The sequence below is a fragment of the Heptranchias perlo genome, chromosome 7 (assembly GCF_035084215.1).
Source record: "Heptranchias perlo isolate sHepPer1 chromosome 7, sHepPer1.hap1, whole genome shotgun sequence".
Lineage (NCBI taxonomy): Eukaryota > Metazoa > Chordata > Chondrichthyes > Hexanchiformes > Hexanchidae > Heptranchias > Heptranchias perlo.
The window spans coordinates 89,815,074-89,887,162 of NC_090331.1; positions in this window are offsets into that span (position 1 = coordinate 89,815,074).

Below are 72,089 nucleotides of genomic sequence, written 5' to 3' on the forward strand. Positions count from 1 at the left end.
TCTTTATAATGGGAGTGAATGGAAAGGGTTTGGGCCATTTACATTCTATATAATGAGAGTGAATGGGAAAGGGTTTGGGCCATTTACATTCTATATAATGGGAGTGAATGGGAAAGGGTTTGGGCTATTTACATTCTATATAATGAGAGTGAATGGGAAAGGGTTTGGGCCATTTACATTCTTTATAATGGGAGTGAATGGAAAGGGTTTGGGCCATTTACATTCTATATAATGAGAGTGAATGGGAAAGGGTTTGGGCCATTTACATTCTATATAATGGGAGTGAATGGGAAAGGGTTTGGGCCATTTACATTCTATATAATGGGAGTGAATGGGAAAGAGTTTGGGCCATTTACATTCTATTTAATGTGAGTGAATGGAAAGGGTTTGGGCCATTTACATTCTATATAATGGGAGTGAATGGGAAAGGGTTTGGGCCATTTACATTCTATATAATGGGAGTGAATGGGAAAGAGTTTGGGCCATTTACATTCTATTTAATGTGAGTGAATGGGAAAGGGTTTGGGCCATTTACATTCCATATAATGGGAGTGAATGGGAAAGAGTTTGGGCCATTTACATTCTATTTAATGTGAGTGAATGGAAAGGGTTTGGGCCATTTACATTCTATATAATGGGAGTGAATGGGAAAGGGTTTGGGCCATTTACATTCTATATAATGGGAGTGAATGGGAAAGGGTTTGGGCCATTTACATTCTATATAATGGGAGTGAATGGGAAAGGGTTTGGGCCATTTACATTCTATATATAGGGAGTGAATGGGAAAGGGTTTGGGCCATTTACATTCTATATAATGGGAGTGAATGGGAAAGGGTTTGGGCTATTTACATTCTATATAATGGGAGTGAACGGGAAAGAGTTTGGGCCATTTACATTCTATATAATGAGAGTGAATGGGAAAGGGTTTGGGCCATTTACATTCCATATAATGGGAGTGAACGGGAAAGAGTTTGGGCCATTTACATTCTATTTAATGTGAGTGAATGGAAAGGGTTTGGGCCATTTACATTCTATTTAATGTGAGTGAATGGGAAAGGGTTTGGGCCATTTACATTGTATTTAATGTGAGTGAATGGGAAAGGGTTTGGGCCATTTACATTCTATATAATGGGAGTGAATGGGAAAGGGTTTGGGCCATTTACATTCTATATAATGGGAGTGAATGGGAAAGGGTTTGGGCCATTTACATTCTATATAATGTGAGTGAATGGGAAAGGGTTTGGGCCATTTACATTCTATATAATGGGAGTGAATGGGAAAGGGTTTGGGCCATTTACATTCCATATAATGGGAGTGAATGGGAAAGGGTTTGGGCCATTTACATTGTATTTAATGTGAGTGAATGGGAAAGGATTTGGGCCATTTACATTCTATATAATGGGAGTGAATGGAAAAGGGTTTGGGCCATTTACATTCCATATAATGGGAGTGAATGGGAAAGGGTTTGGGCCATTTACATTCCATATAATGGGAGTGAATGGGAAAGGGTTTGGGCCATTTACATTCTATTTAATGGGAGTGAATGGGAAAGGGTTTGGGCCATTTACATTCTATTTAATGTGAGTGAATGGGAAAGGGTTTGGGCCATTTACATTCTATATAATGAGAGTGAATGGGAAAGGGTTTGGGCTATTTACATTCTATTTAATGTGAGTGAATGGGAAAGGGTTTGGGCCATTTACATTCTATATAATGAGAGTGAATGGGAAAGGGTTTGGGCCATTTACATTCTATTTAATGTGAGTGAATGGGAAAGGGTTTGGGCCATTTACATTCTATTTAATGTGAGTGAATGGGAAAGGGTTTGGGCCATTTACATTCTATATAATGAGAGTGAATGGGAAAGGGTTTGGGCTATTTACATTCTATATAATGGGAGTGAATGGAAAAGGGTTTGGGCCATTTACATTCTATTTAATGAGAGTGAATGGGAAAGGGTTTGGGCCATTTACATTCTATTTAATGAGAGTGAATGGGAAAGGGTTTGGGCCATTTACATTCTATTTAATGTGAGTGAATGGGAAAGGGTTTGGGCCATTTACATTCTATATAATGAGAGTGAATGGGAAAGGGTTTGGGCTATTTACATTCTATATAATGGGAGTGAATGGAAAAGGGTTTGGGCCATTTACATTCCATATAATGGGAGTGAATGGGAAAGGGTTTGGGCCATTTACATTCTATATAATGGGAGTGAATGGGAAAGGGTTTGGGCCATTTACATTCTATATAATGGGAGTGAATGGAAAAGGGTTTGGGCCATTTACATTCCATATAATGGGAGTGAATGGGAAAGGGTTTGGGCCATTTACATTCTATATAATGGGAGTGAATGGGAAAGGGTTTGGGCCATTTACATTCTATATAATGTGAGTGAATGGGAAAGGGTTTGGGCCATTTACATTCCATATAATGGGAGTGAATGGGAAAGGGTTTGGGCCATTTACATTCTATATAATGGGAGTGAATGGGAAAGGGTTTGGGCCATTTACATTCCATATAATGGGAGTGAATGGGAAAGGGTTTGGGCCATTTACATTCTATATAATGGGAGTGAATGGGAAAGGGTTTGGGCCATTTACATTCCATATAATGGGAGTGAATGGGAAAGGGTTTGGGCCATTTACATTCTATATAATGGGGGTGAATGGGAAAGAGTTTGGGCCATTTACATTCTATATAATGGGAGTGAATGGGAAAGGGTTTGGGCCATTTACATTCTATATAATGGGAGTGAATGGGAAAGAGTTTGGGCCATTTACATTCTATATAATGGGAGTGAATAGGAAAGGGTTTGGGCCATTTACATTCTATATAATGGGAGTGAATAGGAAAGGGTTTGGGCCATTTACATTCTATTTAATGTGAGTGAATGGGAAAGGGTTTGGGCCATTTACATTCCATATAATGGGAGTGAATGGGAAAGGGTTTGGGCCATTTACATTCTATTTAATGTGAGTGAATGGGAAAGTGTTTGGGCCATTTACATTCCATATAATGGGAGTGAATGGGAAAGGGTTTGGGCCATTTACATTCTATATAATGGGAGTGAATGGGAAAGGGTTTGGGCCATTTACATTCTATATAATGGGAGTGAATGGGAAAGGGTTTGGGCCATTTACATTCTATATAATGGGAGTGAATGGAAAAGGGTTTGGGCTATTTACATTCTATATAATGGGAGTGAATGGAAAAGGGTTTGGGCTATTTACATTCTATATAATGGGAGTGAATGGAAAAGTGTTTGGGCCATTTACATTCCATATAATGGGAGTGAATGGAAAAGGGTTTGGGCCATTTACATTCTATATAATGGGAGTGAATAGGAAAGGGTTTGGGCCATTTACATTCTATATAATGGGGGTGAATGGGAAAGGGTTTGGGCCATTTACATTCTATATAATGGGAGTGAATGGGAAAGGGTTTGGGCCATTTACATTCTATATAATGGGGGTGAATGGGAAAGGGTTTGGGCCATTTACATTCTATATAATGGGGGTGAATGGGAAAGGGTTTGGGCCATTTACATTCTATTTAATGTGAGTGAATGGAAAAGGTTTTGGGCCATTTACATTCTATATTATGGGAGTGAATGGGAAAGGGTTTGGGCCATTTACATTCTATATAATGGGAGTGAATGGGAAAGGGTTTGGGCCATTTACATTCTATATAATGGGAGTGAATGGGAAAGGGTTTGGGCCATTTACATTCTATATTATGGGAGTGAATGGGAAAGGGTTTGGGCCATTTACATTCTATATAATGGGAGTGAATGGAAAAGGGTTTGGGCCATTTACATTCTATATAATGGGGGTGAATGGGAAAGGGTTTGGGCCATTTACATTCTATTTAATGTGAGTGAATGGAAAAGGTTTTGGGCCATTTACATTCTATATTATGGGAGTGAATGGGAAAGGGTTTGGGCCATTTACATTCTATATAATGGGAGTGAATGGGAAAGGGTTTGGGCCATTTACATTCTATATAATGGGAGTGAATGGGAAAGGTTTTGGGCCATTTACATTCTATATTATGGGAGTGAATGGGAAAGGGTTTGGGCCATTTACATTCTATATAATGAGAGTGAATGGGAAAGGGTTTGGGCCATTTACATTCCATATAATGGGAGTGAATGGGAAAGGGTTTGGGCCATTTACATTCTATATAATGGGAGTGAATGGGAAAGGGTTTGGGCCATTTACATTCTATATAATGGGAGTGAATGGGAAAGGGTTTGGGCCATTTACATTCTATATAATGGGAGTGAATGGGAAAGGGTTTGGGCCATTTACATTCTATATAATGGGAGTGAAGGGGAAAGGTTTTTGGGCCATTTACATTCTATATAATGGGAGTGAATGGGAAAGGGTTTGGGCCATTTACATTATATATAATGGGAGCGAATGGGAAAGGGTTTGGGCCATTTACATTCTATATAATGGGAGTGAATGGGAAAGGGTTTGGGCCATTTACATTCTATATAATGGGAGCGAATGGGAAAGGGTTTGGGCCATTTACATTCTATATAATGGGAGTGAATGGGAAAGAGTTTGGGCCATTTACATTCTATATAATGGGAGTGAATGGGAAAGGGTTTGGGCCATTTACATTATATATAATGGGAGTGAATGGGAAAGGGTTTGGGCCATTTACATTCTATATAATGGGAGTGAATGGGAAAGAGTTTGGGCCATTTACATTCTATATAATGGGAGTGAATGGGAAAGGGTTTGGGCCATTTACATTATATATAATGGGAGTGAAGGGGAAAGGGTTTGGGCCATTTACATTCTATATAATGGGAGTGAATGGGAAAGGGTTTGGGCCATTTACATTCTATATAATGGGAGTGAATGGGAAAGGGTTTGGGCCATTTACATTCTATATAATGGGAGTGAATGGGAAAGGGTTTGGGCCATTTACATTCTATATAATGGGAGTGAATGGGAAAGGGTTTGGGCCATTTACATTCTATATAATGGGAGTGAATGGGAAAGGGTTTGGGCCATTTACATTCTATATAATGGGAGTGAAGGGGAAAGGTTTTTGGGCCATTTACATTATATATAATGGGAGTGAATGGGAAAGGGTTTGGGCCATTTACATTCTATATAATGGGAGTGAATGGGAAAGGGTTTGGGCCATTTACATTCTATATAATGGGAGTGAATGGGAAAGGGTTTGGGCCATTTACATTCTATATAATGGGAGTGAATGGGAAAGGGTTTGGGCCATTTACATTCTATATAATGGGAGTGAATGGGAAAGGGTTTGGGCCATTTACATTATATATAATGGGAGTGAAGGGGAAAGGTTTTTGGGCCATTTACATTCTATATAATGGGAGTGAATGGGAAAGGGTTTGGGCCATTTACATTCTATATAATGGGAGTGAATGGGAAAGAGTTTGGGCCATTTACATTCTATATAATGGGAGTGAATGGGAAAGGGTTTGGGCCATTTACATTCTATATAATGGGAGTGAATGGGAAAGGGTTTGGGCCATTCACATTCTATATAATGGGAGTGAACGGGAAAGAGTTTGGGCCATTTACATTCTATATAATGTGAGTGAATGGGAAAGGGTTTGGGCCATTTACATTCTATATAATGTGAGTGAATGGGAAAGGGTTTGGGCCATTTACATTCTATATAATGGGAGTGAAGGGGAAAGGTTTTTGGGCCATTTACATTCTATATAATGGGAGTGAATGGGAAAGGGTTTGGGTCATTTACATTCTATATAATGGGAGTGAATGGGAAAGGGTTTGGGCCATTTACATTCTATATAATGTGAGTGAATGGGAAAGGGTTTGGGCCATTTACATTCTATATAATGGGAGTGAATGGGAAAGGGTTTGGGTCATTTACATTCTATATAATGGGAGTGAATGGGAAAGGGTTTGGGCCATTTACATTCTATATAATGTGAGTGAATGGGAAAGGGTTTGGGCCATTTACATTCTATATAATGGGAGTGAAGGGGAAAGGTTTTTGGGCCATTTACATTCTATATAATGGGAGTGAATGGGAAAGGGTTTGGGCCATTTACATTCTATATAATGGGAGTGAATGGGAAAGGGTTTGGGCCATTTACATTCTATATAATGGGAGTGAATGGGAAAGGGTTTGGGCCATTTACATTCTATATAATGGGAGTGAAGGGGAAAGGTTTTTGGGCCATTTACATTATATATAATGGGAGTGAATGGGAAAGGGTTTGGGCCATTTACATTCTATTTAATGTGAGTGAATGGGAAAGGGTTTGGGCCATTTACATTCTATATAATGGGAGTGAATGGGAAAGGGTTTGGGCCATTTTCATTCTATATAATGGGAGTGAATGGGAAAGGGTTTGGGCCATTTACATTCTATATAATGGGAGTGAATGGGAAAGGGTTTGGGCCATTTACATTCTATATAATGGGAGTGAACGGGAAAGGGTTTGGGCCATTTACATTCTATATAATGGGAGTGAATGGGAAAGGGTTTGGGCCATTTACATTCTATATAATGGGAGTGAACGGGAAAGGGTTTGGGCCATTTACATTCTATATAATGGGAGTGAATGGGAAAGGGTTTGGGCCATTTACATTCTATATAATGGGAGTGAATGGGAAAGGGTTTGGGCCATTTACATTCTATAAAATAAGAGTGAATGGGGAAGGGCTGGCAGAGCACTGTTCCACACACATCGGCTATCCTCCAGTGCTTTGTCACAACCCAGATGGTGAACATTCGTGGAATCATACAGCACAGAAGGAGGCCATTTGGCCCCTCATGCCTGTGCCGGCTCTTTGAAAGAGTTATCCAATTGGTCCCACTCCCTGCTCTTTCCCCATAGCACTGCAAAATTTCTCCTTTTCAAGTATTTATCCAATTCCCTTTTGAAAGTTACTATTGTATCTATTTCCACCACCCTTTCAGACAGTGCATTCCAGATCATAACAACTCACTGCATAAAAAAAATTCTCATCACCTCCCTGGATATTTTGCTAATTATTGTAAATCTGTGACCTCTGGGTACTGACCCTTCTGCCAATGGAAACAGTTTCGCCCTATCTACTCTACCAAAACCCCATATAATTTTGAACACCTCTATTAAATCTCCCCTTAATCTTCTCTGCTCTAAGGAGAACAATTCCAGCTTCTCTCGTCTCCCCACATTACTGAAGTTCCTCATCCCTGTTGCCATTCTGGTAAATCTCCTCTGCACCCTTTCCAAGGCCTTGACATCCTTCCTAAAGTGTGGTGCCCAGAATTGGACACAATACTCTCGCTGAGGCCTAACCAGGGAATATAAAAGTTTAGCATAACTTCCTTACTCTTGTAATCTATGCCTATATTTATAAAGTCTGGATCCCGTATGTCTTTTTAACGGCCTCATCAACTTGTCCTGCCACCTTCAAAGATTTGTATATATGCACCCCCAGGTCTCTCTATTCCTGCACCCCCTTTAAAATTGTACCATTTAGTTTATATTGCCTCTCCTCATTTTTCCTTCCAAAATGCATTACGCCACAATTCCCTGCATTGAATTTCATCTGCCATGTGTCTGCCCATTTCACCAGTCTGTCTATGTCGTCCTGAAGTCTGTTACTATCCTTCACATTATTTACTACATTTCCGAGTTTCATGTCATCTGCAAATTTTGAAATTATATCTTCTATACCCAAGTCCAGGTCATTAATATGTATCAAAAAGAGCAGTGGTCCTTTCTTTCTTTGTGGTTCACACACCAACTTGCATTTATATAGCGCCTTTACCGGTACTATACACCCAATAAATCAGAGATAAAGCTACAACTAAGGTAAGGTACTGTAGGGCAGCCAGTGACCTTGAAGCTATGACGTAGCACGGAGTCAGCACCCTATGAGCAGGAGGTGAGGAAACTGAAAATGAACCTTCCTTGGTATGAAAGAAATGGAAAGTCATGACGCATCTGAAAGCAAACTATAGCGCGGTTAACCACATGATTTGAATCGATTGACAATTCTCCGATCCCCAAAACACAGGTGTAAATCCCACAATCCCGTTTAACAAAAAATGGACTTGGACTTACTCAGTCGCTGTAAACCCCTGACACTGATGATAATAATAACACCTTACATTGATATAGTACCTTTAACATAGAAAAATGCCCCAAGGAGCTTCTGAGAAACGCAATGAAAAATAAAAGGATGCCGAACTGAAAGGAGGAAATATTAGGAAGGGGTGACCAAAAGCTTGGACAAGGAAGTGGGTTTTAAGGAGGGCCTTAAAAGAGGAGAGAGAGGTAGAGAGGTGGAGAGGCTCAGGGAGGGAATTCCAGAGGGCGGGGTCTAGGCTGCTGAAGGCACGGCCGCCAATAGTAGGACGAAGAGGGGGGGAGTGCACAAGAGGGCAGCCTCAGTTGAACCGAGAATGTGGGACCGGTGCAGTGACATTAATTATCTCACAGGTTGATGCATGGCTTGTGAGAACCATCAAAGTATGACGCACATCTGCACAGCTCACTGTGACTCCCACCTCAGACAGCTGTGGCATCCAGGCTTTCTGCCTGTAAGCCTGCGGCCTAATCTGCCCGCAGAGTCTGTGCCCTGTTGTAATTTACACAGCTGGGCCGATCACTTTGTTCATTCGTACAGCTGCCACTAGGATGTTGAAAGGAATAAAAACAGAATTAAACTGGGGGCTAAAAATCTGTCTGGCGAGCCAGTGTTTCTCTCATTCCTCACCTCGACACCTATTGTGAGCAGATTAATCTTTTATTCATCAAATGTCAGCCTTGATTAACCTCAGGAAACAGAACTAATTATCGCAAATTAATAGCTTTCCTTCCCAGTCTGGAACACTGAGAGGGATCTCTTTGTTTAATACTGATGCTGGCTTTTTCTTGCATGCTTTCTCCACTCCCTTCTCTCAGTCCTCAGATCACTAGGCTGTGACTCAGTGGGTAGCACTCTCACCTCTGAGTCAGCGAAGGTTGTGGGTTCACGTCCCACTCCAAAGATTTTTGAGCTTAAAATCTAGGCTGACCCTCCAGTGCAGTACTGAGGGAGTGCTGCACTGTCAGAGGTGCTGTCTTTTGGATGAGACATTAAACTGAAGCCCCTTCTGCCCTCTCAAATGGAGGTAAAGATCCCACAGCACTATTCTGAAAAAGAGCAGGGGAGTTCTTAAACAATATTTATCCCTCAACCAACATCATACAGCGTTTCATACATTACAACAGTGACTGCACTTCAAAAGAACCTTGTTGGCCGTAAAGCGCTTTGGGACGTCCTGAAGTTGTGAAAGGCGCTATAAAAATGCAAGTCTGTCCTTCTTATTGGTCACCTTGCCGCCTCTTAATTTCTCTGGAGTCGCGACCTTTGCCCCCTGCCACAAATATTATTTCAGCCAAAGCTGCGGTCTGCTCTAAAGCAGCTGCTGAGAGGTCGCTCAGCCGTGTAAGCACATCAAACCACTTCACGCCTGTCGCTAGGACCTGCCGGGAAAGTCAGGATGACAGCAAACAACCATATTTGATCAATTAGAACACTTTTTCTGGTCTGCAGGCTTGGCGGCAGAACATCCCACGGTCCAGTACACACCTGACGAGAGCTAACAATTCCCTAATGTCTGGTGCTGTGAGAAAGAAGAGGAAGAAAGAACTTGCAATTATATTGCGCCTTTCATGACCTCAGGATGTCCCAAAGCACTTTACTGTGAATTAAGTACTTTTGAAGTGTAGTCACTGTTGTAATGTAGGAAACGTGGCAGACAATTTGTGCACAGCAAGGTCCCACAAACAGCAACGTGATAAAGACTGGATAATCTGTTTTAGTGATCTTGGTCGAGGGATAAATATTGGCCAGGACACTGGGGAGAACTCCCCTGCCCTTCTTTGAAATAGTGTCATGGTACGTCCACCTGAGAGGGCAGATGGGGCCTTGGTATAACATCTCATTCGAAAGATGGCACCTCCGATAGTGCAGCACTCCCTCAGTACAGCACTGGAGTGTCAGCATAGATTTTGTGCTCACTACTACTACTACAACATGCATTTATATAGAGCCTTTAATATAGTAAAACATCCCAAGGCGCTTCATAGAGGAATGATCAGAAATAAATAGATGCTGAGCCAAAGAAGGTGATGTTAGGAGGGGTGACCAAAAGCTTGGTCAAAGAGGTGGGTTTTAAGGAGGGTCTTAAAGGAGGAGAAGGAAGACGGGAGATGGAGAAGCCGAGGAGCTTAGGCAGGCAATTCCAGAGTGGAAGGAAGGAGGAAGGAATGTAGGAACATGAGTAGGCTGATCAGTTCCTCGAGCCTGTTCTGCCATTCAATTGTGTCGTCAGTAAACATAAATATATATGATTCTCTATTCCTTCATCCAAGTGGGGCTTAGGTGGCTGAAGGCACGTCTGCTAATGGGAGGGGGAACGCACAAAAGACCAGAGGATGAGAATTTTAAATTGTGGGCACTGGGGGACTGGGAGCCAATGTAGGTCAGTGAGCACAGGGGTGATGGGTAAACGGGACTTGGTGTGAGTTAGGATATGGGCAGCAGAGTTTTGAATGAGCTCAAGTTTACAGAAGCTGGAAGATGGGAGGTCGGCCAGGAGAGCATTGGAATAGTCGAGTCTAGAGGTAACAAAGGCATAGATGAGGGTTTCAGCAGCAGATAGGCTGAGGCGGGGCGGAGATGGGTGATGTTATGGAGATGGAAGCAGACGGTCTTTGTGATGGAGCAGATATGGGATTGGAAGCTCATCTCAGGGTCAAATAGGACGCCACGATTATGAACAATCTGGTTGAGACCATTATGGTCCCAAACTCAATTCTTGGCCTGGGCCAAGTTAGTTAATTTCAGCCCAGAGCCGGCTGTAGGAGCACCACACTTGGCCTCACTGCCCTATAGCCAGAGAGGTAGAAGTCAGCCAGCATTCCCGCTCCCGATTGCTATCTGGTGACATGTAGGAACATAGGAACAGGAGTAGGCCAATCAGCCTCTCAAGCCTGTTCCACTATCCATTTGGATCATGGCTGATCTGTATCTTGACTCCATTTACCCGCCTTGGTTCCATATCCCCTAATACCCTTACCCAACAAGAACCTATCAATCTCAGTTTTGACATTTTCAATTGACCCCCAGCCTCAACAGCTTTTTAGCAGTGAGAGTTCCAGATGTGTTGGAAAGTGCGCACGTGCGGACATCTTGTGAAGGCAAAATTGGGATCGGCTGCGATTGCTCCACCACATGCTCCCCTCCCCCCACGGATGAAGGGCATCCCAGAAAGTATCGGAGTGAGAAAATTGGAAAAGAATTCTGTGAGGGTGTACAGCAAGCTGTGCTTACAGCAGTGTTACTGCCCTGCAGCTCTGTGCATTTCCTAACAACAATACTTATCGGAGGAGAACTGATCACAGTTAAACAATCCCACCTGACAGCATTCCAGACGGTCCAATCAGCGTTCCATATCTACAGGCTGAAGGCATGTCTGACAGCCCGAAACGGTGCTGCATGGAGCAATGAGCTGCATCATAGTTTCGATCCCAATCCTTTCACAACAGATGGTGATTAACAGCAAAACATTCTTCAGAGGAGAGCCTTCAGGTCTGCGAGAGACCTGTCCCCACTGGGATAATGGGCCCAGCTTAGTAGGGAAGATAGAGCAGCTCGTACAACTTGCTGGAACACTCACGTCATTCAACGAGGGAGTCTCGCTGCCGCTGTTTCTCTCAGGGGGATGGTAAATATCCCATGACGCTGTTTGAAAGAAGAGCAGGAGAGTGTCCTGGCCAATAATTATCACTCAAACAGATTATCCGGTCATTATCACATTGCTGTTTTTGTGGGATCTTGCTGTGCGCAAATTGGCTGCTGCGTTTCCTACATTACAACAATGACCACACTTCAAAAGTACTTTATTGGTTGCAAAGCACTTTGGGACACCCTGAGGTCATGAAAGGCGCTATATAAATGCAAGCTCTTTCTTTCTTTCTTTTATTGAGCCCGATAATACGAAGGAATCGCGTAAGCAAACAGAAATTAAAATGGCACATTTGCCGGGACACTCGTAGATTAATGATTAATGTTAACTCCTTGATGCTCTTCCCCGCCTGCAGTTTCCCTGCTTACCAGAGTATTGTCCGGAATATTCTGTCAAGTGGGGCAGGAGACTTTTAAGGGTCAAAATGGAGCAGGTTGCTAGGCAATGAGAGTTAGGGTTCTCGAGGACTCAGCCTGCATAGCCCGAGTGGACTTTTCAACCAAATCCCGCCCAAGGATGGCACAACTTTTTACTGGAGTTATGACAATTCAGTTATAAAGAACAAAGAGCAATTGATTTAAAATTCTACTGAAAAGACTCACGCACCCGAATCGTAATACTGATTAGAAACTTCGGTTATTCACAGCTCCCACCTTAGCATACACCTGACCCTTGAACCCAAATTGCCTCCCTGTGCTAAAACCGAATGCTAAGTGTTAAGATCTCATTATTGCCTAACTTATAAGGGTTTCCACCGCCCACTGTGCATTCACCACCCACCATGGGGACTCCCCACTTACAGCTCCCAGCTGCAGAATGTGACTGAGTTTCGATTGACGTGCGATCAGTTTCTGTAAGACATGGTTGTCCTCGGGCAGATTACTTGCACTTGTTTAGCATCCTGCTCCCTTTCATCTCCCTGTCAGAATTTTTCGGTAATGACAAAAATGACACACCAGCTCCATTTATCACTTGGCGTTATCAGACACTGAAATGCCAGCTACCTGGGGCAACATTCCTCACATACCCTAAATATTGGACTTAGAATCATAGAATCATAGAATGGTTACAGCACAGGAGGAGGCCACTCGGCCCATCGAGTCCGCAATGTAATTGCACTAGAGAGGGTACAGGGAAGATTTACAAGGACGTTGCCAGGACTGGAGAATTTTAGCTATGAGGAAAGATCGGATAAGCTGGGGTTGTTTTCTTTGGAACAGAGGAGGCTGAGGGTTGGTTTAATTGAGGTATATAAAATTATGTGCGGCCTGGATAGAGTGGATAAGAAGGACCCGTTTCCCTTAGCAGAGGGGTCAATAACCAGGGGGCATAGATTTAAAGTAATTGGTAGAAGGATTAGAGGGGAGCTGAGGAAAATTTTTTTCACCCAGAGGGTGGTGGGGGTCTGGAACTCACTGCCTGAAAGGTGGTAGAGGCAGAAACCCTCAACTCATTTAAAAAGTACGTGGATGTGCACCTGAAGTGCTGTAACCTACAAGACTATGGACCAAGTGCTAGAAAGTGGAATTAGGCTGTGTAGCTCTTTTTTGACCGGCATGGGCTGAATGGCCTCCTTCTGTGTAGTAAAGTTTCTATGTTTCTATGTTTTCTATGAGTCCGTGCTGGCTCTCTGCTGGAGCAATCCAGCTAGTCCCACTCTCCCGCCCTATCCCTGTAGCCCTGAAAAGTTTTTCCCTTCAAGTATTTATCCAGTTCCCTTTTGAAAACCACGATTGAATCTGCCTCCACCATCCCCTCAGGCAGTGCATTCCAGATTACAACCACTCGCTGTGTAAAAGGGAATCCAGAAGTCTTTTATATGCATGTAAACAGTAAACAGGTAGTGGGAGGAGGGGTGGGACCGATTAAGGACCAAAAAGGAGATTCTCGCATGGAGACATGTTACCTTTGGTTCTTTTGCCAATCATCTTAAATCTATGTCCTCTGGTTCTTGACCCTTTTGCTAATGGGAACAGTTTCTCTCTATCTACTCTGTCTAGACCCTTCATGATTTTGAATCCTCTATCAAATCTCCACTCAACCTTCTCTGCTCTAAGGAGAACAACCCCAGCTTCTCCAGTCTATCCATGTAACTGAAGTCCCTCATCCCTGGAATCATTCTAGTAAATCTCTTCTGTACCCTCTCTAAGGCCTTCACATCTTTCCTAAAGTGCGGTGCCCAGAACTGGACACAATACTCCACTTGTGGCCAAAAAAGTATTTTATAAAGGTTCATCATAAATTCCTTGCTTTTGTACTCTATGCCTCTATTTATAAAGCCCAGGATCTCATATGCTTTCTTAACAGCTTTCTCAACCATTCCTGCCACCTTCAACGATTTGTGCACATATACCCCCAGATCTTTCTGTTCCTGTACCCCTTTTAGAATTGTACCCTTTAGTTTATATTGCCTCTCCTCGTTCTTCCTACTGAAATGTATCACTTCACACTTTTCTACGTTCAATTCATCTGTCACGTGTCCGCCCATTCCACCAGCCTGTCTAAATCCTCTTGAAATTTTGAAATTGTGCCCTGTACACCCAAGTTCAAATCATTAATATATATCAAAAAAAGCAGAAAGCAGTGGTCCTAGTACTGACCCCTGGGGAACACCACTGTACACCATCCTCCAGTCCGAAAAACAACCGGTCACCACTACTCTCTGTTTCCTGTCACTCAGCCAATTTTGTATCCATGCTGTCACTGCCCCCTTTATTCTATGGGCTTCAACTTTGTTGACAAGCCTATTATGCGGCACTTTATCAAATGCCTTTTGGAAGTCCATATACACCACATCAACCGCATTGCCCTCATCGACCCTCTCTGTTACCCCACCAAAAAACTCAATCAAGTTAGTTAAACACGATTTGCCTTTAACAAATCCGTGCTGGCTTTCCTTTATTAATCCACACTTGCCCAAGTGACAGTTAATTTTGTCCCAGATTATTGTTTCTAAAAGTTTCCCCACTACCTAGGTTAAACTGACTTGCCTATAATTGCTGGGTTTATCCTTACACCCTATTTTGAACAAGGGTGTAACATCTGCAATTCTCCAGTCCTCTGGCACCACCCCCGTATCTACGGATGTTTGGAAGATTATGGCCAGTACCTCTGCAATTTCCACCCTTACTTCCCTCAGCAACCTAGGATGCATCTCATCCGGACCGGGTGACTTATCTACTTTAAGTACAGCCAGCCTTTCTAGTACCTCTTCTTTATCAATTTTTAGCCCATCCAGTATCTCAACTACCTCCTCTTTGACTGAGACTTAGGCAGCATCTTCTTTCTTGGTAAAGTTAGATACAAAGTACTCATTTAGTACCTCATCATGCCCTCTGCCTCCATGCGAGAATCTCCTTTTTGGTCCTTAATTGGTCCCACCCCTCCTATTACCTGTTTACTGTTTATATGCCTATAAAAGACTTCTGGATTCCCTTTTATGTTGGCCGCCAGTCTATTCTCATATGGTCTCTTTGCCTCTCTTACTTCATTTGTCACTTCCCCTCTGAACTTTCGCTATTCAGCCTGGTTCTCACTGGTATCAACCTGACATCTGTCATACATCCCTTTTTTCTGCTTCATCTTACTCTCAATCTCTTTTGTCATCCAGGGAGCTCTGGTTTTAGTTGCCCTACTTTTCTCCCTCGTGGGAATGTACCTAGACTGTACCCGAACCATCTCCTCTTTAAAGGCCGCCCATTGTTTAATTACAGTTTTGCCTGCCAATCTTTGATTCCAATTTACCCGGGCCAGATCAGTTCTCATCCCACTGAAATTGGCCCTCCTCCAACTGAGTATTTTTACTTTAGAGTGGTCCTTGTCCTTTTCAATAGCTAATCTAAACCTTATGATACTATGATCGCTGTTCTCTAAATGTTCCCCCACTGATACTGGCTCCATTGGCCCGCCTCATCCCCCAGAACCAGATCCAGCAATGCCTCTTTCCTCATTGGGCTGGAAACGTACTGGTCAAGAAAGTTCTCCTCAACACACTTCAAAAATTCCTTCCCCTCTTTGCCCCTTACACTATTACTATCCCAGTCTATATTAGGATAGTTGAAGTCCCCCATCATCACTACTCAATGGCTTTTGCACCTCTCTAATTTCCCTGCAGATTTGCGCCTCTATATCCCACTAGTTGGTGACCTATAGGATACACCCCGTAGTGTAATGGCATCTCTATTCATTTAGCTTCCGTACGATACTACAGTTTTTTGAATCTTTAGTTGATCATCTCTATGAAAGAAAGACGTGCATTTATATAGCACTATTCATGGCCTCAGGATGTCCCAAAGCGATTTACAGCCAATGAAGTATTTTTGAAGTGTAGTCACTGTTGTAATGTAGGAAACGCAGCAGCCAATTTGCACACAGCAAGCTCCCACAAACAGCAATGACAAATGATCAGATAATCTGTTTTTTCAGTGATGTTGGTTGAGGGATAAATATTGGCCAGGACACCGGGGAGAACTCCCCAGCTCTTCTTCACAATAGTGCCATGGGATCTTTTACGTCCACCTGAGAGAGCAGACAGGGCCTCGGTTTAACATCTCATCCGAAAGACTACAGGCTCGATTTTCGCACCCGCAAGCGGGTGCATTCGTGGCGGGGGGGCTGCGAAAATCGGGGATTCCCGGGGCAGGACGGGAGCCCGGCTCCAACCCGCCCCATTTCCAGGTTCCCCACTGACGCGCTGACATGCGCGTGCAGCCTCCGCATGTGGGACACCCGCAGGCAATTAAAGCCAGCGGGGTGCCACTTAAGGTAATTCAACAGGTACTTCAGGTCATTTACAGACCTGATTGACCTGTAATTTTAGCAGGGATGGGATTTTGCAACTGACTGGGACTGTTTCCCATAATGGGGGAAACACTCCCAGTTCAAATGGATGTGTTGCAGCCATCAGCCTGTGGCAGCTGCAAAGGTCCATTTGATAGTTGCGGGGTGGGGGGAGACCCTCACTCATTGCAGGAGGCCACTCTGTCACTTGGGACAAAGTTTGGCCTCCACCACCCTCCTCCTGACAAGAAAATTCACCAACTTGCACACTTACCCCGGGGTCCAGAGACATGTACCTACCTTGCGGACCCCCTCAGATGTACATCTTCTGGATGGGGGCCGCTGTAGCTGCAGTCATGACCTCCTCGGAGGGTGAACAGCATCACCAGCCTCACCAGCCTCGCCGTCCACGCCGTCCACCTCTGACACGTGGAGCTCCACAACAGAGTGCTGTGACACATCCACCTGCACAGCAGGAGGGAGGGCAACCGCAGAGAGAGATGCGTCGCAGAGGGCACGACCCTCGCCACAGGGTCCACAGACCGAGGCTCAGCTTCCTGGACCTCTCTGAGCAGCAGTGCACACGGAGGCTCAGAGTCACTCGACATGTAGTCGTGGACATCTGCAGCCTCCTTCATGCCGAGCTGCTCCTGGCTGGCCCGAGCACCATCTTCTTACCTGTCGCTGTCAAAGTCACCACTGCCCTCAACAACTTCTCCTCCGCATCCTTCCAGGGTGCCAGCGGGGACATTGCCGACGTCTCTCAGTCGTCTGCACAAAAGAGCCCTGCAAATACACCTACACCCACTCTGCAGTGACACAATGGGTGGCATCAGGTGTGGATCTTCATTGTGATCCTCAGGAAAGGGCATTATTGCACAAACCAGACAAGATTCGCAAAGACATGGCAGTAGTGGTGCCAATATAATATGTAATGTGAGTTGGTCAGAAATTCAATATAAGTAAAAACCATGACAAACCCTCAAACACCCTTGTGCATCCCCTTCATGCTCACGACACGTTTGCCTTACGCTTCCTACTGCACATATGTGATGCATGCCCAGTGGCTGCAGCACAGGTAGTGGCAGGTTGAGTTAGGCGGACCGTGAAAGAGATGCAGGAGAGGGTGAGTATGAGATAGAGCCATGAGATTGTATGAGGATTGGGTTGAGTGGTAGTGGTGGGATGAGTACTGGCGAGGTGAGTAAGTGCAGGTAAGATGAGGATGAGCTTTGAGTGGGTGTGAGGGGTGATGTGACAGAGTAGTGTTGGCAGTGCAGAAGGAGATGTGGGGTGGGGGTGGTGATGTGGCAGATGGAGTGTAGGGGAATGAGTAAATGTGCTCACTTTGGCTGACCTACTTAGGTCATTGCAGCGCCTCCTGCTCTGTATGCAGGTGCGGGATATGTTGGTGGTGCAGGTGACCTCCTCTGCCACCTCGAGCCAGGCCTTCCTGGTGGCAGAGGCAGGTCGCTTCCTCCCGACCGCCGGGGGGAAGATCTCTGTCCTCCCCCTCCTCCTCACCCCATCCAATGATACCTGGAGTGAGGCATCATTAAACCTGGGAGCAGCCTTCCCCCTGGGCTGCTCCATGCTGTAATTTTTCCTATTTGTTGCAGCATCTGTCAGTGGAGGACTGCCCCTTTAAATAGAGCTCCTCCAGCTGACAGACCTTACTGCGCATGCGCAGCCCCCCCGACGCGCAGATCAGCAGTGGGGAACCCGGAAGACCAGGTAAGTGGATCCAATTAGCCTGCGATTGCGTTCGGGGCAGACTGATTTCACCGGGTGCGTTACCCACGCACCCAATAGCCCCCCCGCCCCCGCCGCGAACCCGCAGCCCTCCTAATATCGAGCCCATTGTGTCACTGCAGAGTGGGTGTAGGTGTATTTGCAGGGCTCTTTTGTGCAGACGACTGAGAGACGTTGGCGATGTCCCTGGTGGCACCCTGGAAGGATGCGGAGGAGAACTTGTTGAGGGCAGTGGTGACTTTGACAGCGACAGGTAAGAAGATGGTGCTCGGGCCAACCGGGAGCAGCTCGGCATGAAGGAGGCTGCAGATGTCCATGACTACATGTCGAGTGACTCTGAGCCTCCGTGTGCACTGCTGCTCAGAGAGGTCCAGGAAGCTGAGCCTCGGTCTGTGGACCCTGTGGCGAGGGTAGTGCCCTCTGCGAAGCATCTCTCTCTGCGGTTGCCCTCCCTCCTGCTGTGCAGGTGGATGTGTCACAGCACTGTGTTGTGGAGCTCCACGTGTCAGAGGTGGACGGCGTGGCCGGCGAGGCTGGTGATGCTGTTCGCCCTCCGAGGAGGTCATGACTGCAGCTACGGCGGCCCCCAGGAAGATGTACATCTGAGGGGGTCCGCAAGGTAGGTACATGTCTCTGGACCCCGGGGTAAGTGTGCAAGTTGGTGAATTTGATTGTCAGGAGGAGGGTGGTGGAGGCCAAACTTTGACCCAAGTGACAGAGTGGCCTCCTGCAATAAGTGAGGGTCTCCCCACCCCCCCCGACCTGTCAAATGGACCTTTGCAGCTGCCACAGGCTGATGGCTGCAACACGTCCATTTCAACTGGGAGTGTTTCCCCCAGTACGGGAAACAGTCCCAGTTGTTTCTAAAATCCCACCCCTCCTGACATATTCCCTTAATCAGGTCTGTTAACGACCTGAAATAGCACAATAAATACTCTCAAGTGGCACCCCGCTGGCTTTAATTGCCTGCGGGAGTCCCACATGCGGGGGCTGCGCGCGCACACCAGCGCGTCTGTGGGGAACCCGGAAGTGGGGCGGGTTGGAGCCGTTGGGCGGTGATGTGGCAGACAGAGTGTAGGGGAATGAGTAAGTGTACTAACTTTGGCTGACATACTTAGGTCATTGCAGCGCCTCCTGCACTGTATGCAGGTGGGCGATATGTTGGTGGTGCAGGTGACCTCCTCTGCCACCTTGAGCCAGGCCTTCCTGGTGGCAGAGGCTGGCCACTTCCTCTCACCCCATCCAATAATACCTGGAGTAAGGCATCATTAAACTGGGAGCAGCCTTCCCCCTGGGCCCCTTTAAATAGAGCTCCTCCAGCTGACAGACCTCACTGCCCATGCGCATTGCGCCCGCCGCGCAGCTTAGCAGCGGGGAACCTGGAAGAACAGGTAAGTGGATCCAATCAGCCTGCGATTGCGCGCGGGGCAGACTGATTTCACCGGGCGCGATACCCACGCGCCCAATCGACCACTCGCCGCGAACCTGCCGCCATGGTATTATTGGGCCCTACATCTCCAACAGTGCAGCACGACTGCGGTTCTGCATCAGAGTGTCACATAGATTTTGTGCTCAAGTCTCCAAAATGGGACTTCAACCCACAACCTTCTGACTCAGAAGTGAGAGTGGCACCCACTGAGCCACGGTTAAACCGTTCCACAGCCACAAGGTTCAGCAAATGAGCGCTTCTTAGGTCACTGCCAAGCCCATTCTCTAAGGGGTCATTGACAGCTACAGAAAATGGAGCAATGATGGCTTGTTTTTTGATTTTTTTTCTGTTTCTCTGCAGGATACAAATGAGGGAAATTTTAACCAAACGTGCTGGATGGGAAGTCCAAGGGATCGGGTAAAACATCGGTTTTACACACATTGACTTCAATAATGAGATAGGTGGCAGTACGTTATTTTTTTTATTCGTTCATGGGATGTGGGCGTCGCTGGCGAGGCCGGCATTTATTGCCCATCCCTAATTGCCCTTGAGAAGGTGGTGGTGAGCCGCCTTCTTGAACCGCTGCAGTCCGTGTGGTGAAGGTTCTCCCACAGTGCTGTTAGGAAGGGAGTTCCAGGATTTTGACCCAGCGACGATGAAGGAACGGTGATATATTTCCAAGTCGGGATGGTGTGTGACTTGGAGGGGAACGTGCAGGTGGTGTTGTTCCCATGTACCTGCTGCTCTTGTCCTTCTAGGGGGTAGAGGTCACGGGTTTGGTAGGTGTCGAAGAAGCCTTGGCGAGTTGCTGCAGTGCATCCTGTGGATGGTACACAATGCAGCCACAGTGCGCCGGTGGTGAAGGGAGTGAATGTTTAGTGTGGTGGATGGGGTGCCAATCAAGCGGGCTGCTTTTCCTGGATGGTTTTGGGCTTCTTGAGTATTGTTGGAGCTGCACTCATCCAGGCAAGTGGAGAGTATTCCATCACACTCCTGACTTGTGCCTTGTAGATGGTGGAAAGGCTTTGGGGAGTCAGAAGGTGAGTCACTCGCCGCAGAATACCCAGCCTCTGACCTGCTGTTGTAGCTACAGTATTTATATGGCTGGTCCAGTTCAGTTTCTGTTCAATGGTGACCCCTAGGATGTTGATGGTGCGGGATTCGGTGATGGTAATGCCGTTAAATGTCAAGGGGAGGTAGTTAGACCCTCTCTCTGGAGATGGTCATTGCCTGGCACTTGTCTGGCGCGAATGTTACTTGCCACTTATGAGCCCAAGCCTGGATGTTGTCCAGGTCTTGCTGCATGCCGGCTCGGACTGCTTCATTATTTGAGGGGTTGCGAATGGAACTGAACACTGTGCAATCATCAGCGAACATCCCCATTTCTGACCTTATGATGGAGGGAAGGTCATTGATGAAGCAGCTGAAGATGGTTGGGCCTAGGACACTGCCCTGAGGAACTCCTGCAGCAATGTCCTGGGGCTGAGATGATTGGCATCCGACAACCACTACCATCTTCTTTTGTGCTAGGTGTGACTCCAGCCACTGGAGAGTTTTCCCCCTGATTCCCATTGACTTCAATTTTACTAGGGCTCCTTGGTGCCACACTCGGTCAAATGCTGCCTTGATGTGAAGGGCAGTCACTCTCACCTCACCTCTGGAATTCAGCTCTTTTGTCCATGTTTGGACCAAGGCTGCAATGAGGTCTGGAGCCGAGTGGTCCTGGCGGAACCTAAACTGAGCATTGGTGAGCAGGTTATTGGTGAGGAAGTGCCGCTTGATAGCATTGTCGATGACACCTTCCATCACTTTGCTGATGATTGAGAGTAGACTGATGGGGTGGTAATTGGCTGGATTGGATTTGTCCTGCTTTTTGTGGACAGGACATACCTGGACAATTTTCCACATTGTCAGGTAGATGCCAGTGTTGTAGCTGTACTGGAACAGTTTGGCTAGAGGCGCAGCTAATTCTGGAGCACAAGTCTTCAGCACTACAGCCGGGATGTTGTCGGGGCCCATAACCTTTGCTGTATCCAGAGCACTCAGCCGTTTCTTGATATCACGTGAAGTGAATCGAATTGGCTGAAGACTGGCTTCTGTGATGGTGGGGATATCGGGAGGAGGACGAGATGGATCATCTATTTGGCACTTCTGGCTGAAGATGGTTGCAAACGCTTCAGCCTTGTCTTTTGCACTCATGTGCTGGACTCCGCCATCATGGAGGATGGGGATGTTTGCAGATCCTCCTCCTCCCGTTAGTTGTTTAATTGTCCACCACCATTCACGACTGGATGTGGCAGGACTGCAGAGCTTTGATCTGATCCGTTGGTTGTGGAATCGCTTAGCTCTGTCTATGACATGTTGCTTCCGCTGTTTAGCATGCATGTAGTCCTGAGTTGTAGCTTTACCAGGTTGGCACCTCATTTTTCAGTACGCCTGGTGCAGCTTCTGGCAAGCTCTTCTACACTCCTCATGGAACCAGGGTTGATCCCCTGGCTTGTTGGTAATGGTGGAGTGAGGAATATGCCGGGCCATGAGGTTACAGATTGTACTGGAATATAATTCTGCTGCTGCTGATGGCCCACAGTGCCTCATGGATGCCCAGTTTTGAGCTGCTAGATCGGTTCTGAATCTATCCCATTTAGTTTTATTTGAAAATTTGTGATTTTCAAATAAAACTGTTGGACTATAACCTGGTGTTGTAAGTTTGCTTACATTTGTCCACCCCAGTCCATCACCGGCATCTCCACATCATATCCCATTTAGCACAGTGGTAGTGCCACACAACACGTTGGATGGTGTCCTCAGTGCAAAGACGGGACTTCGTCTCCACGAGGACTGTGCGGTGGTCACTCCTACCAATACGGTCATGGACAGATGCATTTGCGACAGGTAGGTTGGTGAGGACGAGGCCAAGTAAGTTTTTCTCTCGTGTTGGTTTGCTCACCACCTGCTGCAGGCCCAGTCTGGCAGCTCTGTCCTTCAGGACTCAGTCAGCTCGGTCAGTAGTGGTGCTACCGAGCCACTCTTGGTGATGGACATTGAAGTCCCCCACCCAGAGTACATTCTGTGCCCTTGCTACCCTCAGTGCTTCCTCCAAGTGGTGTTCAACATGGAGGAGGACTGATTCATCAGCGAGGGGAGGGCGGTAGGTGGTAATCAGCAGGAGGTTTCCTTGCCCATGTTTGACCTGATGCCATGAGATTTCATGGGGTCCAGAGTCAATGTTGAGGACTCCCAGGGCCACCCACTCTTGACTGTATATCACCGTACTGCCACCTCTGGTCGGTCTGTCCTGCCGGGATGGTGATGGAAGAGTCTGGGATGTTGGCTGAAAGGTATGATTCTGTGAGTATGGCTATGTCAGGCTATTGCTTGACTAGTCTGTGGGACAGCTCTCCCAATTTTGGTCGAAGTCCCCAGATGTTAGTGAGGAGGACTTTGCAGGGTCGACTGGGCTTGGTTTGCCTTTGTCGTGTCCGATGCCGGGTGGTCCGTCCGGCTTTATTCTTATTCTGACTTTTTTTAGTGAGATTTTACAACTGAGTGGCTTGTTAGGCCATTTCAGAGGGCAATTAAGAATCAACCACATTGCTGTGGGTCTGGAGTCACATATCGGCCAGACCGGATAAGGACGGCAGGTTTCCTTCCCTAAAGGACATTAGTGAACCAGATGGGTTTTACGACAATCTGGTAGTTTCATGGCCACCATTACTGATACTAGTATTTTAATTCCAGATTTTTATTTAATTAATTGAATTTAATTAATTGAATTTAAATTCCCCAGCTGCCGTGGTGGGATTTGAACTCATGACTCCGGATTATTAGTCCAGGCCTCTGGATTACTGGCCCAGTAACATAACGTTATAAGGAGGCTAATGGAATAAGGAGGTTAATGGGATACCTGGCAGTGGGTTATAAGGAGGCTAATGGGATACCTGGCAGTGGGTTATAAGGAGGCTAATGGGATACCTGGCAGTGGGTTATAAGGAGGCTAATGGGATACCTGGCAGTAGGTTATAAGGAGGGTAATGGGATACCTGGCAGTGGGTTATAAGGAGGCTAATGGGAAACCTGGCAGTAGGTTATAAGGAGGCTAATGGGATACCTGGCAGTGGGTTATAAGGAGGCTAATGGGATACCTGGCAGTGGGTTATAAGGAGGCTAATGGGATACCTGGCAGTGGGTTATAAGGAGGCTAATGGATACCTGGCAGTGGGTTATAAGGAGGCTAATGGGATACCTGGCAGTGGGTTATAAGGAGGCTAATGGGATACCTGGCAGTGGGTTATAAGGAGGCTAATGGGATACCTGGCAGTGGGTTATAAGGAGGCTAATGGGATACCTGGCAGTGGGTTATAAGGAGGCTAATGGGATACCTGGCAGTAGGTTATAAGGAGGGTAATGGGATACCTGGCAGTGGGTTATAAGGAGGCTAATGGGAAACCTGGCAGTAGGTTATAAGGAGGCTAATGGGATACCTGGCAGTGGGTTATAAGGAGGCTAATGGGATACCTGGCAGTGGGTTATAAGGAGGCTAATGGGATACCTGGCAGTGGGTTATAAGGAGGCTAATGGGATACCTGGCAGTGGGTTATAAGGAGGGTAATGGGATACCTGGCAGTGGGTTATAAGGAGGCTGATGGGATACCTGGCAGTGGGTTATAAGGAAGCTAATGGGATAAGGAGGCTAATGGGATACCTGGCAATGGGTAATAAGGAGGAATATGGGCTAGCTGGCACTGCATTATAGGCAGGATAATCGGATTTTTGACAGTGGGTATTGGGGAGGATAACAGGACAATGGACAGTGGGTTATAGGTAGAATAATGAGATAGCTGGCTGAGGGTTATAGGGAGGATAATGAGATAGCTGGCGGTAGATTATTGGTAGAATAATGGGATAGCTGGCGATGTGTTATACGGAGGATAATAGGATAGTGGCAGTGAGTTAAACTGAGGATAATGGGCCAGAAATCGCTCCCAAAATAATGGAGGAGCGCAAAAGCGCTGTCCGATTTTTGTGGTGAATTGAAGGAGCAAGTTCCTGTGTTTGCACATGCGCAGTGATACGTGGAAATCCGGAATTTGCTCCGAGTGGTTTGCTGGCGATATGAGAGCTTTGAATTAAAGGGACATCACATGCTGCAACCAGAGAAATCATTGAAAAAGCATCACCTTGCTTATCTGTCCAGCTGGAAAGTAATTATTTACGTCACCAAACAGGTACACTGAAAGATACCAGGTATAAACAAAGTTTTAACAGTGCGTAAGTCTTAAAGACTGCCAAACAACTAAAGATTAACTTACAAAAATATGGATCTCATATTTTAATATTAGTTAATATTATTAACTATTATTTTAATAGTTTTGGACATTAATTTTTTTTTAAATTAAAAAATGTATTTTTTTTTCTTTTCTCTTCTTTTTTTTAATTGAGTTCAATTATTTCTTTGGCTTTATATATAAAAAAATAACATTTTGATTTACAATGACATCCAGAGTACTAACTTTAAATGAATGAAGTCTGCCCTCCTGCCTGAGCAATGCAGCCTGAATCAGTGGGCGGGACTTCTCTTCCTGACAGATTTTGTGGGCGTGTCTTCCCCTCACTGACTTTTCCAGCCGTGCAGCAACTCACGCTGCTCAGAGGCTGGGTTGATAGCGCACATTTTGTTTAAAGTTCAAATTCAAGCAATTCGATGGCACAGTAAGTAAATTTGTTAATTAGATTCGCAGGATCTGCGGTGAGCATCGCCTCGCAGCTTGGAGCAATTTCTGGCCCAATGTGATAGCTGGCAGTGTGTTATACGGAGGATAATCGAATAGCTGGCAGTGTGTTATACGGAGGATAATGGGATAGCTGGCAGTGTGTTATATGGAGGCTAATGGGATACCTGGCAGTGGGTTATAAGGAGGCTAATGGGATACCTGGCAGTGGGTTATAAGGAGGCTAATGGGATACCTGGCAGTGGGTTATAAGGAGGCTAATGGGATACCTGGCAGTGGGTTATAAGGAGGCTAATGGGATACCTGGCAGTGGGTTATAAGGAGGCTAATGGGATACCTGGCAGTAGGTTATAAGGAGGGTAATGGGATACCTGGCAGTAGGTTATAAGGAGGCTAATGGGAAACCTGGCAGTAGGTTATAAGGAGGCTAATGGGATACCTGGCAGTGGGTTATAAGGAGGCTAATGGGATACCTGGCAGTGGGTTATAAGGAGGCTAATGGGATACCTGGCAGTGGGTTATAAGGAGGCTAATGGGATACCTGGCAGTGGGTTATAAGGAGGGTAATGGGATACCTGGCAGTGGGTTATAAGGAGGCTGATGGGATACCTGGCAGTGGGTTATAAGGAAGCTAATGGGATAAGGAGGCTAATGGGATACCTGGCAATGGGTAATAAGGAGGAATATGGGCTAGCTGGCACTGCATTATAGGCAGGATAATCGGATTTTTGACAGTGGGTATTGGGGAGGATAACAGGACAATGGACAGTGGGTTATAGGTAGAATAATGAGATAGCTGGCTGAGGGTTATAGGGAGGATAATGAGATAGCTGGCGGTAGATTATTGGTAGAATAATGGGATAGCTGGCGATGTGTTATACGGAGGATAATAGGATAGTGGCAGTGAGTTAAACTGAGGATAATGGGCCAGAAATCGCTCCCAAAATAATGGAGGAGCGCAAAAGCGCTGTCCGATTTTTGTGGTGAATTGAAGGAGCAAGTTCCTGTGTTTGCACATGCGCAGTGATACGTGGAAATCCGGAATTTGCTCCGAGTGGTTTGCTGGCGATATGAGAGCTTTGAATTAAAGGGACATCACATGCTGCAACCAGAGAAATCATTGAAAAAGCATCACCTTGCTTATCTGTCCAGCTGGAAAGTAATTATTTACGTCACCAAACAGGTACACTGAAAGATACCAGGTATAAACAAAGTTTTAACAGTGCGTAAGTCTTAAAGACTGCCAAACAACTAAAGATTAACTTACAAAAATATGGATCTCATATTTTAATATTAGTTAATATTATTAACTATTATTTTAATAGTTTTGGACATTAATTTTTTTTTAAATTAAAAAATGTATTTTTTTTTCTTTTCTCTTCTTTTTTTTAATTGAGTTCAATTATTTCTTTGGCTTTATATATAAAAAAATAACATTTTGATTTACAATGACATCCAGAGTACTAACTTTAAATGAATGAAGTCTGCCCTCCTGCCTGAGCAATGCAGCCTGAATCAGTGGGCGGGACTTCTCTTCCTGACAGATTTTGTGGGCGTGTCTTCCCCTCACTGACTTTTCCAGCCGTGCAGCAACTCACGCTGCTCAGAGGCTGGGTTGATAGCGCACATTTTGTTTAAAGTTCAAATTCAAGCAATTCGATGGCACAGTAAGTAAATTTGTTAATTAGATTCGCAGGATCTGCGGTGAGCATCGCCTCGCAGCTTGGAGCAATTTCTGGCCCAATGTGATAGCTGGCAGTGTGTTATACGGAGGATAATCGGAGAGCTGGCAGTGTGTTATACGGAGGATAATGGGATAGCTGGCAGTGTGTTATATGGAGGATAATGGGATAGCTGGCAGTGTGTTATACGGAGGATAATGGGATAGCTGGCAGTGTGTTATACGGAGGATAATGGGATAGCTGGCAGTGTGTTATACGGAGGATAATGGGATAGCTGGCAGTGTGTTATACGGAGGACAATGGGATAGCTGGCAGTGTGTTATACGGAGGATAATGGGATAGCTGGCAGTGTGTTATACGGAGGATAATGGGATAGCTGGCAGTGTGTTATACGGAGGATAATGGGATAGCTGGCAGTGTGTTATACAGAGGATAATGGGATAGCTGGCAGTGTGTTATACGGAGGATAATGGGATAGATGGCAGTGTGTTATATGGAGGATAATGGGATAGCTGGCAGTGTGTTATATGGAGGATAATGGGATAGCTGGCAGTGTGTTATATGGAGGATAATGAGATAGATGGCAGTGTGTTATACGGAGGATAATGGGACAGCTGGCAGTGTGTTATATGGAGGATAATGGGATAGCTGGCCGTGTGTTATATGGAGGATAATGGGATAGATGGCAGTGTGTTATACGGAGGATAATGGGATAGCTGGCAGTGTGTTATACGGAGGATAATGGGATAGCTGGCAGTGTGTTATACGGAGGATAATGGGATAGCTGGCAGTGTGTTATACGGAGGATAATGGGATAGCTGGCAGTGTGTTATATGGAGGATAATGGGATAGCTGGCAGTGTGTTATACGGAGGATAATGGGATAGCTGGCAGTGTGTTATATGGAGGATAATGGGATAGCTGGCAGTGTGTTATATGGAGGATAATGGGATAGCTGGCCGTGTGTTATACGGAGGATAATAGGATAGTGGCAGTGAGTTAAACTGAGGATAATGGGCCAGAAATCGCTCCCAAAATAATGGAGGAGCGCAAAAGCGCTGTCCGATTTTTGTGGTGAATTGAAGGAGCAAGTTCCTGTGTTTGCACATGCGCAGTGATACGTGGAAATCCGGAATTTGCTCCGAGTGGTTTGCTGGCGATATGAGAGCTTTGAATTAAAGGGACATCACATGCTGCAATCAGGGAAATCATTGAAAAAGCATCACCTTGCTTATATGTCCAGCTGGAAAGTAATTATTTACGTCACCAAACAGGTACACTGAAAGATACCAGGTATAAACAAAGTTTTAACAGTGCGTAAGTCTTAAAGACTGCCAAACAACTAAAGATTAACTTACAAAAATATGGATCTCATATTTTAATATTAGTTAATATTATTAACTATTATTTTAATAGTTTTGGACATTAATTTTTTTTAAAATTAAAAAATGTATTTTTTTTTCTTTTCTCTTCTTTTTTTCAATTTAGTTCAATTATTTCTTTGGCTTTTTATATAAAAAAATAACATTTTGATTTACAATGACATCCAGAGTACTAACTTTAAATGAATGAAGTCTGCCCTCCTGCCTGAGCAATGCAGCCTGAATCAGTGGGCGGGACTTCTCTTCCTGACAGATTTTGTGGGCGTGTCTTCCCCTCACTGACTTTTCCAGCCGTGCAGCAACTCACGCTGCTCAGAGGCTGGGTTGATAGCGCACATTTTGTTTAAAGTTCAAATTCAAGCAATTCGATGGCACAGCAAGTAAATTTGTTAATTAGATTCGCAGGATCTGCGGTGAGCATCGCCTTGCAGCTTGGAGCGATTTCTGGCCCAATGTGATAGCTGGCAGTGTGTGATACGGAGGATAATGGGATAGCTGGCAGTGTGTTATACGGAGGATAATGGGATAGATGGCAGTGTGTTATACGGAGGATAATGGGATAGCTGGCAGTGTGTTATACGGAGGATAATGGGATAGCTGGCAGTGTGTTATACGGAGGATAATGGGATAGCTGGCAGTGTGTTATACGGAGGATAATGGGATAGCTGGCAGTGTGTTATACGGAGGATAATGGGATAGCTGGCAGTGTGTTATACGGAGGATAATGGGATAGCTGGCAGTGTGTTATACGGAGGATAATGGGATAGCTGGCAGTGTGTTATATGGAGGATAATGGGATAGATGGCAGTGTGTTATATGGAGGATAATGGGATAGCTGGCAGTGTGTTATATGGAGGATAATGGGATAGATGGCAGTGTGTTATACGGAGGATAATGGGATAGCTGGCAGTGTGTTATACGGAGGATAATGGGATAGCTGGCAGTGTGTTATACGGAGGATAATGGGATAGCTGGCAGTGTGTTATACGGAGGATAATGGGATAGCTGGCAGTGTGTTATATGGAGGATAATGGGATAGCTGGCAGTGTGTTATACGGAGGATAATGGGATAGCTGGCAGTGTGTTATACAGAGGATAATGGGATAGCTGGCAGTGTGTTATATGGAGGATAATGGGATAGCTGGCAGTGTGTTATATGGAGGATAATGGGATAGCTGGCCGTGTGTTATACGGAGGATAATGGGATAGCTGGCAGTGTGTTATATGGAGGATAATGGGATAGCTGGCCGTGTGTTATATGGAGGATAATGGGATAGCTGGCAGTGTGTAATATGGAGGATAATGGGATACCTGGCAGTAGGTTATAAGGAGGCTAATGGGATACCTGGCAGTGGGTTATAAGGAGGCTAATGGGATACCTGGCAGTGGGTTATAAGGAGGGTAATGGGATACCTGGCAGTGGGTTATAAGGAGGGTAATGGGATACCTGGCAGTGGGTTATAAGGAGGCTAATGGGATACCTGGCAGTGGGTTATAAGGAAGCTAATGGGATAAGGAGGCTAATGGGATACCTGGCAATGGGTAATAAGGAGGAATATGAGCTAGCTGGCACTGCATTATAGGCAGGATAATCGGATTTTTGACAGTGGGTATTGGGGAGGATAACAGGACAATGGACAGTGGGTTATAGGTAGAATAATGAGATAGCTGGCTGAGGGTTATAGGGAGGATAATGAGATAGCTGGCGGTAGATTATTGGTAGAATAATGGGATAGCTGGCGATGTGTTATACGGAGGATAATAGGATAGTGGCAGTGAGTTAAACTGAGGATAATGGGCCAGAAATCGCTCCCAAAATAATGGAGGAGCGCAAAAGCGCTGTCCGATTTTTGTGGTGAATTGAAGGAGCAAGTTCCTGTGTTTGCACATGCGCAGTGATACGTGGAAATCCGGATTTTGCTCCGAGTGGTTTGCTGGCGATATGAGAGCTTTGAATTAAAGGGACATCACATGCTGCAATCAGGGAAATCATTGAAAAAGCATCACCTTGCTTATATGTCCAGCTGGAAAGTAATTATTTACGTCACCAAACAGGTACACTGAAAGATACCAGGTATAAACAAAGTTTTAACAGTGCGTAAGTCTTAAAGACTGCCAAACAACTAAAGATTAACTTACAAAAATATGGATCTCATATTTTAATATTAGTTAATATTATTAACTATTATTTTAATAGTTTTGGACATTAATTTTTTTTAAAATTAAAAAATGTATTTTTTTTTCTTTTCTCTTCTTTTTTTCAATTTAGTTCAATTATTTCTTTGGCTTTTTATATAAAAAAATAACATTTTGATTTACAATGACATCCAGAGTACTAACTTTAAATGAATGAAGTCTGCCCTCCTGCCTGAGCAATGCAGCCTGAATCAGTGGGCGGGACTTCTCTTCCTGACAGATTTTGTGGGCGTGTCTTCCCCTCACTGACTTTTCCAGCCGTGCAGCAACTCACGCTGCTCAGAGGCTGGGTTGATAGCGCACATTTTGTTTAAAGTTCAAATTCAAGCAATTCGATGGCACAGTAAGTAAATTTGTTAATTAGATTCGCAGGATCTGCGGTGAGCATCGCCTCGCAGCTTGGAGCGATTTCTGGCCCAATGTGATAGCTGGCAGTGTGTTATACGGAGGATAATGGGATAGCTGGCAGTGTGTTATACGGAGGATAATGGGATAGATGGCAGTGTGTTATACGGAGGATAATGGGATAGCTGGCAGTGTGTTATACGGAGGATAATGGGATAGCTGGCAGTGTGTTATACGGAGGATAATGGGATAGCTGGCAGTGTGTTATACGGAGGATAATGGGATAGCTGGCAGTGTGTTATATGGAGGATAATGGGATAGCTGGCAGTGTGTTATACGGAGGATAATGGGATAGCTGGCAGTGTGTTATACGGAGGATAATGGGATAGCTGGCAGTGTGTTATATGGAGGATAATGGGATAGATGGCAGTGTGTTATATGGAGGATAATGGGATAGCTGGCAGTGTGTTATATGGAGGATAATGGGATAGATGGCAGTGTGTTATACGGAGGATAATGGGATAGCTGGCAGTGTGTTATACGGAGGATAATGGGATAGCTGGCAGTGTGTTATACGGAGGATAATGGGATAGCTGGCAGTGTGTTATACGGAGGATAATGGGATAGCTGGCAGTGTGTTATATGGAGGATAATGGGATAGCTGGCAGTGTGTTATACGGAGGATAATGGGATAGCTGGCAGTGTGTTATACGGAGGATAATGGGATAGCTGGCAGTGTGTTATATGGAGGATAATGGGATAGCTGGCAGTGTGTTATATGGAGGATAATGGGATAGCTGGCCGTGTGTTATACGGAGGATAATGGGATAGCTGGCAGTGTGTTATATGGAGGATAATGGGATAGCTGGCCGTGTGTTATATGGAGGATAATGGGATAGCTGGCAGTGTGTAATATGGAGGATAATGGGATACCTGGCAGTAGGTTATAAGGAGGCTAATGGGATACCTGGCAGTGGGTTATAAGGAGGCTAATGGGATACCTGGCAGTGGGTTATAAGGAGGCTAATGGGATACCTGGCAGTGGGTTATAAGGAGGGTAATGGGATACCTGGCAGTGGGTTATAAGGAGGCTAATGGGATACCTGGCAGTGGGTTATAAGGAAGCTAATGGGATAAGGAGGCTAATGGGATACCTGGCAATGGGTAATAAGGAGGAATATGGTCTAGCTGGCACTGCATTATAGGCAGGATAATCGGATTTTTGACAGTGGGTATTGGGGAGGATAACAGGACAATGGACAGTGGGTTATAGGTAGAATAATGAGATAGCTGGCTGAGGGTTATAGGGAGGATAATGAGATAGCTGGCGGTAGATTATTGGTAGAATAATGGGATAGCTGGCGATGTGTTATACGGAGGATAATAGGATAGTGGCAGTGAGTTAAACTGAGGATAATGGGCCAGAAATCGCTCCCAAAATAATGGAGGAGCGCAAAAGCGCTGTCTGATCTTTGTGGTGAATTGAAGGAGCAAGTTCCTGTGTTTGCACATGCGCAGTGATACGTGGAAATCCGGAATTTGCTCCGAGTGGTTTGCTGGCGATATGAGAGCTTTGAATTAAAGGGACATCACATGCTGCAATCAGGGAAATCATTGAAAAAGCATCACCTTGCTTATATGTCCAGCTGGAAAGTAATTATTTACGTCACCAAACAGGTACACTGAAAGATACCAGGTATAAACAAAGTTTTAACAGTGCGTAAGTCTTAAAGACTGCCAAACAACTAAAGATTAACTTACAAAAATATGGATCTCATATTTTAATATTAGTTAATATTATTAACTATTATTTTAATAGTTTTGGACATTAATTTTTTTTTAAATTAAAAAATGTATTTTTTTTTCTTTTCTCTTCTTTTTTTTAATTTAGTTCAATTATTTCTTTGGCTTTTTATATAAAAAAATAACATTTTGATTTACAATGACATCCAGAGTACTAACTTTAAATGAATGAAGTCTGCCCTCCTGCCTGAGCAATGCAGCCTGAATCAGTGGGCGGGACTTCTCTTCCTGACAGATTTTGTGGGCGTGTCTTCCCCTCACTGACTTTTCCAGCCGTGCAGCAACTCACGCTGCTCAGAGGCTGGGTTGATAGCGCACATTTTGTTTAAAGTTCAAATTCAAGCAATTCGATGGCACAGTAAGTAAATTTGTTAATTAGATTCGCAGGATCTGCGGTGAGCATCGCCTCGCAGCTTGGAGCAATTTCTGGCCCAATGTGATAGCTGGCAGTGTGTTATACGGAGGATAATCGGATAGCTGGCAGTGTGTTATACGGAGGATAATGGGATAGATGGCAGTGTGTTATACGGAGGATAATGGGATAGCTGGCAGTGTGTTATACGGAGGATAATGGGATAGCTGGCAGTGTGTTATACGGAGGATAATGGGATAGCTGGCAGTGTGTTATACGGAGGATAATGGGATAGCTGGCAGTGTGTTATATGGAGGATAATGGGATAGCTGGCAGTGTGTTATACGGAGGATAATGGGATAGCTGGCAGTGTGTTATACGGAGGATAATGGGATAGCTGGCAGTGTGTTATATGGAGGATAATGGGATAGATGGCAGTGTGTTATATGGAGGATAATGGGATAGCTGGCAGTGTGTTATATGGAGGATAATGGGATAGATGGCAGTGTGTTATACGGAGGATAATGGGATAGCTGGCAGTGTGTTATACGGAGGATAATGGGATAGCTGGCAGTGTGTTATACGGAGGATAATGGGATAGCTGGCAGTGTGTTATACGGAGGATAATGGGATAGCTGGCAGTGTGTTATATGGAGGATAATGGGATAGCTGGCAGTGTGTTATACGGAGGATAATGGGATAGCTGGCAGTGTGTTATACGGAGGATAATGGGATAGCTGGCAGTGTGTTATATGGAGGATAATGGGATAGCTGGCAGTGTGTTATATGGAGGATAATGGGATAGCTGGCCGTGTGTTATACGGAGGATAATGGGATAGCTGGCAGTGTGTTATATGGAGGATAATGGGATAGCTGGCCGTGTGTTATATGGAGGATAATGGGATAGCTGGCAGTGTGTAATATGGAGGATAATGGGATACCTGGCAGTAGGTTATAAGGAGGCTAATGGGATACCTGGCAGTGGGTTATAAGGAGGCTAATGGGATACCTGGCAGTGGGTTATAAGGAGGCTAATGGGATACCTGGCAGTGGGTTATAAGGAGGGTAATGGGATACCTGGCAGTGGGTTATAAGGAGGCTAATGGGATACCTGGCAGTGGGTTATAAGGAAGCTAATGGGATAAGGAGGCTAATGGGATACCTGGCAATGGGTAATAAGGAGGAATATGGGCTAGCTGGCACTGCATTATAGGCAGGATAATCGGATTTTTGACAGTGGGTATTGGGGAGGATAACAGGACAATGGACAGTGGGTTATAGGTAGAATAATGAGATAGCTGGCTGAGGGTTATAGGGAGGATAATGAGATAGCTGGCGGTAGATTATTGGTAGAATAATGGGATAGCTGGCGATGTGTTATACGGAGGATAATAGGATAGTGGCAGTGAGTTAAACTGAGGATAATGGGCCAGAAATCGCTCCCAAAATAATGGAGGAGCGCAAAAGCGCTGTCCGATTTTTGTGGTGAATTGAAGGAGCAAGTTCCTGTGTTTGCACATGCGCAGTGATACGTGGAAATCCGGAATTTGCTCCGAGTGGTTTGCTGGCGATATGAGAGCTTTGAATTAAAGGGACATCACATGCTGCAATCAGGGAAATCATTGAAAAAGCATCACCTTGCTTATATGTCCAGCTGGAAAGTAATTATTTACGTCACCAAACAGGTACACTGAAAGATACCAGGTATAAACAAAGTTTTAACAGTGCGTAAGTCTTAAAGACTGCCAAACAACTAAAGATTAACTTACAAAAATATGGATCTCATATTTTAATATTAGTTAATATTATTAACTATTATTTTAATAGTTTTGGACATTAATTTTTTTTTAAATTAAAAAATGTATTTTTTTTTCTTTTCTCTTCTTTTTTTTAATTTAGTTCAATTATTTCTTTGGCTTTTTATATAAAAAAATAACATTTTGATTTACAATGACATCCAGAGTACTAACTTTAAATGAATGAAGTCTGCCCTCCTGCCTGAGCAATGCAGCCTGAATCAGTGGGCGGGACTTCTCTTCCTGACAGATTTTGTGGGCGTGTCTTCCCCTCACTGACTTTTCCAGCCGTGCAGCAACTCACGCTGCTCAGAGGCTGGGTTGATAGCGCACATTTTGTTTAAAGTTCAAATTCAAGCAATTCGATGGCACAGTAAGTAAATTTGTTAATTAGATTCGCAGGATCTGCGGTGAGCATCGCCTCGCAGCTTGGAGCAATTTCTGGCCCAATGTGATAGCTGGCAGTGTGTTATACGGAGGATAATCGGATAGCTGGCAGTGTGTTATACGGAGGATAATGGGATAGCTGGCAGTGTGTTATATGGAGGATAATGGGATAGCTGGCAGTGTGTTATATGGAGGATAATGGGATAGCTGGCCGTGTGTTATACGGAGGATAATGGGATAGCTGGCAGTGTGTTATATGGAGGATAATGGGATAGCTGGCCGTGTGTTATACGGAGGATAATAGGATAGCTGGCAGTGTGTTATACGGAGGATAATGGGGTAGCTGGCAGTGTGTTATATGGAGGATAATGGGATACCTGGCAGTAGATTATAAGGAGGCTAATGGGATACCTGGCAGTGGGTTATAAGGAGGCTAATGGGATACCTGGCAGTGGGTTATAAGGAGGCTAATGGGATACCTGGCAGTGGGTTATAAGGAGGGTAATGGGATACCTGGCAGTGGGTTATAAGGAGGCTAATGGGATACCTGGCAGTGGGTTATAAGGAAGCTAATGGGATAAGGAGGCTAATGGGATACCTGGCAATGGGTAATAAGGAGGAATATGGGCTAGCTGGCACTGCATTATAGGCAGGATAATCGGATTTTTGACAGTGGGTATTGGGGAGGATAACAGGACAATGGACAGTGGGTTATAGGTAGAATAATGAGATAGCTGGCTGAGGGTTATAGGGAGGATAATGAGATAGCTGGCGGTAGATTATTGGTAGAATAATGGGATAGCTGGCGATGTGTTATACGGAGGATAATAGGATAGTGGCAGTGAGTTAAACTGAGGATAATGGGCCAGAAATCGCTCCCAAAATAATGGAGGAGCGCAAAAGCGCTGTCCGATTTTTGTGGTGAATTGAAGGAGCAAGTTCCTGTGTTTGCACATGCGCAGTGATACGTGGAAATCCGGAATTTGCTCCGAGTGGTTTGCTGGCGATATGAGAGCTTTGAATTAAAGGGACATCACATGCTGCAATCAGGGAAATCATTGAAAAAGCATCACCTTGCTTATCTGTCACCTTGGAAAGTAATTATTTACGTCACCAAACAGGTACACTGAAAGATACCAGGTATAAACAAAGTTTTAACAGTGCGTAAGTCTTAAAGACTGCCAAACAACTAAAGATTAACTTACAAAAATATGGATCCCATATTTTAATATTAGTTAATATTATTAACTATTATTTTAATAGTTTTGGACATTAATTTTTTTTTAAATTAAAAAATGTATTTTTTTTTCTTTTCTCTTCTTTTTTTTAATTTAGTTCAATTATTTCTTTGGCTTTTTATATAAAAAAATAACATTTTGATTTACAATGACATCCAGAGTACTAACTTTAAATGAATGAAGTCTGCCCTCCTGCCTGAGCAATGCAGCCTGAATCAGTGGGCGGGACTTCTCTTCCTGACAGATTTTGTGGGTGTGTCTTCCCCTCACTGACTTTTCCAGCCGTGCAGCAACTCACGCTGCTCAGAGGCTGGGTTGATAGCGCACATTTTGTTTAAAGTTCAAATTCAAGCAATTCGATGGCACAGTAAGTAAATTTGTTAATTAGATTCGCAGGATCTGCGGTGAGCATCGCCTCGCAGCTTGGAGCAATTTCTGGCCCAATGTGATAGCTGGCAGTGTGTTATACGGAGGATAATCGGATAGCTGGCAGTGTGTTATACGGAGGATAATGGGATAGATGGCAGTGTGTTATACGGAGGATAATGGGATAGCTGGCAGTGTGTTATACGGAGGATAATGGGATAGCTGGCAGTGTGTTATACGGAGGATAATGGGATAGCTGGCAGTGTGTTATATGGAGGATAATGGGATAGCTGGCAGTGTGTTATACGGAGGATAATGGGATAGCTGGCAGTGTGTTATACGGAGGATAATGGGATAGCTGGCAGTGTGTTATATGGAGGATAATGGGATAGATGGCAGTGTGTTATATGGAGGATAATGGGATAGCTGGCAGTGTGTTATATGGAGGATAATGGGATAGATGGCAGTGTGTTATACGGAGGATAATGGGATAGCTGGCAGTGTGTTATACGGAGGATAATGGGATAGCTGGCAGTGTGTTATACGGAGGATAATGGGATAGCTGGCAGTGTGTTATACGGAGGATAATGGGATAGCTGGCAGTGTGTTATATGGAGGATAATGGGATAGCTGGCAGTGTGTTATACGGAGGATAATGGGATAGCTGGCAGTGTGTTATACGGAGGATAATGGGATAGCTGGCAGTGTGTTATATGGAGGATAATGGGATAGCTGGCAGTGTGTTATATGGAGGATAATGGGATAGCTGGCCGTGTGTTATACGGAGGATAATGGGATAGCTGGCAGTGTGTTATATGGAGGATAATGGGATAGCTGGCCGTGTGTTATATGGAGGATAATGGGATAGCTGGCAGTGTGTAATATGGAGGATAATGGGATACCTGGCAGTAGGTTATAAGGAGGCTAATGGGATACCTGGCAGTGGGTTATAAGGAGGCTAATGGGATACCTGGCAGTGGGTTATAAGGAGGCTAATGGGATACCTGGCAGTGGGTTATAAGGAGGGTAATGGGATACCTGGCAGTGGGTTATAAGGAGGCTAATGGGATACCTGGCAGTGGGTTATAAGGAAGCTAATGGGATAAGGAGGCTAATGGGATACCTGGCAATGGGTAATAAGGAGGAATATGGGCTAGCTGGCACTGCATTATAGGCAGGATAATCGGATTTTTGACAGTGGGTATTGGGGAGGATAACAGGACAATGGACAGTGGGTTATAGGTAGAATAATGAGATAGCTGGCTGAGGGTTATAGGGAGGATAATGAGATAGCTGGCGGTAGATTATTGGTAGAATAATGGGATAGCTGGCGATGTGTTATACGGAGGATAATAGGATAGTGGCAGTGAGTTAAACTGAGGATAATGGGCCAGAAATCGCTCCCAAAATAATGGAGGAGCGCAAAAGCGCTGTCCGATTTTTGTGGTGAATTGAAGGAGCAAGTTCCTGTGTTTGCACATGCGCAGTGATACGTGGAAATCCGGAATTTGCTCCGAGTGGTTTGCTGGCGATATGAGAGCTTTGAATTAAAGGGACATCACATGCTGCAATCAGGGAAATCATTGAAAAAGCATCACCTTGCTTATATGTCCAGCTGGAAAGTAATTATTTACGTCACCAAACAGGTACACTGAAAGATACCAGGTATAAACAAAGTTTTAACAGTGCGTAAGTCTTAAAGACTGCCAAACAACTAAAGATTAACTTACAAAAATATGGATCTCATATTTTAATATTAGTTAATATTATTAACTATTATTTTAATAGTTTTGGACATTAATTTTTTTTTAAATTAAAAAATGTATTTTTTTTTCTTTTCTCTTCTTTTTTTAATTTAGTTCAATTATTTCTTTGGCTTTTTATATAAAAAAATAACATTTTGATTTACAATGACATCCAGAGTACTAACTTTAAATGAATGAAGTCTGCCCTCCTGCCTGAGCAATGCAGCCTGAATCAGTGGGCGGGACTTCTCTTCCTGACAGATTTTGTGGGCGTGTCTTCCCCTCACTGACTTTTCCAGCCGTGCAGCAACTCACGCTGCTCAGAGGCTGGGTTGATAGCGCACATTTTGTTTAAAGTTCAAATTCAAGCAATTCGATGGCACAGTAAGTAAATTTGTTAATTAGATTCGCAGGATCTGCGGTGAGCATCGCCTCGCAGCTTGGAGCAATTTCTGGCCCAATGTGATAGCTGGCAGTGTGTTATACGGAGGATAATCGGATAGCTGGCAGTGTGTTATACGGAGGATAATGGGATAGCTGGCAGTGTGTTATATGGAGGATAATGGGATAGCTGGCAGTGTGTTATATGGAGGATAATGGGATAGCTGGCCGTGTGTTATACGGAGGATAATGGGATAGCTGGCAGTGTGTTATATGGAGGATAATGGGATAGCTGGCCGTGTGTTATACGGAGGATAATAGGATAGCTGGCAGTGTGTTATACGGAGGATAATGGGGTAGCTGGCAGTGTGTTATATGGAGGATAATGGGATACCTGGCAGTAGATTATAAGGAGGCTAATGGGATACCTGGCAGTGGGTTATAAGGAGGCTAATGGGATACCTGGCAGTGGGTTATAAGGAGGCTAATGGGATACCTGGCAGTGGGTTATAAGGAGGGTAATGGGATACCTGGCAGTGGGTTATAAGGAGGCTAATGGGATACCTGGCAGTGGGTTATAAGGAAGCTAATGGGATAAGGAGGCTAATGGGATACCTGGCAATGGGTAATAAGGAGGAATATGGGCTAGCTGGCACTGCATTATAGGCAGGATAATCGGATTTTTGACAGTGGGTATTGGGGAGGATAACAGGACAATGGACAGTGGGTTATAGGTAGAATAATGAGATAGCTGGCTGAGGGTTATAGGGAGGATAATGAGATAGCTGGCGGTAGATTATTGGTAGAATAATGGGATAGCTGGCGATGTGTTATACGGAGGATAATAGGATAGTGGCAGTGAGTTAAACTGAGGATAATGGGCCAGAAATCGCTCCCAAAATAATGGAGGAGCGCAAAAGCGCTGTCCGATTTTTGTGGTGAATTGAAGGAGCAAGTTCCTGTGTTTGCACATGCGCAGTGATACGTGGAAATCCGGAATTTGCTCCGAGTGGTTTGCTGGCGATATGAGAGCTTTGAATTAAAGGGACATCACATGCTGCAATCAGGGAAATCATTGAAAAAGCATCACCTTGCTTATCTGTCACCTTGGAAAGTAATTATTTACGTCACCAAACAGGTACACTGAAAGATACCAGGTATAAACAAAGTTTTAACAGTGCGTAAGTCTTAAAGACTGCCAAACAACTAAAGATTAACTTACAAAAATATGGATCCCATATTTTAATATTAGTTAATATTATTAACTATTATTTTAATAGTTTTGGACATTAATTTTTTTTTAAATTAAAAAATGTATTTTTTTTTCTTTTCTCTTCTTTTTTTTAATTTAGTTCAATTATTTCTTTGGCTTTTTATATAAAAAAATAACATTTTGATTTACAATGACATCCAGAGTACTAACTTTAAATGAATGAAGTCTGCCCTCCTGCCTGAGCAATGCAGCCTGAATCAGTGGGCGGGACTTCTCTTCCTGACAGATTTTGTGGGTGTGTCTTCCCCTCACTGACTTTTCCAGCCGTGCAGCAACTCACGCTGCTCAGAGGCTGGGTTGATAGCGCACATTTTGTTTAAAGTTCAAATTCAAGCAATTCGATGGCACAGTAAGTAAATTTGTTAATTAGATTCGCAGGATCTGCGGTGAGCATCGCCTCGCAGCTTGGAGCGATTTCTGGCCCAATGTGATAGCTGGCAGTGTGTTATACGGAGGATAATGGGATAGCTGGCAGTGTGTTATACGGAGGATAATGGGATAGATGGCAGTGTGTTATACGGAGGATAATGGGATAGCTGGCAGTGTGTTATACGGAGGATAATGGGATAGCTGGCAGTGTGTTATACGGAGGATAATGGGATAGCTGGCAGTGTGTTATACGGAGGATAATGGGATAGATGGCAGTGTGTTATATGGAGGATAATGGGATAGCTGGCAGTGTGTTATATGGAGGATAATGGGATAGATGGCAGTGTGTTATACGGAGGATAATGGGATAGCTGGCAGTGTGTTATACGGAGGATAATGGGATAGCTGGCAGTGTGTTATACGGAGGATAATGGGATAGCTGGCAGTGTGTTATACGGAGGATAATGGGATAGCTGGCAGTGTGTTATATGGAGGATAATGGGATAGCTGGCAGTGTGTTATACGGAGGATAATGGGATAGCTGGCAGTGTGTTATACAGAGGATAATGGGATAGCTGGCAGTGTGTTATATGGAGGATAATGGGATAGCTGGCAGTGTGTTATATGGAGGATAATGGGATAGCTGGCCGTGTGTTATACGGAGGATAATGGGATAGCTGGCAGTGTGTTATATGGAGGATAATGGGATAGCTGGCCGTGTGTTATATGGAGGATAATGGGATAGCTGGCAGTGTGTAATATGGAGGATAATGGGATACCTGGCAGTAGGTTATAAGGAGGCTAATGGGATACCTGGCAGTGGGTTATAAGGAGGCTAATGGGATACCTGGCAGTGGGTTATAAGGAGGGTAATGGGATACCTGGCAGTGGGTTATAAGGAGGGTAATGGGATACCTGGCAGTGGGTTATAAGGAGGCTAATGGGATACCTGGCAGTGGGTTATAAGGAAGCTAATGGGATAAGGAGGCTAATGGGATACCTGGCAATGGGTAATAAGGAGGAATATGGGCTAGCTGGCACTGCATTATAGGCAGGATAATCGGATTTTTGACAGTGGGTATTGGGGAGGATAACAGGACAATGGACAGTGGGTTATAGGTAGAATAATGAGATAGCTGGCTGAGGGTTATAGGGAGGATAATGAGATAGCTGGCGGTAGATTATTGGTAGAATAATGGGATAGCTGGCGATGTGTTATACGGAGGATAATAGGATAGTGGCAGTGAGTTAAACTGAGGATAATGGGCCAGAAATCGCTCCCAAAATAATGGAGGAGCGCAAAAGCGCTGTCCGATTTTTGTGGTGAATTGAAGGAGCAAGTTCCTGTGTTTGCACATGCGCAGTGATACGTGGAAATCCGGAATTTGCTCCGAGTGGTTTGCTGGCGATATGAGAGCTTTGAATTAAAGGGACATCACATGCTGCAATCAGGGAAATCATTGAAAAAGCATCACCTTGCTTATATGTCCAGCTGGAAAGTAATTATTTACGTCACCAAACAGGTACACTGAAAGATACCAGGTATAAACAAAGTTTTAACAGTGCGTAAGTCTTAAAGACTGCCAAACAACTAAAGATTAACTTACAAAAATATGGATCTCATATTTTAATATTAGTTAATATTATTAACTATTATTTTAATAGTTTTGGACATTAATTTTTTTTTAAATTAAAAAATGTATTTTTTTTTTCTTTTCTCTTCTTTTTTTTAATTTAGTTCAATTATTTCTTTGGCTTTTTATATAAAAAAATAACATTTTGATTTACAATGACATCCAGAGTACTAACTTTAAATGAATGAAGTCTGCCCTCCTGCCTGAGCAATGCAGCCTGAATCAGTGGGCGGGACTTCTCTTCCTGACAGATTTTGTGGGCGTGTCTTCCCCTCACTGACTTTTCCAGCCGTGCAGCATCTCACGCTGCTCAGAGGCTGGGTTGATAGCGCACATTTTGTTTAAAGTTCAAATTCAAGCAATTCGATGGCACAGTATGTAAATTTGTTAATTAGATTCGCAGGATCTGCGGTGAGCATCGCCTCGCAGCTTGGAGCAATTTCTGGCCCAATGTGATAGCTGGCAGTGTGTTATACGGAGGATAATCGGATAGCTGGCAGTGTGTTATACGGAGGATAATGGGATAGCTGGCAGTGTGTTATATGGAGGATAATGGGATAGCTGGCAGTGTGTTATATGGAGGATAATGGGATAGCTGGCCGTGTGTTATACGGAGGATAATGGGATAGCTGGCAGTGTGTTATATGGAGGATAATGGGATACCTGGCAGTAGGTTATAAGGAGGCTAATGGGATACCTGGCAGTGGGTTATAAGGAGGCTAATGGGATACCTGGCAGTGGGTTATAAGGAGGCTAATGGGATACCTGGCAGTGGGTTATAAGGAGGGTAATGGGATACATGGCAGTGGGTTATAAGGAGGCTAATGGGATACCTGGCAGTGGGTTATAAGGAAGCTAATGGGATAAGGAGGCTAATGGGATACCTGGCAATGGGTAATAAGGAGGAATATGGGCTAGCTGGCACTGCATTATAGGCAGGATAATCGGATTTTTGACAGTGGGTATTGGGGAGGATAACAGGACAATGGACAGTGGGTTATAGGTAGAATAATGAGATAGCTGGCTGAGGGTTATAGGGAGGATAATGAGATAGCTGGCGGTAGATTATTGGTAGAATAATGGGATAGCTGGCGATGTGTTATACGGAGGATAATAGGATAGTGGCAGTGAGTTAAACTGAGGATAATGGGCCAGAAATCGCTCCCAAAATAATGGAGGAGCGCAAAAGCGCTGTCCGATTTTTGTGGTGAATTGAAGGAGCAAGTTCCTGTGTTTGCACATGCGCAGTGATACGTGGAAATCCGGAATTTGCTCCGAATGGTTTGCTGGCGATATGAGAGCTTTGAATTAAAGGGACATCACATGCTGCAATCAGGGAAATCATTGAAAAAGCATCACCTTGCTTATCTGTCCAGCTGGAAAGTAATTATTTACGTCACCAAACAGGTACACTGAAAGATACCAGGTATAAACAAAGTTTTAACAGTGCGTAAGTCTTAAAGACTGCCAAACAACTAAAGATTAACTTACAAAAATATGGATCTCATATTTTAATATTAGTTAATATTATTAACTATTATTTTAATAGTTTTGGACATTAATTGTTTTTTAAGTTAAAAAATGTATTTTTTTTTCTTTTCTCTTCTTTTTTTAAATTTAGTTCAATTATTTCTTTGGCTTTTTATATAAAAAAATAACATTTTGATTTACAATGACATCCAGAGTACTAACTTTAAATGAATGAAGTCTGCCCTCCTGCCTGAGCAATGCAGCCTGAATCAGTGGGCGGGACTTCTCTTCCTGACAGATTTTGTGGGTGTGTCTTCCCCTCACTGACTTTTCCAGCCGTGCAGCAACTCACGCTGCTCAGAGGCTGGGTTGATAGCGCACATTTTGTTTAAAGTTCAAATTCAAGCAATTCGATGGCACAGTAAGTAAATTTGTTAATTAGATTCGCAGGATCTGCGGTGAGCATCGCCTCGCAGCTTGGAGCGATTTCTGGCCCAATGTGATAGCTGGCAGTGTGTTATACGGAGGATAATGGGATAGCTGGCAGTGTGTTATACGGAGGACAATGGGATAGATGGCAGTGTGTTATACGGAGGATAATGGGATAGCTGGCAGTGTGTTATACGGAGGATAATGGGATAGCTGGCAGTGTGTTATACGGAGGATAATGGGATAGCTGGCAGTGTGTTATACGGAGGATAATGGGATAGCTGGCAGTGTGTTATACGGAGGATAATGGGATAGCTGGCAGTGTGTTATACGGAGGATAATGGGATAGCTGGCAGTGTGTTATACGGAGGATAATGGGATAGCTGGCAGTGTGTTATACGGAGGATAATGGGATAGCTGGCAGTGTGTTATACGGAGGATAATGGGATAGCTGGCAGTGTGTTATATGGAGGATAATGGGATAGCTGGCAGTGTGTTATACGGAGGATAATGGGATAGCTGGCAGTGTGTTATACGGAGGATAATGGGATAGCTGGCAGTGTGTTATATGGAGGATAATGGGATAGATGGCAGTGTGTTATATGGAGGATAATGGGATAGCTGGCAGTGTGTTATATGGAGGATAATGGGATAGATGGCAGTGTGTTATACGGAGGATAATGGGATAGCTGGCAGTGTGTTATACGGAGGATAATGGGATAGCTGGCAGTGTGTTATACGGAGGATAATGGGATAGCTGGCAGTGTGTTATACGGAGGATAATGGGATAGCTGGCAGTGTGTTATATGGAGGATAATGGGATAGCTGGCAGTGTGTTATACGGAGGATAATGGGATAGCTGGCAGTGTGTTATACAGAGGATAATGGGATAGCTGGCAGTGTGTTATATGGAGGATAATGGGATAGCTGGCAGTGTGTCATATGGAGGATAATGGGATAGCTGGCCGTGTGTTATACGGAGGATAATGGGATAGCTGGCAGTGTGTTATATGGAGGATAATGGGATAGCTGGCAGTGTGTAATATGGAGGATAATGGGATACCTGGCAGTAGGTTATAAGGAGGCTAATGGGATACCTGGCAGTGGGTTATAAGGAGGCTAATGGGATACCTGGCAGTGGGTTATAAGGAGGCTAATGGGATACCTGGCAGTGGGTTATAAGGAGGGTAATGGGATACCTGGCAGTGGGTTATAAGGAGGCTGATGGGATACCTGGCAGTGGGTTATAAGGAAGCTAATGGGATAAGGAGGCTAATGGGATACCTGGCAATGGGTAATAAGGAGGAATATGGGCTAGCTGGCACTGCATTATAGGCAGGATAATCGGATTTTTGACAGTGGGTATTGGGGAGGATAACAGGACAATGGACAGTGGGTTATAGGTAGAATAATGAGATAGCTGGCTGAGGGTTATAGGGAGGATAATGATATAGCTGGCGGTAGATTATTGGTAGAATAATGGGATAGCTGGCGATGTGTTATACGGAGGATAATAGGATAGTGGCAGTGAGTTAAACTGAGGATAATGGGCCAGAAATCGCTCCCAAAATAATGGAGGAGCGCAAAAGCGCTGTCCGATTTTTGTGGTGAATTGAAGGAGCAAGTTCCTGTGTTTGCACATGCGCAGTGATACGTGGAAATCCGGAATTTGCTCCGAGTGGTTTGCTGGCGATATGAGAGCTTTGAATTAAAGGGACATCACATGCTGCAATCAGGGAAATCATTGAAAAAGCATCACCTTGCTTATATGTCCAGCTGGAAAGTAATTATTTACGTCACCAAACATGTACACTGAAAGATACCATGTATAAACAAAGTTTTAACAGTGCGTAAGTCTTAAAGACTGCCAAACAACTAAAGATTAACTTACAAAAATATGGATCTCATATTTTAATATTAGTTAATATTATTAACTATTATTTTAATAGTTTTGGACATTAATTTTTTTTTAAATTAAAAAATGTATTTTTTTTTCTTTTCTCTTCTTTTTTTAAATTTAGTTCAATTATTTCTTTGGCTTTATATATAAAAAAATAACATTTTGATTTACAATGACATCCAGAGTACTAACTTTAAATGAATGAAGTCTGCCCTCCTGCCTGAGCAATGCAGCCTGAATCAATGGGCGGGACTTCTCTTCCTGACAGATTTTGTGGGCGTGTCTTCACCTCACTGACTTTTCCAGCCGTGCAGCAACTCACGCTGCTCAGAGGCTGGGTTGATAGCGCACATTTTGTTTAAAGTTCAAATTCAAGCAATTCGATGGCACAGTAAGTAAATTTGTTAATTAGATTCGCAGGATCTGCGGTGAGCATCGCCTCGCAGCTTGGAGCGATTTCTGGCCCAATGTGATAGCTGGCAGTGTGTGATACGGAGGATAATGGGATAGCTGGCAGTGTGTTATACGGAGGATAATGGGATAGCTGGCAGTGTGTTATACAGAGGATAATGGGATAGCTGGCAGTGTGTTATACGGAGGATAATGGGATAGCTGGCAGTGTGTTATACGGAGGATAATGGGATAGCTGGCAGTGTGTTATACGGAGGATAATGGGATAGCTGGCAGTGTGTTATATGGAGGATAATGGGATAGCTGGCAGTGTGTTATATGGAGGATAATGGGATAGCTGGCAGTGTGTTATACGGAGGATAATGGGATAGCTGGCAGTGTTTTATACGGAGGATAATGGGATAGCTGGCAGTGTGTTATACGGAGGATAATGGGATAGCTGGCAGTGTGTTATACGGAGGATAATGGGATAGCTGGCAATGTTTTATACGGAGGATAATGGGATAGCTGGCAGTGTTTTATACGGAGGATAATGGGATAGCTGGCAGTGTGTTATATGGAGGATAATGGGATAGCTGGCAGTGTGTTATACGGAGGATAATGAGATAGCTGGCAGTGTGTTATACAGAGGATAATGAGATAGCTGGCCGTGTGTTATCCGGAGAATAATGAGATAGCTGGCAGTGTTTTATACGGAGGATAATGGGATAGCTGGCAGTGTGTTATACGGAGGATAATGGGATAGCTGGCAGTGTGTTATACGGAGGATAATGGGATAGCTGGCAGTGTGTTATATGGAGGATAATGGGATAGCTGGCAGTGTGTTATACGGAGGATAATGGGATAGCTGGCAGTGTGTTATACGGAGGATAATGGGATAGCTGGCAGTGTGTTATACGGAGGATAATGGGATAGCTGGCAGTGTGTTATACGGAGGATAATGGGATAGCTGGCAGTGTGTTATATGGAGGATAATGGGATAGCTGGCAGTGTGTTATACGGAGGATAATGGGATAGCTGGCAGTGTGTTATACGGAGGATAATGGGATACCTGGCAGTGGGTTATAAGGAGGCTAATGGGATACCTGGCAGTGGGTTATAAGGAGGCTAATGGGATACCTGGCAGTGTGTTATATGGAGGATAATGGGATAGCTGGCAGTGTGTTATACGGAGGATAATGGGATAGCTGGCAGTGTGTTATACAGAGGATAATGGGATAGCTGGCAGTGTGTTATATGGAGGATAATGGGATAGCTGGCAGTGTGTTATATGGAGGATAATGGGATAGCTGGCCGTGTGTTATACGGAGGATAATGGGATAGCTGGCAGTGTGTTATATGGAGGATAATGGGATAGCTGGCCGTGTGTTATATGGAGGATAATGGGATAGCTGGCAGTGTGTAATATGGAGGATAATGGGATACCTGGCAGTAGGTTATAAGGAGGCTAATGGGATACCTGGCAGTGGGTTATAAGGAGGCTAATGGGATACCTGGCAGTGGGTTATAAGGAGGCTAATGGGATACCTGGCAGTGGGTTATAAGGAGGGTAATGGGATACCTGGCAGTGGGTTATAAGGAGGCTAATGGGATACCTGGCAGTGGGTTATAAGGAAGCTAATGGGATAAGGAGGCTAATGGGTTACCTGGCAATGGGTAATAAGGAGGAATATGGGCTAGCTGGCACTGCATTATAGGCAGGATAATCGGATTTTTGACAGTGGGTATTGGGGAGGATAACAGGACAATGGACAGTGGGTTATAGGTAGAATAATGAGATAGCTGGCTGAGGGTTATAGGGAGGATAATGAGATAGCTGGCGGTAGATTATTGGTAGAATAATGGGATAGCTGGCGATGTGTTATACGGAGGATAATAGGATAGTGGCAGTGAGTTAAACTGAGGATAATGGGCCAGAAATCGCTCCCAAAATAATGGAGGAGCGCAAAAGCGCTGTCCGATTTTTGTGGTGAATTGAAGGAGCAAGTTCCTGTGTTTGCACATGCGCAGTGATACGTGGAAATCCGGAATTTGCTCCGAATGGTTTGCTGGCGATATGAGAGCTTTGAATTAAAGGGACATCACATGCTGCAATCAGGGAAATCATTGAAAAAGCATCACCTTGCTTATCTGTCCAGCTGGAAAGTAATTATTTACGTCACCAAACAGGTACACTGAAAGATACCAGGTATAAACAAAGTTTTAACAGTGCGTAAGTCTTAAAGACTGCCAAACAACTAAAGATTAACTTACAAAAATATGGATCTCATATTTTAATATTAGTTAATATTATTAACTATTATTTTAATAGTTTTGGACATTAATTGTTTTTTAAGTTAAAAAATGTATTTTTTTTTCTTTTCTCTTCTTTTTTTAAATTTAGTTCAATTATTTCTTTGGCTTTTTATATAAAAAAATAACATTTTGATTTACAATGACATCCAGAGTACTAACTTTAAATGAATGAAGTCTGCCCTCCTGCCTGAGCAATGCAGCCTGAATCAGTGGGCGGGACTTCTCTTCCTGACAGATTTTGTGGGTGTGTCTTCCCCTCACTGACTTTTCCAGCCGTGCAGCAACTCACGCTGCTCAGAGGCTGGGTTGATAGCGCACATTTTGTTTAAAGTTCAAATTCAAGCAATTCGATGGCACAGTAAGTAAATTTGTTAATTAGATTCGCAGGATCTGCGGTGAGCATCGCCTCGCAGCTTGGAGCGATTTCTGGCCCAATGTGATAGCTGGCAGTGTGTTATACGGAGGATAATGGGATAGCTGGCAGTGTGTTATACGGAGGATAATGGGATAGATGGCAGTGTGTTATACGGAGGATAATGGGATAGCTGGCAGTGTGTTATACGGAGGATAATGGGATAGCTGGCAGTGTGTTATACGGAGGATAATGGGATAGCTGGCAGTGTGTTATACGGAGGATAATGGGATAGCTGGCAGTGTGTTATACGGAGGATAATGGGATAGCTGGCAGTGTGTTATACGGAGGATAATGGGATAGCTGGCAGTGTGTTATACGGAGGATAATGGGATAGCTGGCAGTGTGTTATACGGAGGATAATGGGATAGCTGGCAGTGTGTTATACGGAGGATAATGGGATCGCTGGCAGTGTGTTATACGGAGGATAATGGGATAGCTGGCAGTGTGTTATACGGAGGATAATGGGATAGCTGGCAGTGTGTTATACGGAGGATAATGGGATAGCTGGCAGTGTGTTATATGGAGGATAATGGGATAGATGGCAGTGTGTTATATGGAGGATAATGGGATAGCTGGCAGTGTGTTATATGGAGGATAATGGGATAGATGGCAGTGTGTTATACGGAGGATAATGGGATAGCTGGCAGTGTGTTATACGGAGGATAATGGGATAGCTGGCAGTGTGTTATACGGAGGATAATGGGATAGCTGGCAGTGTGTTATACGGAGGATAATGGGATAGCTGGCAGTGTGTTATATGGAGGATAATAGGATAGCTGGCAGTGTGTTATACGGAGGATAATGGGATAGCTGGCAGTGTGTTATACAGAGGATAATGGGATAGCTGGCAGTGTGTTATATGGAGGATAATGGGATAGCTGGCAGTGTGTTATATGGAGGATAATGGGATAGCTGGCCGTGTGTTATACGGAGGATAATGGGATAGCTGGCAGTGTGTTATATGGAGGATAATGGGATAGCTGGCCGTGTGTTATATGGAGGATAATGGGATAGCTGGCAGTGTGTAATATGGAGGATAATGGGATACCTGGCAGTAGGTTATAAGGAGGCTAATGGGATACCTGGCAGTGGGTTATAAGGAGGCTAATGGGATACCTGGCAGTGGGTTATAAGGAGGCTAATGGGATACCTGGCAGTGGGTTATTAGGAGGGTAATGGGATACCTGGCAGTGGGTTATAAGGAGGCTGATGGGATACCTGGCAGTGGGTTATAAGGAAGCTAATGGGATAAGGAGGCTAATGGGATACCTGGCAATGGGTAATAAGGAGGAATATGGGCTAGCTGGCACTGCATTATAGGCAGGATAATCGGATTTTTGACAGTGGGTATTGGGGAGGATAACAGGACAATGGACAGTGGGTTATAGGTAGAATAATGAGATAGCTGGCTGAGGGTTATAGGGAGGATAATGATATAGCTGGCGGTAGATTATTGGTAGAATAATGGGATAGCTGGCGATGTGTTATACGGAGGATAATAGGATAGTGGCAGTGAGTTAAACTGAGGATAATGGGCCAGAAATCGCTCCCAAAATAATGGAGGAGCGCAAAAGCGCTGTCCGATTTTTGTGGTGAATTGAAGGAGCAAGTTCCTGTGTTTGCACATGCGCAGTGATACGTGGAAATCCGGAATTTGCTCCGAGTGGTTTGCTGGCGATATGAGAGCTTTGAATTAAAGGGACATCACATGCTGCAATCAGGGAAATCATTGAAAAAGCATCACCTTGCTTATATGTCCAGCTGGAAAGTAATTATTTACGTCACCAAACAGGTACACTGAAAGATACCAGGTATAAACAAAGTTTTAACAGTGCGTAAGTCTTAAAGACTGCCAAACAACTAAAGATTAACTTACAAAAATATGGATCTCATATTTTAATATTAGTTAATATTATTAACTATTATTTTAATAGTTTTGGACATTAATTTTTTTTAAAATTAAAAAATGTATTTTTTTTTCTTTTCTCTTCTTTTTTTTAATTTAGTTCAATTATTTCTTTGGCTTTATATATAAAAAAATAACATTTTGATTTACAATGACATCCAGACTACTAACTTTAAATGAATGAAGTCTGCCCTCCTGCCTGAGCAATGCAGCCTGAATCAGTGGGCGGGACTTCTCTTCCTGACAGATTTTGTGGGCGTGTCTTCCCCTCACTGACTTTTCCAGCCGTGCAGCAACTCACGCTGCTCAGAGGCTGGGTTGATAGCGCACATTTTGTTTAAAGTTCAAATTCAAGCAATTCGATGGCACAGTAAGTAAATTTGTTAATTAGATTCGCAGGATCTGCGGTGAGAATCGCCTCGCAGCTTGGAGCGATTTCTGGCCCAATGTGATAGCTGGCAGTGTGTTATACGGAGGATAATGGGATAGCTGGCAGTGTGTTATACGGAGGATAATGGGATAGCTGGCAGTGTGTTATACAGAGGATAATGGGATAGCTGGCAGTGTGTTATACGGAGGATAATGGGATAGCTGGCAGTGTGTTATACGGAGGATAATGGGATAGCTAGCAGTGTGTTATACGGAGGATAATGGGATAGCTGGCAATGTGTTATATGGAGGATAATGGGATAGCTGGCAGTGTGTTATACGGAGAATAATGGGATAGCTGACAGTGTGTTATACGGAGGATAATGGGATAGCTGGCAGTGTGTTATACGGAGGATAATGGGATAGCTGGCAGTGTGTTATACGGAGGATAATGGGATAGCTGGCAGTGTTTTATACGGAGGATAATGGGATAGCTGGCAGTATGATATATGGAGGATAATGGGATATCTGGCAGTGTGTTATACGGAGGATAATGGGATAGCTGGCAGTGTGTTATACGGAGGATAATGGGATAGCTGGCCGTGTGTTATATGGAGGATAATGGGATAGCTGGCAGTGTGTTATATGGAGGATAATGGGATATCTGGCAGTGTGTTATATGGAGGATAATGGGATAGCTGGCATTATGTTATATAGAGGATAATGGGATATCTGGCAGTGTATTTTTCGGAGGATAATGGGATAGCTGGCAGTGTGTTATATGGAGGATAATGGGATAGCTGGCAGTGTGTTATACGGAGGATAATGGGATAGCTAGCAGTGTGTTATATGGAGGATAATGGGATATCTGGCAGTGTGTTTTTCGGAGGATAATGGGATAGCTGGCAGTGTGTTACACGGAGGATAATGGGATAGATGGCAGTGTGTTATACGGAGGATAATGGGATAGCTGGCAGTATGTTATATGGAGGATAATGGGATAGCTGGCAGTGTGTTATACGGAGGATAATGGGATAGCTGGCAGTGTGTTACACGGAGGATAATGGGATAGATGGCAGTGTGTTATACGGAGGATAATGGGATAGCTGGCAGTGTGTTATACGGAGGATAATGGGATACATGGCAGTGTGTTACACGGAGGTTAATGGGATAGATGGCAGTGTGTTATACGGAGGATAATGGGATAGCTGGCAGTGTGTTACACGGAGGATAATGGGATAGATGGCAGTGTGTTATACGGAGGATAATGGGATCGCTGGCAGTATGTTATATGGAGGATAATGGGATAGCTGGCAGTGTGTTACACGGAGTATAATGGGATAGATGGCAGTGTGTTATACGGAGGATAATGGGATAGCTGGCAGTATGTTATATGGAGGATAATGGGATAGATGGCAGTGTGTTATACAGAGGATAATGGGATAGATGGCAGTGTGTTATACGGAGGATAATGGGATAGCTGGCAGTATGTTATATGGAGCATAATGGGATAGCTGGCAGTGTGTTATACGGAGGATAATGGGATAGCTGGCAGTGTGTTATATGGAGGATAATGGGATAGCTGGCAGTATGTTATATGGAGGATAATGGGATAGCTGGCAGTCTGTTATATGGAGGATAATGGGATAGCTGGCAGTGTGTTATACAGCGGAAAATGGGATAGCTGGCAGTGTGTTATATGGAGGATAATGGGATAGCTGGCAGTATGTTATATGGAGGTTAATGGGATAGCTGGCAGTGTGTTATACAGAGGATAATGGGATAGCTGGCAGTGTGTTATACGGAGGATAATGGGATAGCTGGCAGTGTGTTATACAGAGGATAATGGGATAGCTGGCAGTGTGTTATACGGAGGATAATGGGATAGCTGGCAGTGTGTTATATGGAGGATAATGGGATAGCTGGCAGTGTGTTATACAGAGGATAATGGGATAGCTGGCAGTGTGTTATACAGAGGATAATGGGTTAGCTGGCAGTGTGTTATACGGAGGATAATGGGATAGCTGGCAGTGTGTTATATGGAGGATAATGGGATAGCTGGCAGTGTGTTATACAGAGGATAATGGGATAGCTGGCAGTATGTTATATGGAGGATAATGGGATATCTGGCAGTGTGTTATACAGTGGATAATGGGATAGCTGGCAGTATGTTATATGGAGGATAATGGGATATCTGGCCGTGTGTTATACGGAGGATAATGGAATATCTGGCAGTGTGTTATACGGAGGATAATGGGATATCTGGCAGTGTGTTATACGGAGGATAATGGGATACCTGGCAGTGTGTTATACGGAGGATAATGGGATAGCTGGCCGTGTGTTATATGGAGGATAATGGGATAGCTGGCAGTGTGTTATACGGAGGATAATGGGATAGCTGGCACTGTGTTATACGGAGGATAATGGGATATCTGGCAGTATGTTATATGGAGGATAATGGGATATCTGGCAGTGTGTTATATGGAGGATAATGGGATAGCTGGCAGTATGTTATATGGAGGATAATGGGATATCTGGCAGTATGTTATATGGAGGATAATGGGATATCTGGCCGTGTGTTATACGGAGGATAATGGGATAGCTGGCAGTATGTTATACGGAGGATAATGGGATATCTGGCAGTATGATATATGGAGGATAATGGGATATCTGGCCGTGTGTTATACAGAGGATAATGGGATATCTGGCAGTATGATATATGGAGGATAATGGGATATCTGGCCGTGTGTTATACAGAGGATAATGGGATAGCTGGCAGTGTGTTATATGGAGGATAATGGGATATCTGGCAGTATGTTATATGGAGGATAATGGGATATCTGGCCGTGTGTTATACGGAGGATAATGGGATAGCTGGCAGTATGTTATATGGAGGATAATGGGATATCTGGCAGTGTGTTATACGGAGGATAATGGGATAGCTGGCAGTGTGTTATACGGAGGATAATGGGATAGCTGTCCGTGTGTTATATGGAGGATAATGGGATAGCTGGCAGTGTGTTATACGGAGGATAATGGGATAGCTGGCGGTGTGTTATACGGAGGACAATGGGATATCTGGCAGTATGTTATATGGAGGATAATGGGATATCTGGCAGTGTGTTATATGGAGGATAATGGGATATCTGGCAGTGTGTTTTTTGGAGGATGATGGGATAGCTGGCAGTGTGTTATATGGAGGATAATGGGATAGCTGGCAGTGTGTTATACGGAGGATAATGGGATAGCTGGCAGTGTGTTATATGGAGGATAATGGGATATCTGGCAGTGTGTTTTTCGGAGGATAATGGGATAGCTGGCAGTGTGTTATACGGAGGATAATGAGATAGCTGGCCGTGTGTTATACGGAGGATAATGGGATAGCTGGCAGTGTGTTGTATGGAGGATAATGGGATAGCTGGCAGTGTGTTATATGGAGGATAATGGGATAGCTGGCCGTGTGTTTTTCGGAGGATAATGGGATAGCTGGCAGTGTGTTATATGGAGGATAATGGGATAGCTGGCAGTGTGTTATACGGAGGGTAATGGGCTTGCTGGCCGTGTGTTATACGGAGGATAATGAGATAGCTGGCCGTGTGTTATACGGAGGATAATGGGATAGCTCGCAGTGTGTTATATGGAGGATAATGGGATAGCTGGCAGTGTGTTATACGGAGGATAATGGGATAGCTGGCAGTGTGTGACACGGAGGATAATGGGATAGATGGCATTGTGTTATACGGAGGATAATGGGATAGCTGGCAGTATGTTATACGGAGGATAATGGGATAGCTGGCAGTGTGTTACATGGAGGATAATGGGATAGCTGGCAGTGTGTTACATGGAGGATAATGGGATAGCTGGCAGTGTGTTATCCGGAGGATAATGGGATAGCTGGCGGTATGTTTTACGGAGGATAATGGGATAGCTGGCAGTGTGTTATATGGAGGATAATGGGATAGATGGCAGTGTGTTATACGGAGGATAATGGGATAGCTGGCAGTATGTTATATGGAGGATAATGGGATAGCTGGCAGTGTGTTACACGGAGGATAATGGGATCGATGGCAGTGTGTTATACGGAGGATAATGGGATAGCTGGCAGTGTGTTACATGGAGGATAATGGGATAGATGGCAGTGTGTTATACGGAGGATAATGGGATAGCTGGCAGTTAGTTATATGGAGGATAATGGGATAACTGGCAGTGTGTTATATGGAGGATAATGGGATAGCTGGCCGTGTGTTACACGGAGGATAATGGGATAGATGGCAGTGTGTTATACGGAGGATAATGGGATAGCTGGCAGTGTGTTATACGGAGGATAATGGGATAGATGGCAGTGTGTTACACGGAGGTTAATGGGATAGATGGCAGTGTGTTATATGGAGGATAATGGGATAGCTGGCAGTGTGTTACACGGAGGATAATGGGATAGCTGGCAGTGTGTTACACGGAGGATAATGGGATAGATGGCAGTGTGTTATACGGAGGATAATGGGATAGCTGGCAGTATGTTATATGGAGGATAATGGGATAGCTGGCAGTGTGTTATATGGAGGATAATGGGATAGCTGGCCGTGTGTTACACGGAGGATAATGGGATAGATGGCAGTGTGTTATACGGAGGATAATGGGATAGCTGGCAGTGTGTTATACGGAGGATAATGGGATAGATGGCAGTGTGTTACACGGAGGTTAATGGGATAGATGGCAGTGTGTTATACGGAGGATAATGGGATAGCTGGCAGTGTGTTACACGGAGGATAATGGGATAGATGGCAGTGTGTTATACGGAGGATAATGGGATAGCTGGCAGTATGTTATATGGAGGATAATGGGATAGCTGGCAGTGTGTTACACGGAGTATAATGGGATAGATGGCAGTATGTTATATGGAGGATAATGGGATAGATGGCAGTGTGTTATACAGAGGATAATGGGATAGATGGCAGTGTGTTATACGGAGGATAATGGGATAGCTGGCAGTATGTTATATGGAGGATAATGGGATAGCTGGCAGTGTGTTATACGGAGGATAATGGGATAGCTGGCAGTGTGTTATATGGAGGATAATGGGATAGCTGGCAGTATGTTATATGGAGGATAATGGGATAGCTGGCAGTCTGTTATATGGAGGATAATGGGATAGCTGGCAGTGTGTTATACAGAGGATAATGGGATAGCTGGCAGTGTGTTATATGGAGGATAATGGGATAGCTGGCAGTATGTTATATGGAGGTTAATGGGATAGCTGGCAGTGTGTTATACAGAGGATAATGGTATAGCTGGCAGTGTGTTATACGGAGGATAATGGGATAGCTGGCAGTGTGTTATACAGAGGATAATGGGATAGCTGGCAGTGTGTTATACGGAGGATAATGGGATAGCTGGCATTGTGTTATATGGAGGATAATGGGATAGCTGGCAGTGTGTTATACAGAGGATAATGGGATAGCTGGCAGTGTGTCATACAGAGGATAATGGGTTAGCTGGCAGTGTGTTATACGGAGGATAATGGGATAGCTGGCAGTGTGTTATATGGAGGATAATGGGATAGCTGGCAGTGTGTTATACAGAGGATAATGGGATAGATGGCAGTATGTTATATGGAGGATAATGGGATATCTGGCAGTGTGTTATACAGTGGATAATGGGATAGCTGGCAGTATGTTATATGGAGGATAATGGGATATCTGGCAGTGTGTTATACGGAGGATAATGGGATATCTGGCTGTGTGTTATATGGAGGATAATGGGATATCTGGCAGTGTGTTATACGGAGGATAATGGGATAGCTGGCAGTGTGTTATACGGAGGATAATGGGATAGCTGGCCGTGTGTTATATGGAGGATAATGGGATAGCTGGCAGTGTGTTATACGGAGGATAATGGGATATCTGGCAGTATGTTATATGGAGGATAATGGGATATCTGGCAGTTTGTTATATGGAGGATAATGGGATAGCTGGCAGTATGTTATATGGAGGATAATGGGATATCTGGCAGTACGTTATATGGAGGATAATGGGATATCTGGCCGTGTGTTATACGGAGGATAATGGGATAGCTGGCAGTGTGTTATACGGATGATAATGGGATATCTGGCAGTATGTTATATGGAGGATAATGGGATATCTGGCCGTGTGTTATCCGGAGGATAATGGGATAGCTGGCAGTGTGTTATATGGAGGATAATGGGATATCTGGCAGTGTGTTATATGGAGGATAATGGGATAGCTGGCAGTGTGTTTTACGGAGGATAATGGGATATCTGGCAGTATGTTATATGGAGGATAATGGGATATCTGGCCGTGTGTTATACGGAGGATAATGGGATAGCTGGCAGTATGTTATATGGAGGATAATGGGATATCTGGCAGTGTGTTATACGGAGGATAATGGGATAGCTGGCAGTGTGTTATACGGAGGATAATGGGATAGCTGTCCGTGTGTTATATGGAGGATAATGGGATAGCTGGCAGTGTGTTATACGGAGGATAATGGGATAGCTGGCAGTGTGTTATACGGAGTATAATGGGATATCTGGCAGTATGTTATATGGAGGATAATGGGATATCTGGCAGTGTGTTATATGGAGGATAATGGGATAGCTGGCAGTATGTTATATGGAGGATAATGGGATATCTGGCAGTGTGTTTTTCGGAGGATAATGGGATAGCTGGCAGTGTGTTATATGGAGGATAATGGGATAGCTGGCAGTGTGTTATACGGAGGATAATGGGATAGCTGGCAGTGTGTTATATGGAGGATAATGGGATATCTGGCAGTGTGTTTTTCGGAGGATAATGGGATAGCTGGCAGTGTGTTATACGAAGGATAATGAGATAGCTGGCCGTGTGTTATACGGAGGATAATGGGATAGCTGGCAGTGTGTTATATGGAGGATAATGGGATAGCTGGCAGTGTGTTATATGGAGGATAATGGGACAGCTGGCAGTGTGTTATATGGAGGATAATGGGATAGCTGGCCGTGTGTTTTAGAATCATTGAATCATAGAATCATAGAAGTTACAACATGGAAACAGGCCCTTCGGCCCAACATGTCCATGTCGCCCAGTTTATACCACTAAGCTAGTCCCAATTGCCTGCACTTGGCCCATATCCCTCTATACCCATCTTACCCATGTAACTGTCCAAATGCTTTTTAAAAGACAAAATTGTACCCGCCTCTACTACTGCCTCTGGCAGCTCGTTCCAGACACTCACCACCCTTTGAGTGAAAAAATTGCCCCTCTGGATCCTTTTGTATCTCTCCCCTCTCACTTTAAATCTGTGCCCCCTCGTTATAGACTCCCCTACCTTTGGGAAAAGATTTTGACTATCGACCTTATCTATGCCCCTCATTATTTTATAGACTTCTATAAGATCACCCCTTAACCTCCTACTCTCCAGGGAATAAAGTCCCAGTCTGTCTAACCTCTCCCTGTAAGTCAAACCATCAAGTCCCGGTAGCATCCTAGTAAATCTTTTCTGCACTCTTTCTAGTTTAATAATATCCTTTCTATAATAGGGTGACCAGAACTGTGCACAGTACTCCAAGTGTGGCCTCACCAATGCCCTGTACAACTTCAACAAGACATCCCAACTCCTGCATTCAATGTTCTGACCAATGAAACCAAGCATGCTGAATGCCTTCTTCACCACCCTATCCACCTGTGACTCCACTTTCAAGGAGCTATGAATCTGTACTCCTAGATCTCTTTGTTCTATAACTCTCCCCAACGCCCTACCATTAACGGAGTAGGTCCTGGCCCGATTTGATCTACCAAAATGCATCACCTCACATTTATCTAAATTAAACTCCATCTGCCATTCATCGGCCCACTGGCCCAATTTATCAAGATCCCGTTGCAATCCTAGATAACCTTCTTCACTGTCCACAATGCCACCAATCTTGGTGTCATCTGCAAACTTACTAACCATGCCTCCTAAATTCTCATCCAAATCATTAATATAAATAACAAATAACAGCGGACCCAGCACCGATCCCTGAGGCACACCGCTGGACACAGGCATCCAGTTTGAAAAACAACCCTCGACAACCACCCTCTGTCTTCTGTCGTCAAGCCAATTTTGTATCCAATTGGCTACCTCACCTTGGATCCCATGAGATTTAACCTTATGTAACAACCTACCATGCGGCACCTTGTCAAATGCTTTGCTGAAGTCCATGTAGACCACGTCTACTGCACAGCCCTCATCTATCTTCTTGGTTACCCCTTCAAAAAACTCAATCAAATTCGTGAGACATGATTTTCCTCTCACAAAACCATGCTGACTGTTCCTAATTAGTCCCTGCCTCTCCAAATGCCTGTAGATTCTGTCCCTCAGAATACCCTCTAACAACTTACCCACTACAGATGTCAGGCTCACTGGTCTGTAGTTCCCAGGCTTTTCCCTGCCGCCCTTCTTAAACAAAGGCACAACATTTGCTACCCTCCAATCTTCAGGCACCTCACCTGTAGCGGTGGATGATTCAAATATCTCTGCTAGGGGACCCGCAATTTCCTCCCTAACCTCCCATAACGTCCTGGGATACATTTCATCAGGTCCCGGAGATTTATCTACCTTGATGCGCGTTAAGACTTCCAGCACCTCCCTCTCTGTAATATGTACACTCCTCAAGACATCACTATTTATTTCCCCAAGTTCCCTAACATCCATGCCTTTCTCAACCGTAAATACCGATGTGAAATATTCATTCAGGATCTCACCCATCTCTTGTGGTTCCGCACATAGATGACCTTGTTGATCCTTAAGAGGCCCTACTCTCTCCCTAGTTACCCTTTTGCCCTTATGTATTTGTAGAAGCTCTTTGGATTCACCTTTGCCTGATCTGCCAAAGCAATCTCATATCCCCTTTTTGCCCTCCTGATTTCGGAGGATAATGGGATAGCTGGCAGTGTGTTATATGGAGGATAATGGGATAGCTGGCAGTGTGTTATACGGAGGGTAATGGGCTTGCTGGCCGTGTGTTATACGGAGGATAATGAGATAGCTGGCCGTGTGTTATACGGAGGATAATGGGATAGCTGGCAGTCTGTTATACAGTGGATAATGGGATAGCTGGCAGTGTGTTATATGGAGGATAATGGGATAGCTGGCCGTGTGTTTTTCGGAGGATAATGGGATAGCTGGCAGTGTGTTATACAGAGGATAATGGGATAGCTTGCAGAGCGATATTCAGAGGATAATGGGATAGCTGGCAGTGTGTTATATGGAGGATAATGGGATATCTGGCAGTGTGTTATACGGAGGATAATGGGATAGCTGGCAGTGCGATATTCAGAGGATAATGGGATAGCTGGCAGTGTGTTATATGGAGGATAATGGGATATCTGGCAGTGTGTTATATGGAGGATAATGGGATAGCTGGCAGTGTGTTATATGGAGGATAATGGGATAGCTGGCAGTGTGTTATACTGAGGATAATGGGATAGCTGGCAGTGTGTTATACGGAGGATAATGGGATAGCTGGCCGTGTGTTATATGGAGGATAATGGGATAGCTGGCAGTGTGTTATACAGAGGATAATGGGATAGCTGGCAGTGTGTTATACGGAGGATAATGGGATAGCTGGCAGTCTGTTATACAGTGGATAATGGGATAGCTGGCAGTGTGTTATACAGAGGATAATGGGATAGCTGGCAGTGTGTTATACGGAGGATAATGGGATAGCTGGCAGTGTGTTATACAGAGGATAATGGGATAGCTGGCAGTGTGTTCTACGGAGGATAATGGGATAGCTGGCAGTGTGTTATACAGAGGATAATGGGATAGCTGGCAGTGTGTTATACGGAGGATAATGGGATAGCTGGCAGTGTGTTATACAGAGGATAATGGGATAGCTGGCAGTGTGTTATACGGAGGATAATGGGATAGCTGGCAGTGTGTTATACAGAGGATAATGGGATAGCTGGCAGTGTGTTATACGGAGGATAATGGGATAGCTGGCAGTGTGTTATACGGAGGATAATGGGATAGCTGGCAGTGTGTTATATGGAGGATAATGGGATAGCTGGCAGTGTGTTATACGGAGGATAATGGGATAGCTGGCAGTGTGTTATACAGAGTATAATGGGATAGCTGGCGGTGTGATATACAGAATATATAGGATATCTGGCAGTGGGTTACAGGTTAATAATGGGATAGCTAACAGTGGGTTCAAGGGAGAATAATGGGATTGCTGGAGGTGGATAATAGGTAGAATAATGGGATAGCAGGCAGTGTGTTATATGGAGGATAATGGGTTAGTGACAGTGAGATGTACGAAGGTTAACGGGATAGCGGGCAGATCATAACTACTTGCTGCGTAAAAAAGTTTTACCTCATGTGGCCTTTGGTTCTTTTGCCAATCACCTTAAATCTGTGTCCTCTGGTTCACGACCCTTCCGCCAATGGGAACAGTTTCTGTTTACTTTATCTAAATCCTCCATGATTTTGAACTCTTCTATCAAATCTCCTCTCAACCTTCTCTGCTCTGCTCTCAGGAAAACAAACCCAGCTGCTCCAGTCTATCCATGTAACTGAAGTCCCTCATCCCTGGAATCATTCTGGTCAATCTCTTCTGCACCCTCTCTAAGGCCTTCACATCTTTCCTAAAGTGCGGTGCCCAGAACTGGACACAATACTCCAGCTGTGGTTGATCCAGTGATTTATAAAGGTTCATCATAAATTCCTTGCTTTTGTACTCTATACCTCTATTTATAAAACCCAGGATCCCGTATGCTTTTTTAACCGCTTTCTCAACCTGCCCAGCCACTTTCAAAGATTTGTGCACATATACCCCACAGGTCTCTCTGTTCCTGTACCCCCTTTAGAATTGTACCATTTAGTTTATCTTGCCTCTCCTCATTCTTCCTACAGAAATGAATCATTTTCACTTCTCTGCGTTAAATTTCATCTGCCACGTGTCCGCCCATTCCACCAGCCTGTCTATATCCTCTTGAAGTCTATCACTATCCTCCTCACTGTTTACTACATTTCCAAGTTTTGTGTCATTTGCAAATTTTGAAATTGTGCCCTGTACACCCAAGTCCAAGTCATTAATACATATCAAAAAAAGCAGTGGTCCCAGTACTGAACCCGAGGGAACCTTCCTCCAGTCTGAGAAACAATCATTCACCTCTCTGTTTACTGTCACTTAGCCAATTTTGTAACCGTGCTGCCACTGCCCCTTTTATTCCATGGGCTTCAATTTTGCTAAAAAGCCTTATCATGTGGCACTTTATCAAACGTCTTTTGAAAGTCCATATGCATAACATGAGCTGCATTGCCTGCATCACCCTCTGTTACCCCATCAAAAAATTCAATCTCGTAAGTTAATCACGATTTGCCTTTAACAAATCCGTGCTGGCTTTCCTTTATTAATCCACACTGGTCCAAGTGACTGTTAATTTTGTCCTGGATTATCGTTTCTAAAAGCTTCCCCACTACCGAGGTCAAACTGACCGGCCTGTAGATGCCAGATTTACACACATTTTTGAACAGGGGTATCACATTTGCAATTCTCCAGTCCTCTGGCACCACCCCCGTATCGAAGGAGGATTGGAAGATTATGGCCAGCTATCCTAATACATGCAGTGCAACTCAATCCAGTTATACTATTATATTCTGTGTATCACACTGCCAGATATCCTATTATAATCTATGTAAATCACTGCCAGATATCCTACTATATTCTGTCTAACTCACTGCCATCTATCCTATAATATCTGGTGTAACTCACTGCCATCTATCCTATTATATTCCGTATATCTCACTGCCATCTATCCTATTATATTCTGTATATCTCACTGTCAGCTGTCCGATTATATTCTGTATATCTCACTGCCAGCTATCCTATTATATTCTGTATATCTCACTGCCATCTATTCTATTATATTCTGTATATCTCACTGCCAGCTATCCTATTATATTCTATGTATCTCACTGTCAGCTATCCTATTATATTCTGTATATCTCACTGCCAGCTATCCTATTATATTCTGTATATCTCACTGCCAACTATCCTATTATATTCTGTATATCTCACTGCCAGCTATCCTATTATATTCTGTATATCTCACTGCCAGCTATCCTATTATATTCTGTATATCTCACTGCCAGCTATCCTATTATATTCTGTATATCTCACTGTCGGCTATCGTATTATATTCTGTATATCCCACTGCCAGCTATCCTATTATATTCTGTATATCTCACTGCCAGCTATCCTATTATATTCTGTATATCTCACTGCCAGCTATCCTATTATATTCTGTATATATCACTGCCAGCTATCCTATTATATTCTGTATATCTCACTGCCAGCTATCCTATTAAATTCTGTATATCTCACTGTCGGCTATCGTATTATATTCTGTATATCCCACTGCCAACTATCCTGTTATATTCTGTATATCTCACTGCCAGCTATCCTATTATATTCTGTATATCCCACTGCCAGCTATCCTATTATATTCTGTATATCCCACTGCCAGCTATCCTATTATATTCTGTATATCACACTGCCAGCTATCCTATTATATTCTATGTATCTCACTGCCAGCTATCCTATTATATTCTGTATATCTCACTGCCAGCTATCCTATTATATTCTGTATATCTCACTGTCGGCTATCGTATTATATTCTGTATATCTCACTGCCACCTATCCTATTATATTCTATGTATCTCACTGCCAGCTATCCTATTATATTCTGTATATCTCACTGCCAGCTATCCTATTATATTCTGTATATCTCACTGTCGGCTATCGTATTATATTCTGTATATCCCACTGCCAGCTATCCTATTATATTCTGTATATCTCACTGCCAGCTATCCTATTAAATTCTGTATATCTCACTGTCGGCTATCGTATTATATTCTGTATATCCCACTGCCAGCTATCCTATTATATTCTGTATATCTCACTGCCAGCTATCCTATTATATTCTGTATATCTCACTGTCGGCTATCGTATTATATTCTGTATATCTCACTGCCAGCTATCCTATTATATTCTGTATATCTCACTGTCGGCTATCGTATTATATTCTGTATATCCCACTGCCAGCTATCCTATTATATTCTGTATATCTCACTGTCGGCTATCGTATTATATTCTGTATATCTCACTGCCACCTATCCTATTATATTCTATGTATCTCACTGCCAGCTATCCTATTATATTCTGTATATCTCACTGCCAGCTATCCTATTATATTCTGTATATCTCACTGTCGGCTATCGTATTATATTCTGTATATCCCACTGCCAGCTATCCTATTATATTCTGTATATCTCACTGCCAGCTATCCTATTATATTCTGTATATCTCACTGTCGGCTATCGTATTATATTCTGTATATCCCACTGCCAGCTATCCTATTATATTCTGTATATCCCACTGCCAGCTATCCTATTATATTCTGCATATCTCACTGCCAGCTATCCTATTATATTCTGTATATCCCACTGCCAACTATCCTATTATATTCTGAATATCCCACTGCCAACTATCCTATTATATTCTGTAGATCTCACTGCCACCTATCCTATTATATTCTGTATATCCCACTGTCGGCTATCCTATTATATTCTGTATATCCCACTGCCAGCTATCCTATTATATTCTGTATATCCCACTGCCAACTATCCTATTATGTTCTGTATATCCCACTGCCAACTATCCTATTATATTCTGTATATCTCACTGCCACCTATCCTATTATATTCTGTATATCCCACTGTCGGCTATCCTATTATATTCTGTATATCCCACTGTCGGCTATCCTATTATATTCGGTGTAATGCACTGCCGGCTATCTTGTTTTATTTTGTGAAACTCACTGCCAACTATCTTATTATATTCAACTTAACTCACTTCCAGGTATCTTATTATCATCTGTGTAACTCACTGCCAGCTATCGTACTATAATCTGTCAAACACAATGCAAGCTATTCCATTATATTCTGTATAACTCACAGCACCTAATCTATTATATTCTGGATATCTTACTCCAGTTATCCAATTAAATTCTGCATATATCACTGCCAACTATCCTATTATAGTCTATGTATCTCACTGCCAACTATCCTATTATATTCTATGTATCTCACTGCCAGCTATCCTATTATATTCTGTATATCTCACTGCCAGCTATCCTATTATATTCTGTATATCTCACTGCCAACTATCCTATTATATTCTATGTATCTCACTGCCAACTATCCTATTATATTCTATGTATCTCACTGCCAACTATCCTATTATATTCTATGTATCTCACTGCCAACTATCCTATTATATTCTATGTATCACACTGCCAGCTATCCTATTATATTCTGTATATCTCACTGCCAACTATCCCATTATATTCTGTATATCTCACTGCCAGCTATCCCATTATATTCTGTATATCTCACTGCCAGCTATCCCATTATATTCTGTACATCTCACTGCCAACTATCCCATTATATTCTGTATATCTCACTGCCAACTATCCTATTATATTCTGTATATCTCACTGCCAACTATCCTATTATATTCTGTATATCTCACTGCCAGCTATCCTATTATATTCTGTATATCTCACTGCCAACTATCCTATTATATTCTATGTATCTCACTGCCAGCTATCCTATTATATTCTGTATATCTCACTGCCAACTATCCTATTATATTCTGTATATCTCACTGCCAACTATCCCATTATATTCTGTATATCTCACTGCCAACTATCCTATTATATTCTATGCATCTCGCTGCCAGCTGTCGTCCTTTATTCTGTGTATCTCACTCTAGTTAGCCTGTTATGTTCTGTTGATCACACTCCAGCTATCCTATTATATCTTGTGTAACTCACTGCCAGATAGCCTACTTAATTCGGTGTAATTCACTGCCAACTATCCTGTTATAATCTGTATATCTCACCAGCTATCCTATTATATTCTGTGTAACTAACTGATAGGATAGCTGGCAGGGAGATATACAGAATATATTAGGATAACTAGCAGTGAGATACACAAAATATGATAGGGTGGCTGGCAGTGTGTTACACAGAATATAATAAGGTAGCTGGCAATGAGTTACATGGAATATATTAGGGTAGCTGGCATTGAGATATACAGAATAAAATAGGAGAGCAGGAAGTGAGTTACACAGAATATAATAGCATAGTTAGCAGTGAGATATACGGAACATAATCGGATAACTTGCAGTGAATTACATAGAATATAATAAGATATCTGGCAGTGAGATATACAGAATATAATAGGATAACTGGAGAAATATACACAGAACATAATAGGATGGCTGGCAAGGAGATATGCTGAATATAACAGGATAACTGTAGTGAGGTAGAACATAAGAACATAAGAAATAGGAGCAGGAGTAGGCCATACGGTCCCTGTTCTGCCATTAAGGTCATAGATGATCTTCGACCTCAACTCCATTTTCCCACCTGATTCCCATTTCCCTTGATTCCCTTAGTGTCCAAAAATCTATCGATCTCAGCCTTGAGCATCAACGACTGAGCATTCACAGGCCTCTGGGTAGAGAATTCCAAAGATTCACAACCCACTGAGTCCTAAATGTCCGACCGCTTATCCTGAGACTATGTCCCTTAGTTCTAGACTCTCCAGCCAGGGAAATCAGCCTCTCAGCATCTACCCTGTCAAGCCCTCTCAGAATCTTATATGTTTCAATGAGGTCACCTCTCATTCTTCTAAACTTCAGGGAGTATAGGCCCATTCTACACAACCTCTCCTCATAGGACAAACCTCTCATCCCAGGAATCAATCTAGTGAACCTGCATTGCACGGTCTCTAAGGCAAGTATATCTTTCCTTAGGTAAGGAGACCAAAACTGTACATAGTACTCAAGGTGTGGTCTCACCAAAGCCCTGTACAATTGCAGCAAGATTTCCTTACTCTTGTACTCCAAACCTCTTGCAATAAAGGCCAACATACCATTTGCCTTCCTAATTGCTTGCTGTATCTGCATGTTAACTTTCTGTGTTCCGTGTACAAGGACACCCAAATCTCTCTGAACACTAACATTTAATAGCTTCTCACCATTTAAAAAGTACTCAGTTTTTCTATTCTTCCTACTAAAGTGAATAACCTCACATTTCCTCACATTATACTCCATCTGCCACCTCCTTGCCCACTCACTTAACCTGTCTATATCCCTTTGCAGACTCTTTGTGTCCTCCTCACAGCTTACTTTCCCACCTAGCTTTGTACTGTCAGCAAACTTGGATACATTACACTCGGTCCCTTCATCTAAGTCATTAATATAGATTGTAAATAGCTGAGGCCCAAGCGCTGATCCTTGTGGCACCCCACTAGTTATAGTCTGCCAACCTGAAAATGACCCGTTTATTCCTACTCTCTGTTTTCTGTCCATTAACCAATCCTCTATACATGCCAATATATTACCCTCAACCCCATGAACCCTTACCTTGTGTAACAACCTTTTATGTGGCACCTTATCGATTGCCTTTTGAAAATACAAATATACTACATCCACTGGTTCCCCTTTATCTACCTGCTAGTTACATCCTCAAAAAACTTTAATAGATTTGTCAAACACGATTTCCCTTTCATAAAACCATGTTGACTCTGCCTAATCATATTATGATTTTCTAAGTGCCCTGTTACCACTTCCTTAATAATGGATTCCAGCATTTCCCTGACTACTGATGTCAGGCTAACTGGCCTGTAGGTCCCTGTTTTCTCTTTCCCTCCTTTCTTGAATAGCGGGGTTACATTTGCTACCTTCCAATCCACTGGGACTGTTCTAGAATCTAGGGAATTTTGGAAGATCATAAGCAATGCATCCACTATCTCGGCAGCCACCTCTTTTAAAACCCTAGGATGTAGGCCAACAGGTCCAGGGTATTTGTTGGCTTTTAATCCCATTAATTTCTCCAGTACATTTTCTTTACTAATATTAATTACTTTAAGTTCCTCACTCTTATTAGACTCTTGATTCCCCACTATTTCTGGTATGTTTTTTGTGTCTTCTACTGTGAAGACAGATTCAAAATATTTGTTTAACGTCTCTGCCATTTCCTTATTCCCCATTATAATTTCTCTTGTCTCAGCCTCTAAGGGACCCATGTTTACTTGGCTAATCTCTTCCTTTTTATATACTCGTAGAAGCTCTTACAATCTGTTTTTATATTTCTTGCTAAGTTTACTCTCATTCTATTTTCTCCCTCTTTATCAATTTTTTGGTCATCCTTTGCAGGTTTCTAAACTCTCCCAATCCTCAGTCTTATTGGTCTTCTTGGCAACATTATAAACCTCTTCTTTTAATCTAATACTATCCTTAACTTCTTTAGTTTGTCATGGATGGATCACTTTTCCCGTGGAGTTTTTATTCCTCAATGGAATGTATATTTCTTAAGAATAATGAAATATTTCTTTAAATGTTCGCCATTGCTTATCTACCATCATAGCTTTAAATCAAATTTCCCAATCAACCTTAGCCAACTCGCCCCTCATACCTATGTAATTGGCTTTGTATAAGTTTAAGACTCTAGTTTCAGGTTTAAGTACGTCACTCTCGCACTCAATGTGAAATTCAAACATGTTATGACCACTCTGCCTCAGATGATCCCTTACTATGAGATTACTAATTAACCCTGTCTCATTACACAAGTCAAGATCTAAAATAGCCTGTACCCTGGTTGGTTCCACAACATATTGTTCCAGGAAACTGTCTAAATGCATTCCATGAACTCGTCCTCCAAACTGCTTTTGCCAATTTGATTTGCCCAGTCTATATGATAATTCAAGTCCCCCACGACTATTGCATTACCCTTGTTACAAGCTCTTCTTATTTCTTGATTAATACCCTGTCCAATTGTATAACTACTGTTAGGGGCCCTATTATCGACTCCCACCAGTGTTTTCGACCCCTTATTATTTCTTATCTCCACCCATACTAATTCTACTTCCTGATCTTCCGAGCCAAGATCTTTTCTCACTACTGTCCTTATGTCATTCTTCATTATCAGGGCTACTCCCCCTCCTTTTCCATTTTGTCTGTCTTTTTGAAAAGTCAAGTACCCTGGAGTATTTAGTTCCCAACCTTGGTCACCTTGCAACCATGTCTCAGTAATGGCTACTAGATCAAGCCCCTATTTGTGCCATTAATTGATCTATCTTGTTGCGAATGCTTCATGCATTCAGATAAAGTGCCTTTATTTTTAACTTTTTACTACTTTTCCCTGATTTGACTTTGTTTACAGATGTACTATTACCGTTAAACTCTCTGTCCCTTCCTGACACAGTCTGTTAATCTTTACCCAAATCGCTACACTTCTCTATGACCTTGACTTTTCTCTTTACATTTATAAATTTCCCCTTACCTGAACCCTCCCCACTACCTTTTTAGTTTAAAGCCCTATCTACCACCCTAATTATTCAGTTCACCAGCACACTGGTCCCAGCCCAGTTTAAGTGGAGCCCGTCCCAACAGAACAGCTCCCTCTTTCCCCAGTACTGATGCCAGTGCCCCATGAATCAAAACCCCTGTCTCCCACCCCACTCTATGAGCCATGAATTTATTTCTCTGATCTGTTTGACCCTATGCCAATTTGCAGGTGGCTCAGGTAGAAATCCAGAGCTTTTTACCTTTGAGATTCTGCTTATTAATTTGGACCCTAGCTCCTCAAAACTCCCTCAGCAGAACCTCACTCTTAGGTCTACCTATGTTGTTGGTTCCTACGTGGACCACGACAACCGGATCCTCCCCTTCATGCTCCAAGTTCTTCTCCAGCCTCGTGGAGATATCCTTAAACCTGCCACCAGGCAGGCAACACAGCCTTCGGGACTCCCGGTCGCGGCTGCAGAGAACAGTATCTATCCCCCGACTATATTATCCCCTACCACTATCACATTCCTTTTTGCAGCATCCACTTTAATGGCCTCCTGTACCACACAGGTAATGAGTTACACAAAATACAATAGGACAGCTGCCAGTGAGATAAACAGTATACAATAGGTTAGCCGGCAGTGAGATACACAGAATATAATAGGATAGCTGGCAGTGAGATATATGCAGAATATAATAATATAGTTGTCAGTGAGCCATGGAGAATATAATAGGAAAGGTGGCGGTGAGATATATGTTAATTGTATCTATGTGATTTATATAAATTAATGTTAATTGTATTCACGTGGTGGGCTTCAATTGTATCCATTCATGGGAGGGTGTGTAATATTGAGTGGTGTGAATAAAGGCTTGGAAGCAACTGAAGACCAGGCTGTAGTGTTCTATCCTTCACCACCCGGCTATTCAATTTATAACACGGTAGCAGAGAATGGTCGCTTAACAGTGGAGTTTGGAAACTACAATTTTTTTTTGGACATAAAAAAGAAAAACTTGAAAGCCTAGTGACCATTGTGGAAAATGGCAGAAAGCAAATTTAAAGTGTTGAGGTGGATTTCCCTCCGATGTTCTCGGAGTTTGAACTGTGTGACCAGTGGAAGAATGAGGTTGATATGTGGACAGGGGTTACTACTCTACCAAAGAGAAAACAAGGCATGGTCTTGGCATTGTCGCTTCCTGAACAAAGTAAAATCAGAAGTAAGGTATTTTCTGAGATGGATGCAGATCTTTTAGATAATGATGAAGGTTTTACCTTTCAAACAGAATTTCTGGATCAAATCTACAAGAAATTGACCTGTTAAGTGCCTATGAGGCCTGGTCAGCATTTGATAGATTTCGGAAGACGGACGGTCATTCAGTGGAAGAGTATATCATGGACTTTGACAAATTGTACAAAAGGTTGACAAAGTTCAAACTGGGAATCCCTGGATCGGTTCTAACTTTAAATTACCAGATTGTGCTGAGGTTTCTCATATGGACAGGCAACTGGTCCAGTTTTCGGAAAATGAGACTCTGTTGGATCCAGTGTCTGCTGCCATAAAAAAATTCCTGGGAAAACAGTCATTCCCTTCAGCCTTCATGGAACAAATGGGGTCTTCCACTGTGACACAAAGAATGGAAGATTCGATGGTTACTAGATTTCGAAGTGTTCCAGGTACTAAACGCAGGCACCAGTCCAGGTTTCAAAATTTTCAAGAGACCGGACATAGGCGTCGATATGACGGAAGGATTAAAGACAGCCAGATTGGTGATGAAAGCAGATACAGCAAATCATCATTTATATCAACAGAAGACCTAATTGGGACAGGAATAACAGATGAATGAATCCCAGGAATGCCCAAGGAAAAATCAGTGGATGCTTTAGATGTGACTCTAAGTATCGTTATGAGGCAAATTGCCCAGGGCGAAGACGCAGGGTCTTCGAAATGACGCATGAAGAAAGTAGTTCTGAGGAAGAGGATAAAGATAATGAGGAAGAGGATGGTAATAATGATGAATATGAACAGATTATACTGGTCACAAGGAATTTTAATCCTGTGATGAATGTATTTAATTGTGCGGTGTTAGATAGTGCATGTACTTCAA